The 72,089-nt window shown below is 44.2% G+C and overlaps 2 protein-coding genes across 2 annotated transcripts; one reads left to right on the forward strand and one right to left on the reverse strand.

The window, feature by feature from the left end:
* Positions 1–936: 936 nt before the first annotated feature.
* Positions 937–23,379, forward strand: LOC106575839 (ly6/PLAUR domain-containing protein 6). The gene is made up of 5 exons (XM_045699421.1): positions 937–1,131; positions 12,625–12,792; positions 18,825–18,923; positions 19,693–19,823; positions 20,560–23,379. Exons 2-5 carry the CDS (start codon positions 12,675–12,677, stop codon positions 20,740–20,742), a joined length of 531 nt encoding a protein of 176 aa, XP_045555377.1. The 5' UTR covers positions 937–1,131; positions 12,625–12,674; the 3' UTR covers positions 20,743–23,379.
* An 899-nt stretch (positions 23,380–24,278) lies between these two features.
* On the reverse strand, positions 24,279–30,845 carry LOC100194579 (mammary gland protein-like). Its single transcript, NM_001139665.1, is given in 8 exon segments — positions 24,279–25,265; positions 25,459–25,545; positions 25,840–25,958; positions 26,209–26,317; positions 26,503–26,723; positions 28,380–28,527; positions 30,245–30,283; positions 30,823–30,845. Coding segments are annotated over 7 exon segments (909 nt in total). The 5' UTR covers positions 30,254–30,283; positions 30,823–30,845; the 3' UTR covers positions 24,279–25,049.
* Positions 30,846–72,089: the final 41,244 nt, after the last annotated feature.

Raw genomic sequence — 72,089 nt, forward strand, 5'->3', positions numbered from 1 at the left:
ACATCATGTTGAAATGTTGAGCACACCGACACAGACAGAACGCAAATGAAAGGGTGTATTTCCAACACCAGCTAACAGCTGCGGCAGTTTGTGAAGGTGAACCTCTGCACAGTCAGGGCCAGAGTCAGTCACTCTCTCAACACACTGTCTTGATGGGTTGATAAATCCTTCAGGTTTCACAGCAAATAACACAGCAATCATGGCTAGCTGCTATTTTTTATATGTGTTCAGTTTCCAGAAAGTGGAAACTCTTACAACCCATGCCAATCTATTTCTATGTAAACCTAGTTTATGTTCAGACTTTATGTAGGCTTCATCTCTAGGTCTGTTCTTGAAGGATTTATGTATTTGGTAAATGAATGCATGTCACTGAGAGTTTTTCCACTGGGGAAAGGAATATTTTGTCACACACAATCAGCAATCAGCAAGTTCATAAAGCTATTCAACTTGTGGTGTTAAATGTTGCTAGTGGAAAGAGATCAAGAGGCACCATGTGTGGTCTGTCCGTCCCTAGTGGAATCTAAACCCCTTATAACAGACTTCAAAGAGCCAGCTAATAGTATATTTATTGGGTGTTGCTCCTAAAGAGTTATCCCCACAAGAGGACAGTGATTATGTGGAACTGATTTAGGTTTGTGTAAAACAGTTTAATAAATTACAAATATGTTTCCATTCTAGCCTCTTAATTTTATTGGAGTGATTTTATAATATGTGTAACAGTTAATTAATAACAAATAGCATAGTCAAAATTGTAATAACCATTTTAGCTCTTAAAAGTCAAAATATTGATATTGAAAAACATTTTCATTTGCCATGTCTTGACAATAGTCCATGTACCATATGTGTAGATTAACACAATGGATATGGGATGGATAAAGTGAAGACCTCACATCTTCCCAATCCCCCTGCATCTGTCTTGCACTGACGTTCCAATGGTTACGCATAATACACGCCTACAGAAACTCCCGAAGCTGCAAGAGGACGAAAAGAGCGGCATTCGTTCTCAGCAGTATGTCGATTCTATCGGGCTACACATCCAATTCTGAGCCCGAATGTAGTGTTTATCTAGAATAACAAGTGGAATATTCTTCAGTTGATTTACCCACGAAGTTCGGGAGGCGTTTTATTTGGGTAAGTGTTGTTTTCAGAGATTGCGGTGCAGTTTTTCTAAATGATTCCTTAGGTTGAACACTGTGCACAATGAAATGAGATATGAGACGTAAAAACAGCTGTGATCCACAAAAACAACTATTCTTATCTGCATGCTTCCTACCTGTCTATATTTCCAACAGACAAATCAGTGCGCGTTTTAGTTGATTACTAGTCAAATGTGAGTTGTTTGGAAACTGTACGTTTTACCTACAGTGGTCTCTGTACTATATAAAATACGATTAGCTCTCTATCTCGTTTTAAACTATTTCAAACTGTTTTCTCAAATTCAGCAGATTACGAATTGTGAGCATTCCATTATTTTAAGTGATCCCCATTCAAAGGGGATGAGATTGCAGAGCTGTCAGACTGATTTAGGGAATACTTAAAGTAGTAACGTTAGCAGGTGCATGGCACAGGTTTAGGAACTGCAATGCCAGTGCAGTGCTGCCATATGCGCCTAGCCCATAAATAATCCACTGAGTGTAAATTTACTTATAGCTGCCTCAGCACCATGAAAGACAATCGACACACTGAGCAGAGACAGCAGGAATTCTTCTCTCCAGATTTAACAGTTGGCCATATTGTTGTATTTTATTATATTGTAGCTAAATCAGGTTTGCTAGCGCTAAAATCGGTCAGATATGTGGAAGGGCTAGGCCGGGATGGGAAGCACTCTTCTACAGCTGTGTGGTAGGCCTACATTAAACAAGTGAGGTACACTACAGTGTTAAGTGGTGTTATTATGGCTGTAGGAATGACAGGGTTTCAAACACAGCAGGCTGCCCTGAGGCTTCTACCATCAGCAGGTTCACTAGAACCATACTGTAGAATTACTACTGTCCAGGTGTGCAGAGCCCTCACACTGACATCACTGTACACACATGTTCCTGCAGCCCACTGTCAGATTTTTTTCTGTTGCAAACATTTTTTAAATCCTGTTTTTGCTTTGTGATTATGGGGTATTGTGTGCAGATTGATGATGGGGGAAAAAACGATTGAATCCATTTTGGAATACGGCTGTAATGTAATAAAATGTGGAAAAAGTAAAGTGGTCGGAATACTTTCCGAATGCAGTGTATTTGGCATTTTCTCAGGAAGTCTGTCTGGCCTCTCCTAGAAATACATCTGCATGTGTTCTCAATTTATCTTCAATTCCAGTCTGTATTTTCCCAACTACTTAAAAAGATGTATCATGCGTCATGCTATAACTTTAAAATAAATAGGTATTGGGAAGCATTCTAAACAAGTTGTTTGTCGGAATTCCTTTTAAACTCACTCAAGTAAAAACATGTCTATTTGTGTGGCTGGCTGGCCATCACAGAGGCAGTCTGTCTGTGTGTGAGAGTGTGGAACGGGGTGTGAGTGTGGCTGTTGTGAGTCTTGTAATTTAGATTTTTTTTAGATGCCTCCTTTCCTTAATATGCAGAAGTCAGTGGTCTCTCCTCTCCCCCTCTCTTGCTCTCTCTCGCTCTCCCTTTTCACGTAAAGGCCATGCAACAGAAATTCCATTTGTACAGCACCCTACCTGGGGAGGGACAGCCTCTGGCCCCTGTAGTCCAAAGCGGGCCTCTCTCTTACAAATCACTTAATTAGAGATGGAAGTAGTGGAACCACAGGGGCAGGAAGAAGAGATGAGGGAGAAGTAGAGAATCAAAGTCTGTGACTCCAGGCAGCCAGAGGTCCAGAGGTCCAGAGGTCCAGAGGTCCAGAGGCCCAGAGGTCCAGAGCCTGCTGTGTGTCAATCCGTCCCGCTGGTCCATTCATTACTTCATAGCCTCACACCACCTGTCTGCCTGTCTACACCAATCTCAGCACCCAGCATTAAGGCCTAGATTCAATCAGATCAAGCATTAACCGGCGATAGCCGACACCCGCATAGCTGATGTTTTGGCGGTGTCGGAGGTGTCAAATCGGTGAGCAGCTACTCTTGATCATTGTCACAAAGCCACACCCATCCCACTCACAGTAGAAGTTCAGAATTATATTTTATTTATTTCACCTTTATTTAACCAGGTAGGCAAATTGAGAACAAGTTCTCATTTACAATTGCGACCTGGCCAAGATAAAGCAAAGCAGTTCGACACATATAACAACACAGAGTTACACATGGAGTAAAACAAACATACAGTCAATAATACAGTAGAAATATAAGTCTATATACGATGTGAGCAAATGAGGTGAGATAAGGGAGGTAAAGGCAATAAATAGGCCATGGTGGCGAAGTAAATACAATATAGCAAGTAAAACACTGGAATGGTAGATTTGACAGTAGATGAGTGTGCAAAGTAGAAATACTAGGGTGCAAAGGAGCTAAATAAATAAATACAGGAGGGGAAGAGGTAGAATGAGAAAGTGTAGGCTATATCTCAAATTTAAAATCATTAATCAATATGAGGATTTCTATCAGCCTAATCAAGGTGTAGATTACATCTCACATTCCAGTGTTCAAACAAGGCTGCATGGGATTTCTCTTAATCCAACTCCGTGCAGCCAATGGCAATGCCCACTTTATGTATAATGCCAGGAACCACTTGTGGATCTGACAAAACAACCACTATGTGGATGTAGGCTAAAGCGGATCTGATTGAATAGAGCCCTAAATCAGCTTGGCATCATAAAGGAATGTTCTAGGTCATCATAAAGCATCATAAAGAATGTTCTAGGGCATCATAAAGGAATGTTCTAGGTTATCATAAAGGAATGTTCTAGGTCATCATAAAGGAATGTTCTAGGTCATCATAAAGCATCATAAAGGAATGTTCTACGCCATCATAAAGGAATGTTCTACGTCATGATAAAGGGCAGGATGGTACAGTAATAGAACCAACAGGATGTCCGGAGCTCTTGGAGAGTAGACCATATCTCAACAACTAGCACCATATCGCCAGCAGCCTCCCAGACAGCCTCTTGACGTTCCACAGTGACACTGAAGGGCACAACGCCTCCGCCATACATTTCTCTGTGCCAGTCCTGCTACTTCTCTAGCAGTCAGTCCCAGAGACCAGGCACATAGAGGTACAGTATGGCCTTCAGTCCATTGAAACATAGAGTACACTTAGAAAAAAGGGTTCCAAAAGGGTTCTTCGGCTGTCCCCATAGGATAACCCTTTTTGGTTACAGGTAGAACCTGTTCTACATGGAACCAAAAGGGTTCTACTTGGAACCCAAAAGGGTTCTACCTGCAACTAAAAAGGGGTTCTTCAAAGGGTTCTCCTATGAGGACAGCCAAAGAACCCTTTAAGGTTCTAGAAAGCTCCTTTTTTTCTAATAGTGTATTGTACAGTGAGTGACTTCCTGTACAACGAACAGCAGCAGGTTCTTAACCCAGCCTGCCCTCTGTATAACCACCATATCTACTCCCACAATACGGCCCTGTCTATGGAGTTACCAGAGGGTTAAGAGACCTTACAGTTGACTTACAACACCTCAAAGTGGTCCAGCAATCTGTGCTCTACGCACGATTCCATCTTGAATTCTAATGGAATGGATTTTGATTTAAAGCTTAATTGCGACCAGTCTTTCTTTGGAATCCAAAACCAATGATTTTGTTACATGAGACATATGCTATGTGACCTGAGGGAAATTCCTTTTGACCAGGTTATTATCATCTTCCAGATCAGCACTACACTTAGACTGAGTTGCTGTCTCTTCAGGGCCAATAGTTAAGCTGTTGTTGTCATTTAGGATTAAGGTATAATGTATCTTAACAAACCCGAGCCTCTTTTTAGTCATTTTCATCATATCTTATCCAGAATGACTTACAGTAGGGAGTGCATAGATATTCCTACTGGTCCCCCATGGGAATCAAACCCACAACTCTGGCTTTCCAAGCCCTATGCTCTACCGGCTGAGCTACTTGGGACTAACAAGATTCTCATAGATAGAGGCCCATGTCTAATGTATAATCCTCTGTCGGCTGACTACAGTGGTTCAGAAGTCTCTTAGCTTCTTACTCAGTGTTGTAGTATCCCACAGAGATAAATGACATCATAGAGAGAATCATACTACTACACCAACATTTGGTCTGACTAGTTCTTGTGGATCCCTGAACACAACAGAAGGTATTAGCGTCTCTCTCTGTGCCTCTGTACTGTTGTGAAGGGAAGAACCCCAGTCATTCACATAGGATTGTTGTTCCCTGTTTGACCTGGAATATCACGTTGCCTGGTTCAGGATCACCTTTCTGACCTGGCCCGAGGACAGGAGGACAGGAGTCCTGGTTCAGGATCACCTTTCTGACCTGGCCCTAGTACAGGAGGACAGGAGTCCTGGTTCAGGATCACCTTTCTGACCTGGCCCGAGGACAGGAGGACAGGAGTCCTGGTTCAGGATCACCTTTCTGACCTGGCCCTAGTACAGGAGGACAGGAGTCCTGGTTCAGGATCACCTTTCTGACCTGGCCCGAGGACAGGAGGACAGGAGGACAGGAGTCCTGGTTCAGGATCACCTTTCTGACCTGGCCCTAGTACAGGAGGACAGGAGTCCTGGTTCAGGATCACCTTTCTGACCTGGCCCTAGTACAGGAGGACAGGAGTCCTGGTTCAGGATCACCTTTCCCACCTGGCCCTAGTACAGGAGGACAGGAGTCCTGGTTCAGGATCACCTTTCTGACCTGGCCCTAGTACAGGAGGACAGGAGTCCTGGTTCAGGATCACCTTTCTGACCTGGCCCTAGTACAGGAGGACAGGAGTCCTGGTTCAGGATCACCTTTCCACCTGGCTCTAGTACAGGAGGACAGGAGTCCTGGTTCAGGATCACCTTTCTGACCTGGCCCTAGTACAGGAGGACAGGAGTCCTGGTTCAGGATCACCTTTCCACCTGGCCCTAGTACAGGAGGACAGGAGTCCTGGTTCAGGATCACCTTTCCACCTGGCTCTAGTACAGGAGGACAGGAGTCCTGGTTCAGGATCACCTTTCTGACCTGGCTCTAGTACAGGAGGACAGGAGTCCTGGTTCAGGATCACCTTTCTGACCTGGCCCTAGTACAGGAGGACAGGAGGACAGGAGTCCTGGTTCAGGATCACCTTTCTGACCTGGCCCTAGTACAGGAGGACAGGAGTCCTGGTTCAGGATCACCTTTCTGACCTGGCCCTAGTACAGGAGGACAGGAGTCCTGGTTCAGGATCACCTTTCTGACCTGGCCCTAGTACAGGAGGACAGGAGTCCTGGTTCAGGATCACCTTTCTGACCTGGCCCTAGTACAGGAGGACAGGAGTCCTGGTTCAGGATCACCTTTCTGACCTGGCCCTAGTACAGGAGGACAGGAGTCCTGGTTCAGGATCACCTTTCCACCTGGCCCTAGTACAGGAGGACAGGAGTCCTGGTTCAGGATCACCTTTCTGACCTGGCCCTAGTACAGGAGGACAGGAGTCCTGGTTCAGGATCACCTTTCCACCTGGCTCTAGTACAGGAGGACAGGAGTCCTGGTTCAGGATCACCTTTCTGACCTGGCCCGAGGACAGGAGGACAGGAGTCCTGGTTCAGGATCACCTTTCTGACCTGGCCCGAGGACAGGAGGACAGGAGGACAGGAGTCCTGGTTCAGGATCACCTTTCTGACCTGGCCCTAGTACAGGAGGACAGGAGTCCTGGTTCAGGATCACCTTTCTGACCTGGCCCTAGTACAGGAGGACAGGAGTCCTGGTTCAGGATCACCTTTCCACCTGGCCCTAGTACAGGAGGACAGGAGTCCTGGTTCAGGATCACCTTTCCCACCTGGCCCTAGTACAGGAGGACAGGAGTCCTGGTTCAGGATCACCTTTCCACCTGGCTCTAGTACAGGAGGACAGGAGTCCTGGTTCAGGATCACCTTTCTGACCTGGCCCTAGTACAGGAGGACAGGAGTCCTGGTTCAGGATCACCTTTCCACCTGGCTCTAGTACAGGAGGACAGGAGTCCTGGTTCAGGATCACCTTTCTGACCTGGCCCTAGTACAGGAGGACAGGAGTCCTGGTTCAGGATCACCTTTCTGACCTGGCCCGAGGACAGGAGGACAGGAGGACAGGAGTCCTGGTTCAGGATCACCTTTCTGACCTGGCCCTAGTACAGGAGGACAGGAGTCCTGGTTCAGGATCACCTTTCTGACCTGGCCCTAGTACAGGAGGACAGGAGTCCTGGTTCAGGATCACCTTTCTGACCTGGCCCTAGTACAGGAGGACAGGAGTCCTGGTTCAGGATCACCTTTCCACCTGGCTCTAGTACAGGAGGACAGGAGTCCTGGTTCAGGATCACCTTTCTGACCTGGCTCTAGTACAGGAGGACAGGAGTCCTGGTTCAGGATCACCTTTCTGACCTGGCCCTAGTACAGGAGGACAGGAGTCCTGGTTCAGGATCACCTTTCCACCTGGCTCTAGTACAGGAGGACAGGACTCCTGGTTCAGGATCACCTTTCCACCTGGCTCTAGTACAGGAGGACAGGAGTCCTGGTTCAGGATCACCTTTCTGACCTGGCCCTAGTACAGGAGGACAGGAGTCCTGGTTCAGGATCACCTTTCCACCTGGCTCTAGTACAGGAGGACAGGAGTCCTGGTTCAGGATCACCTTTCTGACCTGGCCCTAGTACAGGAGGACAGGAGTCCTGGTTCAGGATCACCTTTCCACCTGGCTCTAGTACAGGAGGACAGGAGTCCTGGTTCAGGATCACCTTTCCACCTGGCTCTAGTACAGGAGGACAGGAGTCCTGGTTCAGGATCACCTTTCCACCTGGCTCTAGTACAGGAGGACAGGAGTCCTGGTTCAGGATCACCTTTCCACCTGGCCCTAGTACAGGAGGACAGGACTCCTGTTTCAGGGAACTTTGTTGAGGAAGTCAGAAAACATTTATTTTGCCACTCTACTGTGGATAGAAAAGAAAACCTTCACACTGCACTGTGCTTGCCAGTAAATTAATAAATGTTTGTTTATCTGCCTCTCGGCCTTCATCAGTTTCAGTTCTGTCTTGTCCAGTTCTGTCTGTCTTGTTCAGGTTTGTCTGTCCAGTGCAGTGTGTGTGTGTGAAGTGTGTTTGGGAGCTGTGTGAATGATTCAGGTGAGACAGGCACTGTTATGCTGCTCTGTGGCACAATCACTGTAGATAACTGCATCTCTCTCTCTCTCTCTCTCTTTCTTTCTCCCTCTCTCTCCCTCTCTCTCTTTCTCCCTCTCTCTCTTTCTCCCCCTCTCTCTCTCTTTCTCTCTTTCTCCCCCTCTCTCTCTCTCTCTCTCTTTCTCTCACTCTCTCTCTTTCTCTCTCTCACTCTCTCGCAATTCAATTCAATTTAAGGGCTTTATTGGCATGGGAAACACATGTTTACATTGCCAAAGCAAGTGAACTAGATAATAAACAAAAGTGAAATAAACAATAAAAATGAACAGTAAACATTACACTCTCTCTCTCTGTCTTTCTTTCTCATTGCCTGCCTGACCTTCCACCTGGGCAAGTGATTACTGGCCAGTGGCCAGTGGAATGCAGAGAAAGAGAGAGCGATGGAAATGGAGAAAGAAATTGAGAGAGATATAATGATGAGAGAGAACGCATGTGGTTTCTATGCAGGTCTCATCTTAGAGGAAGGATTTAATTGAAACCATTTCCTGCCATCAATCCAGTGTAAATCTGCCCTTGAATCTAATCAAAATAAAATACAATATTACTTTATATGCTAAAACAAACCACAGCTTTCATTTCCAAAAGAATGCATGCAGCACAGGGGGTTGGTGGCACCTTAATTGGGGAGGACGGGCTCGTGGTAATGACTGGAGCGGAATAGGTGGAATGTTATCAAATACATCAAACACACGGTTTCCAGGTGTTTGATGCCATTCCATTGACCCGTTCCAGCCATTATTATGAGCCGTACTCCCCTCAGCCTCCACTGGCATGCAGGTAGTAAAGTGTTGGTGACAGATCTGTTTATTGCTCCAGCTCTGGCAGAAGGGTTGAGAGGAAGGAGGAAGGTTTGAAATTCCTGTCTCAATGTATTCTAGTTGACATGCTTTGAAAAGAAAGACTTGAATGGAAGCTATATAATGTGCTTAGAATTATATGTGCATCAATCTGATACGAATAAATATAGAGTAAATATATCATACTTATCTTTTAGTTTGGATTAGATTGTCTGCTGTGTATCTCATGAAGATTGCACATAAATATATTTATACATAATTAGAGCGTTATTGAAGTACAAATTATAACAGTATCTCTATAGACCACAGACATATTATATTAAAGCATTTATAAGAAACTGTGAGAAATTATAAGAAAACAAACATTTACAACCATACAGTCGTCATGAAGGGCAGCAGGCAAAAATACAACCGTACGGTCGTTATGAAGGGCAGCAGGCAAAAATACAACCGTACGGTCGTCATGAAGGGCAGCAGGCAAAAATACAACCGTACGGTCGTCATGAAGGGCAGCAGGCAAAAATACAACCGTACGGTCGTCAACCGCCAATTGAAGTGGAATTAAAGGATCCAGAATGGAAGCCATCTGATCTCTTAAAAATCTAGCTACTCTTATAAATGTGACTTCATGTTCAAGCCAAGGCTGGCTAGACCTGGTCATCCTCTAGCTTTTTGCCAGTGGGCTTTATTCAAGATACTTTATTGAATAATGATGCACGCCAAGGCTTCTTATTAGAGATTGGGGAGTTTGTTTGAAGTTCAATCAATGAATATTGATTCGCTTTCTGATATGGGATAAGACTACTTAGCAAAGTAAATTGTGTGAATAAATTGATTATTTAAAAAAAAATTCTCACATTACCTGGCTTTAAATGGAGGTAAAGGAGGGTGTCACGTCCTGACCTTAGAGAGACGTTTTATTCCTCTATTTGTTAGGTCAGGGTGTGATGTGGGGTGGGCATTCTATGTTGTTTATTTCTTTGTTTTTGGCTGAGTATGGTTCCTAATCAGAGGCAGCTGTCTATCGTTGTCTCTGATTGGGAATCATACTTAGGCAGCCCTTTTTCCACCTGTGATTGTGGGATCTTGTTTTTGTGTAGCTGCCTGTGAGCAGCCCAGAACGTCATGTTTAGTTTTTCTCCTGTTTTGTTGTTTGGAGAGTTTCATCTTCATTAAAAGATGTTGAATTCCATGCACGCTGGGCCTTGGTTTATTTATGATCGGGAGTTTGAAGATAGCGAACGTGACAGAGGGCTTTGTTATAGTGCAAAAAAAGTTTATGTTTTCGGCAGAAAGTGGATTAATAAAGTCCATCAATATCTTATCTCTGCAAGGTGTAAAATTCCAATCTTATCAGTATTGTTCTCTACCCGGGATTGAGTAATTGAACCCCTGCCATTGGCCCATACATTGTAGAACCAAGTTGAGTCTGTGCATCCAGAGTCATGGAGGAGGAGAGGAGGCTGGTCATCTGGCCCTGGTCTGAACCCATAGAGAGTCCAGCATCAGGGGCTTTGTCATGGGTACTGGTCCCATTTACCAGGCTCACTGGTATGGAAGTAAAGATGGTCTTTAGTGGGGCAGCCACCAGTCTCCCTCCAGGCAGACCTATCATTGTCCTCTCTGGCCTGGGCTGGTAGTCAGGCTGTATAACGTAGGAAAACAAAACGGACATTCCATCTCTAATCTAGTTGGTCTTCTTTTTGTCCAGCTCCTCTTATTGCTTTACAGAGTCAGAGATTAACAACATTAACATCAGCTAATCTGATTTTGGTTATTTAGCTGTAGAGCTTTGGCTTACTTAACATGACTTCCCCATGACTGAGCCATCCTCTCTGGGTCACTGTGTGACCGGTGGGGGCCAGGAGCCTGACCTGGAGCTCTCTTACTGCCATAACCATTTGTTCAGTTACAATGCTTTGTGTTTTCAATGGGAGGGGAATAGGGATAGTTAGTAGTTGTAGACTATAATAGATGATTTAGTAACAGATTATTAATACAGCTTTAATAATATTTAATTGATATTGAGTAAAAAATATGATTTAGTAACAGATTATTAATACAGCTTTAATAATATTTAATAGATAGATATAGACCATAATAGATGATTTAGTAACAGATTATTAATACAGCTTTAATAATATTTAATAGATAGATATAGATCATAATAGATGATTTAGTAACAGATTTGTGATACAGCTTTAATAATATTTAATAGATAGATATAGACTATAATAGATGATTTAGTAACAGATTTGTAATACAGCTTTAATAATATTTAATAGATAGATATAGACTATAATAGATGATTTAGTAACAGATTTGTAATACTGCTTTAATAATATTTAACAGTCATATATAGACTATAATAGATGATTTAGTAACAGATTTGTAATACAGCTTTAATAATATTTAACAGATAGTTATAGACTATAATAGCTGATTTAGTAACAGATTATGAATACAGCTTTAATATTTAATAGATATAGACTATAATAGCTGATTTAGTAACAGATTATGAATACAGCTTTAATATTTAATAGATATAGACTATAAAAGATGATTTAGTAACAGATTTGTAATACAGCTTTAATAATATTTAATAGATAGATATAGACTATAATAGATGATTTAGTAACAGATTTGTAATACTGCTTTAATAATATTTAACAGTCATATATAGACTATAATAGATGATTTAGTAACAGATTTGTAATACAGCTTTAATAATATTTAACAGATAGTTATAGACTATAATAGCTGATTTAGTAACAGATTATGAATACAGCTTTAATATTTAATAGATATAGACTATAATAGCTGATTTAGTAACAGATTATGAATACAGCTTTAATATTTAATAGATATAGACTATAAAAGATGATTTAGTAACAGATTTGTAATACAGCTTTAATAATATTTAATAGATAGATATAGACTATAATAGATGATTTAGTAACAGATTTGTAATACAGCTTTAATAATATTTAACAGATAGATAGACTATAATAGCTGATTTAGTAACAGATTATGAATACAGCTTTAATATTTAATAGATATAGACTATAAAAGATGATTTAGTAACAGATTATGAATACAGCTTTAATATTTAATAGATAGATATAGACTATAATAGATTATTTAGTAACAGATTTGTAATACAGCTTTAATAGCATTTAATAGATTATAGACTATAATAGATGATTTAGTAACAGATTAGTAAAACAGCTTTAATAACATTTAATAGATATAATATGTCGGTCCTCAAAGTAATCATTACCCCATTCAAGCAACCTGAGAAAAGCCGTCATCACTCCACTTACTGTAGACTGTGATCCTAGCTTCATGGGATTCACTATAGGGTTAGTTACTGGAAGCCATCTGAGTCGGGGTCTGGATGACATTTAGCTAATGAAGCAAAGCACAGCACACACAACAGCATGAGTGAGATTCAGATAACTGATCACCTACTCCAGATGTACTGATCGATGTCTCTCAATCCATCTCTTTCTTTCTCTCTGTCGCTGTCTCTCTCCACCTCTGAGGATGTTTACCTTTAATATTTTATTCACTGATTGATTTCTCTCAACAGTGTCCTGGACGTTGACCAATCAGACAGCTGCATGTGGAAGGTCTCAGCCAATGATGGAGGCCTGGCCAGCAGCCTGGGTCCTACTTTTAACGCTAATCGCTGATTGGCTGGAAGCGGCTCAATCACGGGACTTCACTCTGAAGGACATCATCCTCCTCCATCCATCAAGTATGAATACACATGCATTGGAAATGTATTTTTGTATCAAATTGTAGTAGATGGAGTCTGATACCTACCTTTATTTTCTACTGGTTGAGTCTGCTGGCAATGTCTCTGAGTGACCTTTGAGATGAGTCATCAATACTGTGATGTGACCATTATAACAGCCAAGACAAAGGGCATCCATCCATGACCCTCGGATCCAGAGTTCTTATGGGGGCACACGGGCACGTTCCCCCTCAGATTTGTCCTGTAAATGTTTTTTTAAATATATATTATTGTAATTTGTATTATTATGATACATTTTTTTGTTCTTCTTTTATGAAGTTGTCTTTAGCTCGCCCAGATAGGTTCCCAATCTCCAAACCTCATAACTAGATACCAAGAAGCCATTTCAGGCTATCAATCAAATTAGAGTCGCTATTGTCACGACTTCCACCTGTCAAGGTGTTGGGTGCGTACTGGTTGCGAAGTCAGGTGCAGGAGAGCAGAGAGTTGTGAACAGGCGCACACTTTATTGAGGCAGGAGAAAACAGCAGACGGGCGCAACTGCGTCAAAACCTCCAGCCACAACAGCAAAAGTGCAGAGCGCAAAACACAGTTACAAAAGCTAAAGATACCAAATAAACATACTACGTGCAAAAACACAAATCATTAAACACCAGCCTGGCGCGTAACCTCAAACACGTAACACCAAACAATTTCACACAAAGACATGGGGGGGAACAGAGGAATAAATACATGCAGTGTGATTGGGAATGTAAAACAGGTGTGCAGGGAACAAGACAAAACAAGTGGAACAATAAAAAATGGAGCGGCGATGGCTAGAAAGCTGGTGACGTCGACCGCCGGAAGTCGTGACAGTACCCCCCCTTGATGCGCGGCTCCAGCGGCGCGCCGACACTGGCCTCGGGGACAACCCGGAGGGCGAGGCGCAAGGCGATCCGGCCGGCAACGGTGGAACTCCCGCAGCAGTTCAGGGTCCAACACATCCGCCACCGGAACTCAGCACCTCTCCTCCGGGCCGTACCTCTCCCACTCCACGAGGTACTGAAGGCACCCTGCCCGACGCCTTGAATCCAGGATGGAACGAACGGAGTACGCCGGGGCCCCCTCCACGCGCAGGAACCAGTCGTCCACCGCAGGAGCCTCGGTCTGACTCTGATGCCAAGGAGCCAGAACCGGCTGATACCCCAATACACACTGGAAGGGGGAGAGGTTAGTGGAGGAGTGGCGGAGGCCCTACAGACTGCGGAGGCCTTGTTTACGCACGTCTTCCGGCACAACGGGGTGCCTGAGGATATAGTGTCTGATCGAGGTCCCCAGTTCACTTCGAGGGTCTGGAAGGCGTTCATGGAACGTCTGGGGGTCTCGATCAGCCTTAACTCGGGGTTTCATCCCGAGAGTAATGGGCAGGTGGATAGAGTGAACCAGGATGTGGGCAGGTTTCTGCGGTCGTATTGCCAGGATCGGCCGGGGGAGTGGGCAGCGTTCGTGCCCTGGGCCGAGATGGCTCAGAACTCGCTCCGCCACTCCTCCACTAACCTCTCCCCCTTCCAGTGCGTTCTGGGGTACCAGCCGGTTCTGACGCCTTGGCATCAGAGTCAGACCGAGGCTCCTGCGGTTGACGACTGGTTCAGGCGCGCGGAGGAGACATGGGACGCCGCCCATGTTCACCTCCAGCGGGCTGTGCTGCGCCAGAAATCCTGCGCAGACCGTCACCGCAGTGAGGCCCCGGTGCTCACACTGGGGGACCAGGTCTGGCTCTCGCCCCGGAACCTGCCCCTCCGCCTGCCCTGTCGGAAGCTGGGTCCGCGGTTTCTGGGGCCATTTAAAGTCCTGAGGAGAGTGAACGAGGTTTGTTATAGGTTACAGCTCCCCCCGATTACCGTACTAACCACTCGTTCCATGTGTCTCTCCTCAGGCCGGTGGTGGTTGGCCTGCTCCAGGAGTCTGAGGTGCGGGAGGTTCCTCCGCCCCCTCTGGACATCGAGGGGGTCGGGGCGTACTTCGTTCGCTCTATACTGGATTCGAGGCGTCGGGCGAGGGGTCTTCAGTACCTCGTGGAGTGGGAGGGGTACGGTCCGGAGGAGAAGTGCTGGGTTCTGTTGGAGGACGTGTTGGACCCTTCAATGCTGCGGCAGTTCCACCGTCTTCTTCCGGATCGCCCTGTGCCTCGCCCTCCGGGTCGTCCCCGAGGCCGGCGTCGGCGCGCTGCTGGGGCCGCGCGTCGGGGGGGGGGGGGTACTGTCTCGACTTCCGGCGAAGTCGGGTCCTCTCCTTGTTCGAGCGGCGTTCGGCGATCGGTGTCGCCGGTCTTCTAGCCATCATTGATCCATTTTTCATTTTCCATGTGTTTTGTCTTGTTTTTCCTCACACCTGGTTTCAATTCCCTCAATTACTTGTTGTGTATTTAACCCTCTGTTCCCCCCATGTCTTTGTGTGGGATTGTTTATTGTAGTGTTTGTGCACGTTCCCCGTGAGCGCACAACGGGTTATTTTTGTGCCCATTTATCTTATTCTTCTGGATGCCGTTGGTTTTGCTTAATAAATCTCCGGTTATTACCCAGTTCTGCTCTCCTGCGCCTGACTTCTCTGCCGCCAATTACGCACCCCCGCTACAGCTATTTATAAAACAAGCTATAGAAAGTTTGTTTCAATTTCAGTTTAATCCCCCAGAAAAGACAGATATGACAAATATGACAACAAATATTAAGGTTAAACTTAAATATTGTAATTGATAAAAAAAAAAAGATATTTTTGGGGAGAAATAACGCCCCCCCCCCAAAACGGTATAATCTTTGTAAATGATATCATAAATAGGACTGGTGGAGTTGTCACACACGCAGCTAACAAAAATATATGCCTGCTCTACTCAAAATTACAACCAACTAATTGCAGCATTACCGCAAAAATGGAAGAGGCAAGTGGAATTGGGAGAAAGTAAGGAACTTGTCTGTCAGCCCTGCGTTAAAGACCAACATTGGTTAAAGACAATTGTGATAAATAAAAAAAGTATACCAGTTTTATTTAAGGACCAAAAAATGGACAGCTGTTCCATATAGATTGCAAAATAGTTGGGGAGAGATTTCAATGTACCGATTCCATGGCACATGGTTTATAAACTGATTCACAAAACAACGCTGGATTCAAAACTTAGATTATGATACAAAATTCTTGCAACCAATAACATTTTATCTATATGTGGGATACAACCATCCCAGCTCTGCAGATTTTGCTGCGAAGAGACAGAATCATTAGCTCATTTGTTTTGGTACTGTCCATATGTAGCTTGTTTTTGGTCGCAGGTTCAGGAATGGCTGAAGAATTGAAACATTTGGAGCTAGCTCTGCAGATAGCACTGCTGGGTGATTTAAAAAGTCATAGTCAATCGATAAATAATATTTAAATTGAACCTTTAACTAGGCAAGTCAGTTAAGAACAAATTCTTATTTACAATGACGGCCTACCCCTGCCAAACCTGGACGATGCTGGGCCCTATGGGACTCCCAATCACGGTCGGATGTGATACAGCCTGGATTCGAACCAAGGACTCTAGTGACACCTCTTGCACTGAGATGCAGTGCCTTAGATCGCTGCGCCACTCGGAAGCCCTATATAATAATACTCTTAACAAAAATCTTTATCTTTAACTTACGATCTGTATAACCTATGAGAATAGAAAGGTTCAGCACTTTTCACATACTTTGTGCCCCCTCAGATCTTTGAGGGGCATGCCGCCCCTGCTCTGATCCCCAGACAGAGGTGACATGGCCACAGCTGTTAATGGCCACAGTCAGGCCTCTCTCCACCCTGCCTTCATCTTTGAAGGTACTTTCCATATCTTGAAGAGATTATAATAAAACAATATTCATCCACAATGCCAGTGTAGAGACATCTTCCTCATCCACTCAGAATATGTACCACTGTGTGACACAGTCTCTCTGGCTTACTACATCTGCGGTGTTAGGTATCAGTGAGATGTGTGCGAGTTTCCAGATGTGACTTCCTGTTTTCCACCCCTTTCTCTCTGTGAAACTGAGACGCATTCTGTCCCTCAGCCTTCAGTTCCTCAGACTACAGTACAGTATACTGGTCCACAGTGAGAACTGCGCTCACCGCCGTGTGAGAAATATGGAAACGCACAGTAGCTCTAAGAGGCAGGAACGTACGAGGTCAGACCCCTAATGGTTCCCCTCCCCCTCCTCTACATCTCCCTGCAGTCAAACACTGAAATCTCATCTAATGTATTTTACCTCAGCTCTCTTGGCACAATCTGCCTTCAACATCTGATAAGCCAAGAGCTCCTATATCAGGTTTATGGTTGTTAATTTCATAGGGATATCTGAGCTGAATTCCCCAAGAAATGCGTGTCTGTTTGGACCCACGCCCGGCTTGTACAGGGGGATAGGATGACCTTGACCAGCCCTGGGGGCTTGGGGTATGGAGGGTGGATTAGAGGGAGTGTGTGTGTGTGTGTGTGTGTGTGTGTGTGTGTGTGTGTGTGTGTGTGTGTGTGTGTGTGTGTGTGTGTGTGTGTGTGTGTGTGTGTGTGAGTGAAACAGGCAGGCAGGCAGACTTTTGTTCTTTGAGTGAAGTTTGGATGACCCTGAGACCTGTAGCTGTCTTATGCTCTGCCCCAAATGGTACGTCATTCCCTTTATAGTGCACTACTACCCCATTGGCCATGATCAAAATTAGTGCACTATATAGGGAATAGGGTGCCATTTGGGATGCACAATATCCAATGGGAGGCCCAATATCCAATGGGAGGCCTGATTCCCAGTGTTCTTAGTATTAACATAATGGTTGCCAATTGAACAAACTAAACAAGCCTAGTGTTTGATCACAGCAGATGGTCTCCATGCAAAGTTTAGAGACCATTCTATTCTAGAATCTAGACGTTTGAACTGATGGTTCATTAATTCAATTCAAACTGTATTGTCCTCTCATAATATAACACTTAACAAAGACACACAGTGTGAATGTAGTTAAATGTCCTGAATGTACTGTAGTTAAATGTCCTGTATGTACTGTAGTTAAATGTCCTGTATGTACTGTAGTTAAATGTATGTCGCTCTCTGTTTGTAGCAGCAACATCAATCCTTTGTTTACTGTAGCTCTGAGGACTACGTATCGCTGTAGCTCTGAGGACTACATATCGCTGTAGCGCTGAGGACTACATATCGCTGTAGCTCTGAGGACTACATATTGCTGTAGCGCTGAGGACTACATATCGCTGTAGCTCTGAGGACTACATATCGCTGTAGCGCTGAGGACTACATATCGCTGTAGCGCTGAGGACTACATATCGCTGTAGCGCTGAGGACTACATATCACTGTAGCGCTGAGGACTACATATTGCTGTAGCGCTGAGGACTACATATCGCTGTAGCGCTGAGGATACGCTACATATCGCTGTAGCTCTGAGGACTACCGCTGGCTGAGGACTACATATCGCTGTAGCTCTGAGGACTACATATCGCTGTAGCGCTGAGGACTACATATCACTGTAGCGCTGAGGACTACACATTGCTGTAGCTCTGAGGACTACATATCGCTGTAGCTCTGAGGACTACATATCGCTGTAGCGCTGAGGACTACATATCGCTGTAGCTCTGAGGACTACATATCGCTGTAGCGCTGAGGACTATATATCGCTGTAGCTCTGAGGACTACATATCGCTGTAGCTCTGAGGACTACATATCGCTGTAGCTCTGAGGACTACATAACGCTGTAGCGCTGAGGACTACATATCGCTGTAGCTCTGAGGACTACATATCGCTGTAGCGCTGAGGACTACATATCGCTGTAGCTCTGAGGACTACATATCGCTGTAGCACTGAGGACTGAAAGAACTCACAATTAGGAGTCAATTGTACAATTTGCATTTCTTCTATAGCTCATTGAGTAATGACAATGTATTGATTCAGGGAAGTGTTTTTTCATTTTGGGACATGTTATTAAATCTACTAAAAATATGTGATTAAATCTAGATGGTGAATAATAGACGTGTGCTTGTCTCCTCTTGTATCCACAGCCACACCTCATCCTGGAGGGTTCAAGTGCTTCACATGTAAAGATGCACCAGACAACTACGAATGCAATCGCTGGGCTCCGGACGTATACTGCCCACGAGGTAATTACAGTAAGGTATTTCTGGTATTTACAGCCTGCTCTGTATCTATCATCAAACCCTGTTTTAAGACCCTCTCGACTCCGTCCAGAGCAGAAATATAAATTAGAGGAAAATACCAGGCTGTAAAATGAAGGGTTATCAATGTTTTCTTTGCTGGTCTCTGTATCTTTAACACAGTGTATTTCACTTAAGCTGGACATGTTTATTTAAGAAATTGAATTGGCAGGTTGTATAACTCCACAGGCTCTCTTCTTTTATATAGATATATGGTTGTCTACTAAATGTCTGAAATCATTGTGAAGTTATTTGTTGCCTTAAAGATTTGATCTAAAAAGCACATTCTTTGAGTTATAAACAAATGATAAAGGGTAGTTTATCACATGAAACGTGAGGATTGGTTTAAATCACTGGAATACATCTGAACCCTCAGTCTCTTTCAGTGTTACCGTTCACTTCAGTAAGAAGTAGATTGTTAACACATGATATTCATGGAAATGAATTACATTGCTGTTGAAAAGTAAGCTACATTAGCGTTTACATTAACTGACATACAATAATGTGAAAGTGATGTGTTTTTATCATCGTTCAACTTATTGCTCATTGGCCCGTTATTTCTCAGGATTCCATAGTGTCTAAATGTTAGATCAAGTTTGACAATATATAAAGCTAAGCAGCAGCCCTGACATTTAGCGCTGGAGAAATGGTTCCATCTCTCAGCTGTAAATATTGGAGATTGCACCTTTAACGACAGTGTCTGTGTGTCTGACAGAGACCAGGTACTGCTACACCCTCCATGTGATGGACGTCCAGGGGAACACTGTGTCTGTGACCAAACGCTGCGTGGCCCTGGTCCACTGTCTGTCTACAGGCTGCACCCAGGACAACCATGAAGGATACAAGGTCATTAAAGAAGCCTCTTTCCTTTGAATAACATAACTCCTACAAGTACATTTAACTTACAATGGGGACACACATTTTTATTATATTTTACCTTTATTTAACTAGGCAAGTCAGGTAAGAACAAATTGTTATTTTCAATGACAACCTAGGAACAGTGGGTTAACTGCCTTGTTCAGGGTCAGAAGGACAGATTTGTACCTTGTCAGCTGTGGGATTTGATCTTGCAACCATTCAGTTATTAGTCCAACACTCTAACCACTAGGCTACCCTGTGCCCCAGCATGTATGGAAAGAAAGATGATATTTGAACTTTTATTAGTAATATTTGCAGTTCAGAATGTGGCTCTCTGCTCTGTGGTGTCTGGTGTGATTTACCACACTGTCATGGTAACCCCAGGCCCTGGTTTACAATGATCTCACTTGGATAAGAATCTGGTCTCTTCTCAGCAGTTGTTATTTCAATCTCTTTCTGGAAATTCCTCTGTCTGTGTTCTGTTTGTGGACTGTCTGTAGTTGGTCTGTGTTCTGTCTGTAGTCTGTCTGTTGACTGTCTGTGTTCTGTTTGTGGACTGTCTGTAGTTTGTTTGTGTTCTGTCTGTAGTTTGTATGTGTTCTGTCTGTAGTCTGTCTGTATATTTAGTTTTTTGCTGGAAGCACCATTTCACCTATTCAAATTCTGTGTATGTGTTAATGTACTAGGTGAATAAAAGTGATTCTATCTCTATTCCTGATTCCAGGTCTGCACTGTTTGCTGTGAAGGAAACATCTGTAACATGCAGTTGCCAAGAAACAAGACAGATGCCATCTTTTCCACCACCTCTCTCCTCCACAGCAGTAACGGTCTACTCACACACTACTGGCTGCTCACTGGCTGTCTGAGCTCTACCGTCATCAGCGTCATGCTTTCCAACAGTCTATGACATTAACAATCCTACCGTCATCAGCGTCATGCTATCCAACAGTCTATGACATCTAACACTCCTACCGTCATCAGCGTCATGCTATCTAACACTCCTACCATCATCAGCGTCATGCTATCCAACAGTCTATGACATCTAACACTCCTACCGTCATCAGCGTCATGCTATCTAACACTCCTACCGTCATCAGCGTCATGCTGTCCAACAGTCTATGACATTAACACTCCTACCGTCATCAGCGTCATGCTATCCAACAGTCTATGACATTAACACTCCTACCGTCATCAGCGTCATGCTGTCCAACAGTCTATGACATCTAACACTCCTACCGTCATCAGCGTCATGCTATCCAACAGTCCATGACATCTAACACTCCTACCGTCATCAGCGTCATGCTATCTAACACTCCTACCGTCATCAGCGTCATGCTATCTAACACTCCTACCGTCATCAGCGTCATGCTGTCCAACAGTCTATGACATCTAACACTCCTACCGTCATCAGCGTCATGCTATCTAACACTCCTACCGTCATCAGCATCATGCTATCTAACAGTCTATGACATTAACACTCCTACCGTCATCAGCGTCATGCTATCCAACAGTCTATGACATTAACACTCCTACCGTCATCAGCGTCATGCTATCTAACACTCCTACCGTCATCAGCGTCATGCTATCTAACAGTCTATGACATTAACACTCCTACCGTCATCAGCATCATGCTATCCAACAGTCTATGACATCTAACACTCCTACCGTCATCAGCGTCATGCTAACACTCCTACTGTCATCAGCGTCATGCTATCTAACAGTCTATGACATTAACACTCCTACCGTCATCAGCGTCATGCTATCCAACAGTCTATGACATTAACACTCCTACCGTCATCAGCGTCATGCTATCCAACAGTCTATGACATTAACACTCCTACCGTCATCAGCGTCATGCTATCTAACACTCCTACCGTCATCAGCGTCATGCTATCTAACAGTCTATGACATTAACACTCCTACCGTCATCAGCGTCATGCTATCCAACAGTCTATGACATTAACACTCCTACCGTCATCAGCGTCATGCTATCTAACACTCCTACCGTCATCAGCGTCATGCTATCTAACAGTCTATGACATTAACACTCCTACCATCATCAGCATCATGCTATCCAACAGTCTATGACATCTAACACTCCTACCGTCATCAGCGTCATGCTATCTAACACTCCTACTGTCATCAGCGTCATGCTATCTAACAGTCTATGACATTAACACTCCTACCGTCATCAGCGTCATGCTATCCAACAGTCTATGACATTAACACTCCTACCGTCATCAGCGTCATGCTATCCAACAGTCTATGACATTAACACTCCTACCGTCATCAGCGTCATGCTATCTAACACTCCTACCGTCATCAGCATCATGCTATCTAACAGTCTATGACATTAACACTCCTACCGTCATCAGCGTCATGCTATCCAACAGTCTATGACATCTAACACTCCTTCTGCATGGTAGAGGAAGTATATCTAAAATTTGATCACCAGATATTTGGTGTTATAATTTTATTAAGTTGTTTAATTTATTACATTTTTCCTCTTTTTTAACCGAGACGGTATTGATGGAATCTTCTAGATTTTGGCTCATCCTAAGAAGTTCTGTTATATTTACTGGATTCTATGTGCAGTATGTGATATATGTACATAGTATTTATTTTGTATAATACATTTAACAATTGTTAAATACCTGTAGTTAACATTAGATTCAGGTAGAATGAAACGTGAACTAGGTTGCAGTGCAGTGTTTTTGTTCCTGGAGTCTTGTGGTTGGTTGATTTAGGCTGTGTGCCCACCATACACATGAGACTGATGACTGATCATTTCCTCTCAACCCATTGGCTATCTGGCGCTGGCTGTGGAAGATATGACGTCAACCATAACACTACAATGTTGTAACATGTTTCTGTATTTCTTACAGTTCTGTCCAATAGAAAGGTTGGCACTTATTGATTAGCATGTTGTCTTTAGGATGATGGTCTAAACATCCTGTACAGATCCCATATACCAGGTTTGGTATACATTGTTCACAATTAAATGTATTACACCAGGTTTGGTATACATTGTTCACAATTAAATGTATTACACCAGGTTTGGTATACATTATGTTCACAATTAAATGTATTACACCAGGTTTGGTATACATTGTTCACAATTAAATGTATTACACCAGGTTTGGTATACATTATGTTCACAATTAAATGTATTACACCAGGTTTGGTATACATTGTTCACAATTAAATGTATTACACCAGGTTTGGTATACATTATGTTCACCATTAAATGTATTACACCAGGTTTGGTATACAGTGTTCACCATTAAATGTATTACACCAGGTTTGGTATACATTGTGTTCACCATTAAATGTATTACACCAGGTTTGGTATACAGTGTTCACCATTAAATGTATTACACCAGGTTTGGTATACATTGTCTTCACCATTAAATGTATTACACCAGGTTTGGTATACAGTGTTCACCATTAAATGTATTGCACCAGGTTTGGTATACAGTGTTCACCATTAAATGTATTACACCAGGTTTGGTATAGTGTTCACCATTAAATGTATTACACCAGGTTTGGTATAGTGTTCACCATTAAATGTATTGTTTGCCTGAACATGTTGTTTCTACAGTATAAACAGTATCCACATAACCAGATAGTGCATTTTGTGGAATGCAAGATATTTTAGATGCCGCATGAGGCGTGTGGAGTCAGACTGCGGTAAAGTTTCACAGTTAAGGTAAGATTAGGCAGAAATACGAGGTTTGGAGCTTAGAGGTGCAGTAAAAAAGGACCATTCTAACACCCCTCTCTTTCTCTTGCCTCTCTGCTTTCCTCTCCAGGAAGTAAAAAGGTAATGTCTTTCTCAGACCCTCTGCGTCCAGGAGGTGTAGTTTAAAAGCCTTGTGAAGGAGATTATGTTAAGCTGCAGAGGTGTTCATTTTAAAGGACTTTCTTTATCTGATTCTGGCCGACAGACTGGATGGTCACAGCTCCAAACCAAACCCATCAGTCCTTCTCAAATCAGTGTTTAGCCTAAAGTTTTTAGAGGTGTGAAATGAGATGTTTCTCTTACCCAAACAACATACTCCTTGTCCTGGGAACACTTTACTAAAAGAGAAGGCCCAGAAGTCACATATTTTTATGGGACTCCCAATCACGGCCGGTTGAGATACAGCCTGGATTCGAACCAGGGTCTGTAGTGGCACCTCTAGCACTGAGATGCAGAGTAACGCATTACCTCAAGGCCAGGCATATTCTTTTCAATTTCTCTTAGTGTTTGTGTTCCCTAATTAGCAAAGACTTAAGTGTTAATTGCATTGTCTAAATTTCTAATCGTATGTAGAGGACAAACTGAAAATCTCTTTTGGATTAGCTATTCATTATTATTTTGTTTAGTGTTGTGTGTTGCCTCACACGTCCCTACTTTCTTACATCTATTAGATGATTGAATAATTAAATGACTGAATGATCTGTGTACCATACCAGCCACATTAGACATTTTAATTCATTATGGTAGAAACGGACAACAGACTCCTCCAAGACACCATATTTCTATTCCCATTGTGCAAGTGAAGGAAAACCCTGTACAGTAGCAATACTCTGTAGACACTAGATTAGTCTGAAAGTGTTAACTATTGACTATATTAGACTAGATTCAATCCGTAGTGCTGAATTTGAGTGTTACAGCACGATCGAAATGTAAAGGTTCTCTCAGATTGAACTGAAATATGTGAATGGGGAACATTGCTTTTGGAGTTATATCGTGAGGATCTTCAGCGGTAAGGCTAGAAAAAGGGCCCTCAGTCAAAAGGTAGCTAGGTGGTTCATTGGGTGTTTAAACACAGCTGCCAAAGAGATCTTCCTCAGTCAAGTCTTTATGATATCATCAGAATCAACAATAGATCGCTGCAGTACTGTACGCAACCTACCCGTCTACTTCCAAGTACATAGTTATATAGCCTGGTCCCAGATCTGTTTGTGTCCTCGTACCAACTTTGGCAAGACAGCACAAACAGAATAACACAAACAGATCTGGAACCAGGTTAACATAGTTAGGCATGTGTCTGAAGACAACAACCCATCAGAACGTTTTCTCCATGCTGGTGTGGTGAAGACAATGGCATTATGGGTAAGGGTTTTCCTCCAAAACAATCCAAAGTGAACAAACAGAGGTCAGGGCACAAACAGTCTTTTGGATAGTGAGATACATCATTCTCACATGGTGATAACTAAATATAAAAACTAGTCCCCGTCTTCAAATGCACTTGACTGGCCTTGAAGTCTTTCCATGACATGACTGTTAGCAGGTGCGGTAGTGAAAACAGTTCCAACAAACGTAGGTGTTCCCCTCAGGACGTGACGGATAACTGTGCAGGATCCAGAGGCCTCGATATGGAAACCTAGATGGCTCCACTCCTCCTCTTTGAGTAGTGGGTGGTTGGAGTGAGATCCAAAGAACTGTGGGACAAGACAAAGGAATGATGTGATGTGGTTGTCTTGAAGACTACATACGTCTCCTGGAAAATATCTCAGGTTGATGAAGTGCAGTAAACACTACATCAATATTGTATTACATATGTATTACACATTATATAGATATTTTGACATAAACAATTAATAAACAAACAAAACAGGTAGGACAACAACTCACAGCTGATCCTGATGAGGGGTCAATGAAGTCAGCCCAGAAGCCAGCTGTCCACAGAGCAAAGCAGATTTCCTTAGCACCACTAACAAACTGGGGAATAACAGTAGTAAGGTCAGTAGTAAAAATAACTGAAAATATCTAGTATCTGTCAGTAGTCAAACTAACTGAAATAACCGAAAACATCCAGTATGTCAGTAGTCAAACTAACTGACAGTTAACGGACAAGAAAACAGTTCTCCAATAAAGGGGAGGTACAGAGTAAGACCTTCAATAAGTACACAGGCCTACAATTCCAAAAAGTGATGGCAGAATCATTTACTGAAATTACTATCACTGAATCCATATCAATGGGAAACTAACAGTGGACATGGAGTTCCAACTCACTTTGTGAAGTAGCTGTTCTCTGTCGATCACTTCGTTGTCGATCACCTCACATCTGGTGTGTTTCACCGTGACAACAGTGATGGCGCTGGCTGGGGCCGAGGGGAAATAGGATTCAAACTCTAACAGAGGAAATAAAGAGACATTTGTTACACATTCAACTGCTAGCTAGCCAATAGGCCTACAGAAAGGTCAGCCATCACGCACCTGGACAACATTAGTGACGTTAGTAATGAAGTTACTTCCCCCTAGTGGACATGGCTTATATTGCATACAGCCATCTGACGTGTGTGGATTGCGGTTGATAAAACACGACATGAATAGGTAATGTTATGATAAGTATGACTACACCATGCTAATAAAAAAGGCTACCTTTCTTCAGCAGCTCAGGACAGGTCTGTATAGAACAGTTCACATTGGGCTGATCAAAGTAGTGCTCTGCCTTGCGGACGCTCATCGATAACATGTGAACACTTTTGACCTACAAAGAAAAAACCTCTAAGTATTCAACATATAACTCTACCAGTATGAAACATAATAGAAATACTTTTAGAAAATTATATAAACATATTTTTGAAATGTTTAAGAATAATATCCATGTTTATTTACAATTGAATAAGGACACATTTTGTTTAGTTAAAGAGTTATTGTGAGTGACGTATTTACCTGAAACTCGCTGACAAACTGGGCCATTACAAACTCATGTCTCTCACTGCTAGTAGCAGCAGTCAGAACGTCAGGTACCGTCCGGTGGACTGGGCCTTTAATCCTCTGGTCTGCCATGCCTTCCAGGTGAAAGTCAAAGCCTGAGTTACCTGGCAACTGGAACCGCTGGTCCTGGGGGCCAAATGGTCCCATGTTTTCATCAGGCCATACTGTCCTAGGGCCTGGTAGGGAGAAAGAGGAGTATATTACAATAATGGTAAATCTGACAAATTTCAAAACGTATTTTCTGCCTAACAGTAGCTACATTTATGTAAAGTTTGAGATCATTTTCTCATAATAAAATGTTTAATGCATACAGTGCATTCGGAAGTATTCAGACCCCATAACTTTTCCCACATCTTGTTACGTCACAGCCTTATTCTAAAATGGATTAAATAGTTTCCCCCCCCATCAATCTACACATAATGACAAAGAAAAAACCTTATGTTTTTTGCAAATGTATTAAAAATAAAAAACTGAAATATCATATTTACATAAGTATTCAGACCCTTTACTCAGTATTTTGTTGAAGCAGCTTTGGCAGCGATTACAGCCTCGAGTCTTCTTGGGTATGACGCTACAAGCTTGGCACACCTGTATTTGGAGAGTTTCTCCCATTTTCTCAGCAAATCCTCTCAAGCTCTGTCAGATTGGATGGGGAGCGTCGCTGCACAGCTATTTTCAGTTCTCTCCAGAGATGTTCGATCAGGTTCAAGTCCGGGCTCTGGATAGGCCACTCAAGAGCATTCAGAGACGAAAAGGTTTTCATCAAGGATCTCTCTGTACTTTGCTCCGTTCATCTTTTGAAAGTCTCCCAGTCCTTGCCACTGAAAAACATCCCTACAGGCCAAATAGTTCAATATTGGTTTCATCAGAACAGAGAATCTTGTTTCTCATGGTCTGAGAGTCCTTTAGGGGCCTTTTGACAAACTCCAAACGGGCTGTCATGTGTCTTTTACTCAGGAGTGGCTTCCGTCTGGCCACTCTACCATACAGGCCTGATTGGTGGAGTGCTGCAGAGATGGTTGTCCTTCCGGAAGGTTCTCCCATCTCCACAAAGGAACTCTGGAGCTCTGTCAGACTGACCATCGGGTTCTTGGTCACCTCCCTGACCAAGCCTCTTCTCCTCCAATTGCTCAGTTTGGCCGGGCAGCCAGCTCTAGGAAGAGTCTTGGTGGTTCCAAACTCCTCCCATTTAAGAATGATGGAGGCCACAGTGTTCTTGGGGACCTTCAATGCTGCAGACATTTTTTGGTACACTTCCCCAGATCTGTCCCTCGACACAATCCTGTCTGGAAGCTCTACGGACAAGTCCTTCAACATCATGGCTTGGTTTTTGCTCTGAAATACACTGTCAACTGTGGGACCTTATATAGACAGGTGTGTGCCTTTCCAAATCATGTCCAACTAATGGAATTTACCACAGGTGGACTCCAATCAAGTTGTAGAAACATCTCAAGGATGATCAATGGCAACAGGATGCAGCTGAGCTCAATTTCAAGTCTCATAGCAAAGGGTCTGAATACTGATGTAAATAAGGTATTTCTGTTAAAAAAAAAAATATGAATTTGCACCAAAAAACGTAACCTGTTTTCGCTTTGTCGTGATGGGGTATTGTGTGTAGAATGTTGAGGAATTTATTTAATATAATACATTTTAGAATAAGGTTGTAACGTAACAAAATGTGGAAAATGGGAAGGGGTCTGAATACTTTCCGAATGCACCGTATTTACAATTTATAACTCAAAAACACAAAGTCCAAAATTCGGTCACAGTTAGTGTAAAATAACAAATGAACCAGTGTTACCAGTGTTGTGGTTGATATAGCAGTAGCCTACCTGAGTCTGAGTCCCCCCGTGACACGACAAAATAAGGCTCATCAGAACCAGCAGCTGAGAAGGTTCGTATCCAGCCCACCCGGAGTGCAGATAAGGCCTGACGCCCTGACGACTGGGTTATCACCAGCCGGGCTCGCCCACACAGCACCTACACAGTTATTAATCAAATCAATCAGAGGAGAAGCGTCAAGCACCCTAGTTACAGTATTATATATATATATATATATATACTGCTCAAAAAAATAAAGGGAACACTTAAACAACACATCCTAGATCTGAATGAAATAAATAATCTTATTAAATACTTTTTCTTTACATAGTTGAATGTGCTGACAACAAAATCACACAAAAATAATCAATGGAAATCCAATCTATCAACCCATGGAGGTCTGGATTTGGAGTCACACTCAAAATTAAAGTGGAAAACCACACTACAGGCTGATCCAACTTTGATGTAATGTCCTTAAAACAAGTCAAAATGAGGCTCAGTAGTGTGTGTGGCCTCCACGTGCCCGTATGACCCCCCTACAACGCCTGGGCATGCTCCTGATGAGGTGGCGGATGGTCTCCTGAGGGATCTCCTCCCAGACCTGGACTAAAGCATCCGCCAACTCCTGGACAGTCTGTGGTGCAACGTGGCGTTGGTGGATGGAGCGAGACATGATGTCCCAGATGTGCTCAATTGGATTCAGGTCTGGGGTACGGGCGGGCCAGTCCATAGCATCAATGCCTTCCTCTTGCAGGAACTGCTGACACACTCCAGCCACATGAGGTCTAGCATTGTCTTGCATTAGGAGGAACCCAGGGCCAACCGCACCAGCATATGATCTCACAAGGGGTCTGAGGATCTCATCTCGGTACCTAATGGCAGTCAAGCTACTCTGGCGAGCACATGGAGGGCTGTGCGGCCCCCCAAATAAATGCCACCCCACACCATGACTGACCCACCACCAAACCGGTCATGCTGGAGGATGTTGCAGGCAGCAGAATGTTCTCCACGGCGTCTCCAGACTGTGTCACGTCTGTCACGTGCTCAGTGTGAACCTGCTTTCATCTGTGAAGAGCACAGGGCGCCAGTGGCGAATTTGCCAATCTTGGTGTTCTCTGGCAAATGCCAAACGTCCTGCACGGTGTTGGGCTGTAAGCACAACCCCCACCTGTGGACGTCGGGCCCTCATACCACCCTCATGGAGTCTGTTTCTGACCGTTTGAGCAGACACATGCACATTTGTGGCCTGCTGGAGGTCATTTTGCAGGGCTCTGGCAGTGCTTCTCCTGCTCCTCCTTGCTCAAAGGCGGAGGTAGCGGTCCTGCTGCTGGGTTGTTGCCCTCCTACGGCCTCCTCCACGTCTCCTGATGTACTGGCCTGTCTCCTGGTAGCGCCTCCATACTCTGGACACTACGCTGACAGACACAGCAAACCTTCTTGCCACAGCTCGCATTGATGTGCCATCCTGGATGAGCTGCACTACCTGAGCCACTTGTGTGGGTTGTAGACTCCGTCTCATGCTACCACTAGAGTGAAAGCACCGCCAGCATTCAAAAGTGACCAAAACATCAGCCAGGAAGCATAAGAACTGAGAAGTGGTCTGTGGTCCCCACCTGCAGAACCACTCCTTTATTGGGGGTGTCTTGCTAATTGCCTATAATTTCCACCTGTTGTCTATTCCATTTGCACAACAGCATGTGAAATTTATTGTCAATCAGTGTTGCTTCCTAAGTGGGCAGTTTGATTTCACAGAAGTGTGATTGACTTGGAGTTACATTGTGTTGTTTAAATGTTCCCTTTAGTTTTTTGAGCAGTATATATATATATATATATATATATATATATATATGATGCAATGTAAATGTTTAGTACTTACACTAGTCATCCTGGTGGCCCTCTGTCACTAGTTTTACACCTGAAGATGTGGAAACAAGATGAATACTACATGTGTGACATTACATAATAGGACAGCTAATAAACCATGCAAGACAGACAGAATACAGCAGACACTGGGAAATATAATTGAATTGATCAAACGTGAACTTGATATTGCAAGTTAGCTTGTACGGTTATATACTATGAGTGTTGCCTTAACAATATGACGAAATCGCTGCTTACTGCTATGCTTTTGACTATCTAGCAAACTAAAAGGGACAAAAACAAGATGATACGTAAGTATTTGATACAGCTAACTAGTGTTGTTGTTGACAACTGGCAGTGACAGACAGCCTAGCTATGCTAAAAGAGCTGACACAAGTCCAGTCTTGTTTGTTTTGATCGGCTGCACTCTCACTTCTCGTTCGCGACAGACGTAAGTTTGAGATGACAATTTCTTATTTTTCAAAGTTACATTTCAATGTAAACATACACCATTACAATATGATGATATGCGTTAAGTTCCTGAAATATTCGTGTGAATGTGTGCTGTTATGTAAAGGAACATAATGTTCTTACCTAATCAGACGACTGTAAGCTGCAGCACGTCCGCACGTATGCGAGTTCACATGACTTGAGAACAGTATACGACGAGGGACAAACCGAGCTTTTTGATTGCATGTGTTATCAGAGGTTGTCCGTCAGATGGCAGCATATCTACACGAATCAGAAAAATTCATAAAAAAATGTATAATGGAAAAAGCCCACCTAGGTCGACTGCTGTTCTATAAAATAACCTTGATGAAATTGTGATAGCAATAATCACAAAAAAAGTAGTCTACTGATTACTAGACCTCTGCACAGTAAGTAATATACTACTTGACAACTAAGGTATATCTATTAGGGTATTGGAAATAATTATAATCAGTGACTCTATTCAACATCCATTCATCTCCTACTGAGCTATAGGCTTGACCTCCTATAGAGATGTATTATTGCAGCCTCCCTCGTTATAATCTCAGAGCTCCTACAATCAGGAGGTATTTTCCTTTGCTGCCAATGATACAACCATACAGCCTACTCTATTGTGTACTGACCTTCCACCACTAGTAGACAGAGAGAAGCTGGATGTGAAGAGTCAATGTATTTTCCCCTGAGCAGACTCTTTCATCTAAACTGACTCAAAGTACACTGAGTGTATACTGTACATTTATAGAATGTGTATGTGATCCCCATGTGGGAATTTAACCCACAACCTTGTCATTGCTAGCACCACACTCTTACCAACCGAGCCCTGAGTTCCGAATCTGATGACCACGACAGAGCTGAGAGCTAGCTAACGTCAGTTGGGACAAGGGCGGACATTCGACAAGGGTATAAACAAGGCCTTTCAGAGAGCCTGTCACTGTCAGGTCCCCTGTGGCCGGGAGGGTTGACACACTGAGTGACACTTTCACAGAGCTGAGAGGAAGTGGAGTGGGGAGTTATGGGACTTTTGCTCCAGGGCTTTAGTGCTGGAAGAGGTCTCTCTATTTCTCTTCTACCTGTCTTTCTCCCTCTCCCTGTCCCTTTCTCTCTTTCTCTGCATGTGTTCATGTGACTGGTGTGTGCTTATCAATGTGTGTGTGAGTTCTCTCTCTCTCTCCTCTCTCTCTCTCTCTCTCTCTCTTAATATGTGCAGATGCAGTGGAATGGTTATGCAGGGAGGCATTTGGAGGACTCAGCCTGCCTGTCAGTGTTTCCCTGGGATACATAAAGACTAGTACAGCACCACTCTCAGCATCACTCCAAACACTACATTTTATTGGCATGGCATGCACTCTGGAGTCTGGAGGGGGTCCCACAGGAACAAGGCTGCTCTCTCACCAACAAACAAGCAGAACACCTACTGAAGAACATATATTCACGTTTTCAGGGGGAGGGGCTAAAATATAATTTTCATGTAACAAAAATGATGCAATATAGGCAATTGTGCATATTCATTGTGACACCATGAAAATTACATCAAGGTTTGATTCTCTGCTAATAATGATTTTCAAAAGCCATTTTTACTTCAGCACAAAGTGCTTTCACAGTGGCCTTAGTAATGAGGTGGCCTTGAGAATCCTACGCAGACAAAGTTATGAGTCAGGCCGAAGGTTTATTGCTGTGCTGTCAAGCTGTCTGATAGGCCGTGCCAAGAATCAGCTATTTTCTTTCTATTGCCCATTTCATCCTCCTTGTGTGTTGTCATTAAACATTCCATCTTACACTGGGGCATTGTATTCTGTTCATTCTATCTGCTTCAGGCAAATAACTAAAGTGATTTAGTTCCAGGGCTGAGAAATAGAATTAGAACGGGCATAGCCACTCCATAGACATTTGACAGTACTCTCATGGGTACACTCAATATGGCCATAATGGTTGAAACGCTGCGGAACATTATAGACCTCTAGAACGTGTTGTTCTAAACTCCATCTGTCTTTGGAAACACGCAGAAACGTGGAGGATGATCAACCTTTTTCACAGCACCACAGAGAAGGAGCAACTTGAGTGCATTTACCCACCCCTTTACACAGCCTGTTCTCTCTCTCTCTCTCTCTCTCTCTCTCTCTCTCTCTCTCTCTCTCTCTCTCTCTCTCTCTCTCTCTCTCTCTCTCTCTCTCTCTCTGTCGTGTCGTGTTGCAGCTAGCTACAGCTGACTGACTCAAACCATGTGTAATGTCTTGCCATCTGTCCCCTAACTCGCCCACTACCATCTCTGAATCCTGAGCTTTGCTTTCTCAGCTGGATGTGCCTGCTTCAGATGGAATGTTTAGAACTCAGGGTTTTAGGCTGTAGGGTTTAGGTGTGGTTGTAGTGTTTAGGTGTGGTTGTAGTGTTTAGGTGTGGTTGTAGTGTTTAGATGTGGTTGTAGTGTTTAGATGTGGTTGTAGTGGTTAGGTGTGGCTGTAGTGTTTAGGTGTGTTTGTAGTGTTTAGGTGTGGCTGTAGGGTTTAGGTGTGGTTGTAGTGTTTAGGTGTGGTTGTAGTGTTTAGATGTGGTTGTAGTGTTTAGGTGTGGCTGTAGTGGTTAGATGTGGTTGTAGTGTTTAGATGTGGTTGTAGTGTTTAGATGTGGTTGTAGTGTTTAGGTGTGGCTGTAGTGGTTAGATGTGGTTGTAGTGTTTAGGTGTGGCTGTAGTGGTTAGATGTGGTTGTAGTGTTTAGATGTGGTTGTAGTGTTTAGATGTGGTTGTAGTGTTTAGGTGTGGCTGTAGTGTTTAGGTGTGGTTGTAGTGTTTAGATGTGGTTGTAGTGTTTAGATGTGGTTGTAGTGTTTAGATGTGGTTGTAGTGTTTAGGTGTGCCTGTAGTGTTTAGGTGTATTTGTAGTGTTTAGGTGTGGCTGTAGTGTTTAGGTGTGGTTGTAGTGTTTAGGTGTGGTTGTAGTGTTTAGGTGTGGTTGTAGTGTTTAGGTGTGGTTGTAGTGTTTAGATGTGGTTGTAGTGTTTAGGTGTGCCTGTAGTGGTTAGGTGTGGCTGTAGTGTTTAGGTGTGGTTGTAGTGTTTAGGTGTGGCTGTAGTGTTTAGGTGTGGTTGTAGTGTTTAGGTGTGGTTGTAGTGTTTAGGTGTGGCTGTAGTGTTTAGGTGTGGTTGTAGTGTTTAGGTGTGGTTGTAGGGTTTAGGTGTGGTTGTAGTGTTTAGGTGTGGTTGTAGTGTTTAGATGTGGTTGTAGTGTTTAGGTGTGGCTGTAGGGTTTAGGTGTGGCTGTAGTGTTTAGGTGTGGCTGTAGTGTTTAGGTGTGGTTGTAGTGTTTAGGTGTGGTTGTAGTGTTTAGATGTGGTTGTAGTGTTTAGGTGTGGCTGTAGTGTTTAGTTGTGGTTGTAGTGTTTAGGTGTGGTTGTAGTGTTTAGGTGTGACTGTAGTGTTTAGGTGTGGCTGTAGGGTTTAGGTGTGGCTGTAGGGTTTAGGTGTGGCTGTAGGGTTTAGGTGTGCTTGTAGTGTTTAAGTGTGGCTGTAGGGTTTAGGTGTGACTGTAGTGTTTAGGTGTGGTTGTAGTGTTTAGGTGTGGCTGTAGTGGTTAGATGTGGTTGTAGTGTTTAGGTGTGGTTGTAGTGTTTAGGTGTGACTGTAGTGTTTAGGTGTGGTTGTAGTGTTTAGGTGTGGTTGTAGTGTTTAGGTGTGGCTGTAGTGTTTAGGTGTGGTTGTAGTGTTTAGGTGTGGTTGTAGTGTTTAGGTGTGGTTGTAGTGTTTAGGTGTGGTTGTAGTGTTTATGTGTGGTTGTAGTGTTTAGGTGTGGTTGTAGTGTTTAGGTGTGACTGTAGTGTTTAGGTGTGGTTGTAGTGTTTATGTGTGGTTGTAGTGTTTAGATGTGGTTGTAGTGTTTAGGTGTGGTTGTAGTGGTTAGGTGTGGCTGTAGTGTTTAGGTGTGGTTGTTGTGTTTAGGTGTGGTTGTAGTGTTTAGATGTGGTTGTAGTGTTTAGGTGTGGTTGTAGTGTTTATGTGTGGTTGTAGTGTTTAGGTGTGGCTGTAGTGTTTAGATGTGGTTGTAGTGTTTAGATGTGGTTGTAATGTTTAGGTGTGGTTGTAGTGGTTAGGTGTGGCTGTAGTGTTTAGATGTGGTTGTAGTGTTTAGATGTGGTTGTAGTGTTTAGGTGTGGTTGTAGTGGTTAGGTGTGGCTGTAGTGTTTAGGTGTGGTTGTTGTGTTTAGGTGTGGTTGTAGTGTTTAGATGTGGTTGTAGTGTTTAGGTGTGGTTGTAGTGTTTATGTGTGGTTGTAGTGTTTAGGTGTGGCTGTAGTGTTTAGATGTGGTTGTAGTGTTTAGGTGTGGTTGTAGTGGTTAGGTGTGGCTGTAGTGTTTAGGTGTGGTTGTAGTGTTTAGATGTGGTTGTAGTGTTTAGATGTGGTTGTAGTGTTTAGGTGTGGCTGTAGTGTTTAGGTGTGGTTGTAGTGTTTAGGTGTGGCTGTAGTGTTTAGGTGTGGTTGTAGGGTTTAGGTGTGGCTGTAGTGTTTAGATGTGGTTGTAGTGTTTAGATGTGGTTGTAGTGTTTAGGTGTGGCTGTAGTGTTTAGGTGTGGTTGTAGTGTTTAGGTGTGGTTGTAGTGTTTAGGTGTGGCTGTAGTGTTTAGGTGTGGTTGTAGTGTTTACATGTGGTTGTAGTGTTTAGATGTGGTTGTAGTGTTTAGGTGTGGTTGTAGTGTTTAGGTGTGGTTGTAGTGTTTAGATGTGGTTGTAGTGTTAAGTGTGGTTGTAGTGTTTAGGTGTGGTTGTAGTGTTTAGGTGTGGCTGTAGTGTTTTTGTCTGAGTGAGTTGGCCTCAGTAATCCATGTTAGAATGAAGCAACAAAGCCGGTTTTATTTGACCTAGATAGTTTGTGTGTATGCATTGTTATGTTGGCTACGTGTGCCTTTATATTCTGTCCTTGAGCTGTCCTTGAGCTGTTGTTGTCTGTTGATGTTCTGTATTATGTCATTCTGTATTATGTTTCATGTTTTGTGTGGACCCCAGGAAGAGTAGCTGCTGCTTTTGCAACAGCTAATGGGGATCCTAATAAAATACCTAATACCAATACCAGTCAGAGACGTTTGCAGTGTTGAGTTATCATCAGCCTACACCCTGCTCCCAGATCTGTTTGTGCTGTATTGCCAACTCCTATGGTCTTTGTCACACCAAACAGTCAGGATGCTGACTTCAAAGTTGAGTTAACAAACTGAGCAAAATCAACATGAATGGAAGTCTTATGAAGCCCACAAAATACAAAGCCTATTATCTATGGAGATACCGGTAAGCTAATAAGCTAAGCTTTTGTCTTCAACCTCAGTTCATACAATGAATACATACTCACAGAGACAGGGACATTATGCTGGATAGTACATGCATCCCAATGGAGGTTATCTGAGTTCTGTTCTGCCCACTACCTGTCCTTAGTAGGCCTGTGAATAAACCATCTGTATCTCATGTCCTTAGTAGGCCTGTGAATAAACCATCTGTATCTCATGTCCTTAGTAGGCCTGTGAATAAACCATCTGTATCTCATGTCCTTAGTAGGCCTGTGAATAAACGATCTGTATCTCATGTCCTTAGTAGGCCTGTGAATAAACCATCTGTATCTCATGTCCTTAGTAGGCCTGTGAATAAATCCATCTGTATCTCATGTCCTTAGTAGGCCTATGAATAAACCATCTGTATCTCATATCCTTAGTAGGCCTGTGAATAAACCATCTTTATTCCATGTCCTTAGTAGGCCTGTGAATAAACCATCTGTATCTCATGTCCTTAGTAGGCCTGTGAATAAACCATCTGTATCTCATGTCCTTAGTAGGCCTGTGAATAAACCATCTGTATCTCATGTCCTTAGTAGGCCTGTGAATAAACCATCTGTATCTCATGTCCTTAGTAGGCCTGTGAATAAACCATCTGTATCTCATATCCTTAGTAGGCCTGTGAATAAACCATCTTTATTCCATATCCTTAGTAGGCCTGTGAATAAACCATCTGTATCTCATGTCCTTAGTAGGCCTGTGAATAAACCATCTGTATCTCATGTCCTTAGTAGGCCTGTGAATAAACCATCTGTATCTCATGTCCTTAGTAGGCCTGTGAATAAACCATCTGTATCTCATGTCCTTAGTAGGCCTGTGAATAAACCATCTGTATCTCATGTCCTTAGTAGGCCTGTGAATAAACCATCTGTATCTCATGTCCTTAGTAGGCCTGTGAATAAACCATCTGTATCTCATGTCCTTAGTAGGCCTGTGAATAAACCATCTGTATCTCATATCCTTAGTAGGCCTGTGAATAAACCATCTTTATTCCATATCCTTAGTAGGCCTGTTAATAAACCAAATATGTGAATATAAACTCTTAATAGTAAGGTACAGTATATACTGTCTTTGTAGTTTGGGATTTCTTTTCAACAAAACACTGCTGTCAGTATATATAAATGTAGTGAGCCAGCCAGCTAGGGGCCAGGGTGCACACTGTCAGCTCAGCAGTTTCCCCAGCAACCCCTAGTCCTCTTAGCTCCTGATTGGCACTTGGCCCTGAGATACAGGAAGCAGCCTTCTACAGAACATCTCCCAACTCTTTGTTCAACTTCTTTGATTTCTAAAGCTCTTCGGTGCATAGTCACCTGGAGGAGAGCGGTTTCCATCCGATGCGGGCCAACTTGTCATCCTGTCAAAACAGTAAGAGCTCCTGTATCTAAATCACCTAGAATATGCTCCTGAAATGTGTTTGAGAGAATAACATCCTGGATGTGCTTACTGATGGATACTGGCTTCTTCATGCAGGTAACTCTCAATCCAGGAGATTGGGATCTCCTAGTAAACAATCAGCTACACACACACGCACGCACGCATGCATGCACACACACACACACACACACACACACACACACACACATACACATCTGACATCGACACCAAGGGAGCCTGGCCAAGTGGATGAGTCATGGGGTTAAATATTTGTGTTGACGAGCCTTAGGTTGTCACAGCTGATGTTTCTGGGTAGATAGAGGGTCAGCTAGAGAGATTGTCACAGCTGAGGTTTCTGGGTAGATAGAGGGTCAGCTAGAGAGATTGTCACAGCTGATGTTTCTGGGTAGATAGAGGGTCAGCTAGAGAGATTGTCACAGCTGATGTTTCTGGGTAGATAGAGGGTCAGCTAGAGAGATTGTCACATCTAAGGTTTCTGGGTAGATAGAGGGTCAGCTAGAGAGATTGTCACAGCTAAGGTTTCTGGGTAGATAGAGGGTCAGCTAGAGAGATTGTGACAGCTGAGGTTTCTGGGTAGATAGAGGGTCAGCTAGAGAGATTGTGACAGCTGAGGTTTCTGGGTAGATAGAGGGTCAGCTAGAGAGATTGTGACAGCTGAGGTTTCTGGGTAGATAGAGGGTCAGCTAGAGAGATTGTGTCAGCTGAGGTTTCTGGGTAGATAGAGGGTCAGCTAGAGAAATTGTCACAGCTGAGGTTTCTGGGTAGATAGAGGGTCAGCTAGAGAGATTGTCACAGCTGAGGTTTCTGGGTAGATAGAGGGTCAGCTAGAGAGATTGTGTCAGCTGAGGTTTCTGGGTAGATAGAGGGTCAGCTAGAGAGATTGTGTCAGCTGAGGTTTCTGGGTAGATAGAGGGTCAGCTAGAGAGATTGTGTCAGCTGAGGTTTCTGGGTAGATAGAGGGTCAGCTAGAGAGATTGTGTCAGCTGAGGTTTCTGGGTAGATAGAGGGTCAGCTAGAGAGATTGTGACAGCTGAGGTTTCTGGGTAGATAGAGGGTCAGCTAGAGAGATTGTCACAGCTGAGGTTTCTGGGTAGATAGAGGGTCAGCTAGAGAGATTGTGACAGCTGAGGTTTCTGGGTAGATAGAGGGTCAGCTAGAGAGATTGTCACAGCTAAGGTTTCTGGGTAGATAGAGGGTCAGCTAGAGAGATTGTGTCAGCTGAGGTTTCTGGGTAGATAGAGGGTCAGCTAGAGAGATTGTGTCAGCTGAGGTTTCTGGGTAGATAGAGGGTCAGCTAGAGAAATTGTCACAGCTGAGGTTTCTGGGTAGATAGAGGGTCAGCTAGAGAGATTGTGACAGCTAAGGTTTCTGGGTAGATAGAGGGTCAGCTAGAGAGATTGTGACAGCTAAGGTTTCTGGGTAGATAGAGGGTCAGCTAGAGAGATTGTCACAGCTGAGGTTTCTGGGTAGATAGAGGGTTAGCTAGAGAGATTGTGACAGCTGAGGTTTCTGGGTAGATAGAGGGTCAGCTAGAGAGATTGTCACAGCTGAGGTTTCTGGGTAGATAGAGGGTTAGCTAGAGAGGACAACACATATCTGGTTTCTGGAGAGGCCATGCAAAGGACAAGCACAGCGGATATAAAATAAATACAACATCAATTAATAATACTAGTTGGGCGATATACCGTTTATAACGTATACCGGGGTACTTCGAAATATCGATGGTATGATTTTCAGTACCGGGGGTGCGTGCTATGCCACTGCTTATATCTATCTATAAGTTAAGTGGTTACCGCTCAACCCTAAATCATTGTGATATTAAAATAAACTACATGATTCTCTGAGTGCAGAATTCCCATAAACTAGGTTTAACTGTTAATATACCTCCTTTTCCTTTATTTTTATGAAGAAAATAAAAAATATATTATTAACTAAATTAGTTTCACTCCTATCGCCCTATCTGCTAACAATGCAGAATGCAACATGATAGCTGTAAGAGGAGTGAACCTCTAATGTAATGTAATGTTCCTCAGGGCTGAATGGCGGAGGAGAGTATCATTATGACTGCAGCATGCACTGAGGGTGTGCTAGGGCTTCCCTGGTGTCAGGATTCACATAGCCTCTCTAACATGTTCCCTCATGTCACATTAAACACTATACAGGCTTATGGGCTTTGGCATATCTGCTACAGGAGAGAGAGGGTGGCAATGCCATATACATGTACAAGAGGTAAAAAGGTGGTCTCATAACTGTAACATGTTGTGATTGGGGTGAGGTGGTCTCATAACTGTAACATGTTGTGATTGGGGCGAGGTGGTTTCATAACTGTAACATGTTGTGATTGGGGTGAGGTGGTCTCATAACTGTAATGTTGTGATTGGGGTGAGGTGGTCTCATAACTGTAACATGTTGTAATTGGGGCGAGGTGGTCTCATAACTGTAATATATTGTGATTGGGGCGAGGTGGTCTCATAACTGTAACATGTTGTGATTGGGGCGAGGTGGTCTCATAACTGTAATGTTGTGATTGGGGCGAGGTGGTCTCATAACTGTAACATGTTGTGATTGGGGCGAGGTGGTCTCATAACTGTAATGTTGTGATTGGGGTGAGGTGGTCTCATAACTGTAATGTTGTGATTGGGGTGAGGTGGTCTCATAACTGTAATGTTGTGATTGGGGTGAGGTGGTCTCATAACTGTAATGTTGTGATTGGGGTGAGGTGGTCTCATAACTGTAATGTTGTGATTGGGGTGAGGTGGTCTCATAACTGTAATGTTGTGATTGGGGTGAGGTGGTCTCATAACTGTAATGTTGTGATTGGGGTGAGGTGGTCTCATAACTGTAATGTTGTGATTGGGGAGAAGTGGTCTCATAACTGTAATGTTGTGATTGGGGTGAGGTGGTCTCATAACTGTAATGTTGTGATTGGGGTGAGGTGGTCTCATAACTGTAGTGTTGTGATTGGGGTGAGGTGGTCTCATAACTAACATGTTGTGATTGGGGCGAGGTGGTTTCATAACTGTAATGTTGTGATTGGGATGAGGTGGTCTCATAACTGTAATGTTGTGATTGGGGTGAGGTGGTCTCATAACTGTAATGTTGTGATTGAGGTGAGGTGGTCTCATAACTAACATGTTGTGATTGGGGCGAGGTGGTTTCATAACTGTAATGTTGTGATTGGGGTGAGGTGGTCTCATAACTGTAATGTTGTGGTTGGGGTGAGGTGGTCTCATAACTGTAACATTTTGTGATTGGGGTGAGGTGGTCTCATAACTGTAATGTTGTGATTGGGGTGAGGTGGTCTCATAACTGTAATGTTGTGATTGGGGTGAGGTGGTCTCATAACTGTAATGTTGTGATTGGGGTGAGGTGGTCTCATAACTGTAATGTTGTGATTGGGGTGAGGTGGTCTCATAACTGTAATGTTGTGATTGGGGTGAGGTGGTCTCATAACTGTAATGTTGTGATTGGGGTGAGGTGGTCTCATAACTGTAACATGTTGTGATTGGGGTGAGGTGGTCTCATAACTGTAACATGTTGTGATTGGGGCGAGGTGGTTTCATAACTGTAATGTTGTGATTGGGGTGAGGTGGTCTCATAACTGTAACATTTTGTGATTGGGGTGAGGTGGTCTCATAACTGTAATGTTGTGATTGGGATGAGGTGGTCTCATAACTGTAACATTTTGTGATTGGGGTGAGGTGGTCTCATAACTGTAATGTTGTGATTGGGGTGAGGTGGTCTCATAACTGTAATGTTGTGATTGGGGTGAGGTGGTCTCATAACTGTAATGTTGTGATTGGGGTGAGGTGGTCTCATAACTGAGCTGGATGGTTTACAGTAAACTGACAGGAGTCCTATAAGAGAAGCTGGATGGTTTACAGTAAACTAACAGGAGACCTATAAGAGAAGCTGGATGGTTTACAGTAAACTAACAGGAGTCCTATAGGAGAAGCTGGATGGTTTACAGTAAACTAACAGGAGACCTATAGGAGAAGCTGGATGGTTTACAGTAAACTAACAGGAGACCTATAGGAGGAGCTGGATGATTTACAGTAAACTAACAGGAGACCTATAGGAGAAGCTGGATGGTTTACAGTAAACTAACAGGAGACCTATAGGAGAAGCTGGATGGTTTACAGTAAACTAACAGGAGACCTATAGGAGGAGCTGGATGATTTACAGTAAACTAACAGGAGACCTATAGGAGGAGCTGGATGGTTTACAGTAAACTAACAGGAGACCTATAGGAGGAGCTGGATGATTTACAGTAAACTAACAGGAGACCTATAGGAGAAGCTGGATGGTTTACAGTAAACTGACAGGAGTCCTATAAGAGAAGCTGGATGGTTTACAGTACACTAACAGGAGACCTATAAGAGAAGCTGGATGGTTTACAGTAAACTAACAGGAGACCTATAGGAGAAGCTGGATGGTTTACAGTAAACTAACAGGAGACCTATAGGAGGAGCTGGATGATTTACAGTAAACTAACAGGAGACCTATAGGAGAAGCTGGATGGTTTACAGTAAACTAACAGGAGACCTATAGGAGAAGCTGGATGGTTTACAGTAAACTAACAGGAGACCTATAGGAGGAGCTGGATGATTTACAGTAAACTGACAGGAGACCTATAGGAGGAGCTGGATGATTTACAGTAAACTAACAGGAGACCTATAGGAGAAGCTGGATGGTTTACAGTAAACTAACAGGAGACCTATAGGAGAAGCTGGATGATTTACAGTAAACTAACAGGAGACCTATAGGAGGAGCTGGATGATTTACAGTAAACTAACAGGAGACCTATAGGAGAAGCTGGATGGTTTACAGTAAACTAACAGGAGACCTATAGGAGAAGCTGGATGGTTTACAGTAAACTAACAGGAGACCTATAGGAGGAGCTGGATGATTTACAGTAAACTGACAGGAGACCTATAGGAGGAGCTGGATGATTTACAGTAAACTAACAGGAGACCTATAGGAGGAGCTGGATGGTTTACAGTAAACTAACAGGAGACATATAGGAGAAGCTGGATGGTTTACAGTAAACTAACAGGAGACCTATAGGAGAAGCTGGATGGTTTACAGTAAACCAACAGGAGACATATAGGAGAAGCTGGATGGTTTACAGTAAACTGACAGGAGTCCTATAGGAGAAGCGTTAGCGGAGCTCCAAGTTAGTCCACTTAGCTGCTGTCTCCTATTAGTAGACTCCCTGTCATTCTGAATATGTGCCCCATTTGCCTAGTGCTCCTCATCAGACATACACTGACTGTATCCTGCTGGCTGCCACTGCTCAGTACTCAGCGATCATCAGCCTCATATTAACATAATGTTAGTGTCAGCTCACGTCAACGCTCTCTCACTGAACTGTTACTGTACTGTCATCAACTCTGATTGGGATGACAACGTTTGGCCACAGGGCAGACAGATCAGAGAGTTTAGTTCATTAACGAGCTATGGGACTCTATGCACCAGGCTCTGAAGGATGGAGGGAGGCTGGGAGGGAGGGAGGGAAGGAGAGAGGCTGGTAGGGAGGGAGGGAGGCTGGGAGGGAGGGAGGGAGGGAGGGAGGGAGGGAGGAAGGAAGGAAGGAAGGAAGGAAGGAAGGAAGGAAGGAAGGAAGGAAGGAAGGAAGGAAGGAAGGAAGGAAGGAAGGAAGGAAGGAAGGAAGGAAGGAAGGAAGGAAGGAAAGAGGGAGGGAGGGAGGGAGGCTGGGAGGGAGGAAGGGAAGGAGGGAGGCTGGGTGGGAGGAAGGGAGGGTAGGAAGGAGGGAAGGAGGGAGGGAGGCTGGGAGGGAGGGAGCAGAAAGTACAATTATTGTACTGTAGTCAGCTATCTAACCTACTGAAAAGACCATAATGCTAAGCCTGTTTGATCCAGTCCTGTCTCAACACCAAGTTAATATACTGTCTCTTTCAGGTCAATTTCTACACATTACCCCAGTGTACTCTGAACCCATGAAACCATGTGCTGGAGACACATCTCCTGTTATGAACCGAGAAAACATTGAAGACATGGTCAGAGCCTGCAGTGCTTCCAGGTTAAAGGTTAAGTAGGATGCTGTGTTAAAGATAACTGTTGGTTCCCTTTGAAGACCATGTCACATGAAATGATGCTGAACGATCTCCTCTCTTCTTGTGACCGCTAGTCTGTGTTTAGAAGCCTGGCGGTTGGTTGGTTCATCCTCTACCTTTAACTACATTCACTAGAAGGCTGTATGTATGTTGGTATACATGACTTCTCTTCATTTGAGATACTCTCTTTTGGGTTTAGGTTTGGCATAGTTTGCATTTTTGTGTCTTTAGAACACATTCCAAGCATTCAAGATTTATATCACAATTATACTGCTCTGTGGTCCAGATTTTGAATTCTGTTTCTGAGATATAATATGTGAACTGGCGTAGAAAGAGCTTTCAGTCATGTCAAGGATGGTTTGGACTGGAGGGATATTTAACTTGAAGTTATGTCCATGGACAGTTACAGCACCTCTGGTGTCCCTTGAGTTTCCCAGGCAGGCAGGCTGGCAGGCACCCATGGCAGGCAAGCAGGCAGGCTGGCACCCATGGCAGGCAGGGGTTTCAACAGTGCTGCTATGGAGGGCACCGCGTCCCCTGACTCAACGATCAGGCTCAGTAGGACAGAGATCATGTCTATCTTTGGCAAGGTCACCAACTACGCCTGTAGCTAATTGGATGAGTCTCTACAGTTCTACTGCAATTTGAAAAATGTATTCTTGACAGTTCACACCAAAATGTCCACAGAATATCTGTAAAAATGAACATTTAAAATAAGAAAGTTATTTTTCATGTCAAAAGACCTAACATCGGCAAAAACAGATCGTGATCAAGTGTTTACAAGAAAATGCACCAAACAGACTGATGATAATAATATTGGTCTGCATCACTCTTTCCTTTTATTAACACAAAAGTTGAGCATACAGTAAAACTAGTTGACCATACAGTAAAACTAGTTGAACATACAGTAAAACTAGCTGAATATACAGTAAAACTAGTCGACCATACAGTAAAACTAGTTGAACATACAGTAAAACTAGCTGAATATACAGTAAAACTAGTTGACCATACAGTAAAACTAGTTTACCATACAGTAAAACTAGTTGAATATACAATAAAACTAGTTGACCATACAGTAAAACTAGCTGAATATACAATAAAATTAGTTGACCATACAGTAAAACTAGTTGACCATACAGTAAATCTAGTTGACCATACAGTAAAACTAGTTGACCATACAGTAAAACTAGTTGAATATACAATAAAACTAGTTGACCATACGGTACAACTAGTTGACCATACAGTAAAACTAGCTGAATATACAGTAAAACTAGTTGACCATACAGTAAAACTAGTTTACCATACAGTAAAACTAGTTGAATATACAATAAAACTAGTTGACCATACAGTAAAACTAGTTGACCATACAGTAAAACTAGCTGAATATACAATAAAACGAGTTGATCATACAGTAAAACTAGTTGACCATACAGTAAAACTAGTTGACCATACAGTAAAACTAGTTGAATATACAATAAAACTAGTTGACCATACAGTACAACTAGTTGACCATACAGTAAAACTAGCTGAATATACAGTAAAACTAGTTGACCATACAGTAAAACTAGTTGACCATACAGTAAAACTAGTTGAATATACAATAAAACTAGTTGACCATACAGTAAAACTAGTTGACCATACAGTAAAACTAGCTGAATATACAGTAAAATTAGTTGACCATACAGTAAAACTAGTTGACCATACAGTAAAACTAGCTGAACGTACAGTAAAACTAGTTTACAAAGTCAATTCCAAAAGCCACTTTCTTATTTTTATTTATTTATTTTTATTTCATCTTTATTTAACCAGGTAGGCAAGTTGAGAACAAGTTCTCATTTACAATTGCGACCTGGCCAAGATAAAGCAAAGCAGTTCGACAACATACAAAAACACAGAGTTACAAATGGAGTAAAACAACATACAATCAATGATACAGTAGACAAAAATAAGACTATATACAATGTGAGCAAATTATGTGAGATAAGGGAGGTAAAGGCAACAAAAGGCCATGGTGGCAAAGTAAATAAAGTATAGCAAGTAAAACACTGGAATGGTAGAATTATAATTTGAAGAAAGTTCAAAGTTAAAATATAAATAATATGGTGCAAAGGAGCAAAATAATAAATAAAATAAATAAATACAGTAGGGGAAGAGGTAGTAGTTTGGGCTAAATTATAGATGGGCTATGTACAGGTGCAGTGATCTGGGAGCTGCTCTGATAGCTGGTGCTTAAAGCTAGTGAGGGAGATAAGTGTATCCAGTTTCAGAGATTTTTGTAGTTCGTTCCAGTCATTGGCAGCAGAGAACTGGAAGGAGAGACGACCAAAGGAGGAGTTGGCTTTAGGGGTGACCAGAGAGATATACCTGCTGGAGCGCGTGCTACAGGTCGGTGCTGCTATGGTGACCAGTGAGCGGAGATAAGGGGGGACTTTACCTAGCAGGGTCTTGTAGATGACCTGGAGCCAATGTGTTTGGCGACGATTATGAAGCGAAGGCCAGCCAACGAGAGCGTACAGGTCGCAGTGGTGGGTAGTATATAGGGCTTTGGTGACAAAACGGATGGCACTGTGATAGACTGCATCCAGCTTGTTGAGTAGGGTATTGGAGGCTATTTTGTAAATGACATCGCCGAAGTCGAGGATTGGTAGGATGGTCAGTTTTACGAGGGTATGTTTGGCAGCATGAGTGAAGGATGCTTTGTTGCGAAATAGGAAGCCAATTCTAGATTTAACTTTGGATTGGAGATGATTGATGTGAGTCTGGAAGGAGAGTTTACAGTCTAACCAGACACCTAGGTATTTGTAGTTATCCACAAATTCTAAGTCAGAACCGTCCAGAGAAGTGATGCTGGACAGGCGGGCAGGTTCAGGCAGTGATCGGTTGAAGAGCATGCATTTAGTTTTACTTGTATTTAGGAGCAGTTGGAGACCACGGAAGGAGAGTTGTATGGCATTGAAGCTCGTCTGGAGGGTTGTTAACACAGTGTCCAAAGAAGGGCCAGAAGTATACAGAATGGTGTCGTCTGCGTAGAGGTGGGTCAGAGATTCACCAGCAGCAAGAGCGACATCATTGATGTATACAGAGAAAAGAGTTGGCCCAAGAATTGAACCCTGTGGTACCCCCATAGAGACTGCCAGAGGTCCGGACAGTAGGCCCTCCGATTTGACACACTGAACTCTATCAGAGAAGTAGTTGGTGAACCAGGCGACGCAATCGTTTGAGAAACCAAGGCTACTGAGTCTGCCGATGAGGATGTGGTGATTAACAGAGTCAAAAGCTTTGGCCAGGTCAATGAATACGGCAGCACAGTATTGTTTCTTATCGATGGCGGTTACGATGTCGTTTAGGACCTTGAGCGTGGCTGAGGTGCACCCATGACCAGCTCTGAAACCAGATTGCATAGCGGAGAGGGTGCGGTGGGATTCGAAATGGTCGGTAATCTGTTTGTTGACTTGGCTTTCGAAGACCTTAGAAAGGCAGGGTAGGATGGATATAGGTCTGTAGCAATTTGGGTCAAGAGTGTCACCTCCTTTGAAGAGGGGGATGACAGCAGCTGCTTTCCAATCTATGGGAATCTCAGACGACACGAAAGAGAGGTTGAACAGGCTAGTAATAGGGGTTGCAATAATTTCGGCAGATAATTTTAGAACGAAAGGGTCCAGATTGTCAAGCCCAGCTGATTTGTAGGGGTCCAGATTTTGCAGCTCTTTCAGAACATCAGCTGAATGGATTTGGGAGAAGGAGAAATGGGGGAGGCTTGGGCGAGTAGCTGTGGGGGGTGCAGTGCTGTTGAATGCAGTAGGGGTAGTTAGGTGGAAAGCATGGCCAGCCGTAGAAAAATGCTTATTGAAATTCTCAATTATAGTGGGCTTATCGGTGGTGACAGAGTTTCCTATCCTCAGTGCAGTGGGCAGTTGGGAGGAGGTGTTCTTATTCTCCATGGACTTTACAGTGTCCCAGAACTTTTTAGAGTTTGAGTTGCAGGAAGCAAATTTCTGTTTGAAAAAGCTAGCCTTGGCATTTCTAACTGCCTGTGTGTATTGGTTTCTAACTTCTCTGAAAAGTTGCATATCGCGGGGGCAGTTCGATGCTAATGCAGAACGCCACAGGATATTTTTGTGTTGGTTAAGGGCAGTCAGGTCTGGGGAGAAGCAAGGGCTATATCTGTTCCTGGTTCTAAATTTCTTGAAAGGGGCATGCTTATTTAAGATGGTGAGGAAGGCATTTAAAAAAAATAACCAGGCATCCTCTACTGACGGGATGAGGTCAATATCTTTCCAGGATACCAGGGCCAGGTCGATTAGAAAGGCTTGCTCGTTGAAATGTTTCAAGGAGCATTTGACAGTGATGAGTGGAGGTCGTTTGACCTCTGAACCATTACGGGTGCAGGCAATGAGGCAGTGATCGCTGAGATCTTGATTGAAAACAGCAGAGGTGTATTTAGAGGGCACGTTGGTTAGGATGATATCTATGAGGGTGCCAGTGTTTGCGGCTTTGGGGTTGTACCTGGTGGGTTCTTTAATAATTTGTGTGAGATTGAGGGCATCAAGCTTGGATTGTAGGATGGCTGGGGTGTTAAGCATGTCCCAGTTTAGGTCACCTAGTAGCACGAGCTCTGAAGATAGATGGGGGGCAATCAGTTCACATATGGTGTCCAGAGCACAGCTAGGGGCCGAGGGGGGTCTATAGCAGGCGGCGACGGTGAGAGACTTGTTTTTGGAGAGGTGGATTTTTAAAAGTAGAAGTTCAAATTGTTTGGGTACAGACCTGGATAGCAGGACAGAGTTTTTGGTGGACTTCCTAAGCCAAGATTCAGACACAGCTAGGACATCCGGGTTGGCAGAGTGTGCTAAAGCAGTGAATAAAACAAACTTAGGGAGGAGGCTTCTAATGTTAACATGCATGAAACCAAGGCTATTACGGTTACAGAAGTCATCAAAAGAGAGCGCCTGGGGAGTAGGAGTGGAGCCAGGCACTGCAGGGCCTGGATTCACCTCTACATCCCCAGAGGAGCAGAGAAGAATGAGTATAAGGGTACGGCTAAAAGCTATAAGAATTGGTTGTCTGTGACGTCCAGAATAGAGAGAAAAAGGAGCAGGTTTCTGGGGGCGATAAAATAGCTTCAAGGTATAATGTACAGACAAAGGTATGGTGGGATGTGAATACAGAGGAGGTAAACCTAGGCATTTAGTGATGATGAGAGAGATATTGTCTCTAGAAACATAATTGAAACCAGAAGATGTCATAGCATGTGTGGGTGGAGGAACTGAGAGGTTGGATAAGGTATAATGAGCAGGGCTAGAGGCTCTACAGTGAAATAAGCCAATAAACACTAACCAGAACAGCAATGGACATTGCATATTGACATTGAGGAGAGGCATGCTTAGCCGAGTGATCAAAGGGTCCAGTGAGATTCAGACAGCTAGCCGGGCCATAGGTAGCAAGCTGGTGGAAGATGGAGGGAGGTCTGTTTTTAGCCACCTCGTGCGATTCCGTCTGTGGGTTAGTGGGGTTCCGTGTGGAAGGGGGGACCAGTCCAAGTTGGCAAAATAGTTAGTTATAGTGGCCAAAGAAAAGTGTCCGATAGACCTATTCAGATCGCAGCCGATAAGACAGCTAACGATTAACGATTAGTGGGCCGCAGATGGGCGATCAGGTTACGTCGCGATAACTCCCTCGGGCAGATAACGTCGGAGGTCCAGTCGTGAGGGCCCGATGGGGCTCCGCATCGGCAGTAAAGCGGGTCAGGATAGGTGATTGTAGCCCAGGGGACACTTCAGCTGGCTAGCTCAGGAAAAGCCCACGAGTGGCTGACGGAACTCTTCAGCTGGCTAGCTCCGGGATAATGTGTGTTAATTCCGGGACCAACGTTGCCAATAGTCACTCAGGTAGCAGCTAGTTAGCTGCAAGATCCAGGTGTAAATGTCCTGAGCCTGCGGTAGAAATCGGGAAAAGGAGAGAGAATAGGTCCGGTATGCTCTGGTCTGAGTCGCGCTGTACAAAAAACTGGTGATAGCTTTTCGAGCTAACGGATAGCTGAGGACAGCTAACCGTGGCTAGCTGAACTCCAACGTTAGCCAGTGAAAATGGCTAACCTCTGGCTAGCTTCTGTTGTGGATTTCGGATTTGAGGTAAATAATACTTTCTTTTTTAAATTGGTGAGGCAGGTTGCAGGAGAGTGCTTTGAGGTTGAGTTTTAGAAGAAAAAAAGAAAAAAAAAGAATGCGAAGAAAAATATGTAAATATATATATACACGACAAGAGGAGGGTAAAGGATGTCTGAACTGCTACGCCATCTTGGAATAATCCTGAATAATCCTTATAATGTCAGTTTGAAAGGAACGCCATCTCACAGGGATGTGAGTGAAGCCCAGTGCACCTGAGAGCAATATGGCTGCTGTTGTTGTTGTTTCGGTCCCAAAGGTCCAACTGCTGACTGTTGGGCTTTCTGTTGTGATGGACCTCACTATCCTGCCACAGCCAATCTAGCTCCACTCTGATAGCTTTCTCCCCCTGCTCTCTCTCTCTCTCTCTCTCTCTCTCTCTCTCTCTCTCTCTCTTTCTCTCTTTCTCCCCCTGCTCTCTCTCTTTCTCCCCCTGCTCTCTCTCTCTCTCTCTCTTTCTCTCCCTGCTCACTCTCTCTCTCTTTCTCCCCCTGCTCTCTCTCTTTCTCCCCCTGCTCTCTCTCTTTCTCCCCCTGCTCTCTCTCTCTCTCTCTCTCTCTCTCTCTCTTTGTCCCCCCTGCTCTCTCTCTCTTTCTCCCCTACTTTCTCTCTTTCATTCTCCCCCAGCTCTCTCTCTTTCTTTCTCCCCCTGCTCTCTCTCTTTCTTTCTCCCCCTGCTCTCTCTCTCTCTTTCTTCCCCTGCTCTCCCTCTATCTTTCTCCCCCTGCTCTCTCTCTCTTTCTCCCCCTGCTCTCTCTCTTGCTCTCTCTTTCTCCCCCTGCTCTCTCTCTCTCTCTCTCTCTCTTTCTCCCCCTGCTCTCTCTCTCTTGCTCTCTCTTTCTCCCCCCTGCTCTCTCTCTCTCTCTCTCTCTCTCCCTCTCTCTCTCTCTCTCTCTCTCTCTCTCTCTCTCTCTCTCTCGCTCTCTCTCTCCCTCCCTCCCTCCCTCCCTCCCTCCCTCCCTCCCTCCCTCCCTCCCTCCCTCCCTCCCTCCCTCCCTCCCTCCCTCTCTCTCTCTCTCGCTCTCTCCCTCCCTCCCTCCCTCTCTCTCTCTCTCTCTCTCTCTCTTACAGTATTGTACTCCCACCAGTCTGAGCAGATTGTAGAGAGGTAGTCTCACTCTGCTGTGTAGGCATGGCAGAGTGGGTGTCCTTGATGGAGGGCTTTCATGTGTGTCTTATGTGATTCAATAGTATTGTAAAGGAGTCACAATCTGCTATTAGAGAAATGATTTCCCAGCAGAGCCTATACGTGCTGCAGCAGTTCAGCTCACAGGTTGCCTTTATGTTCTCATTAGGATTATTGTTGCTGATGTCAACTACAGATTTACACATTCTACTTCCTCTTTATCACCTTTCAAACTGTTAACATGAAAATAATGGATGAGTGTACTGTGTTTCATACTGTATGTGTGTCCTTCAGTCTTCCCAACAACACATTATGTTTCCACCCGTCACCCTCCAGTTTGTCACCATACAGCCCAGCCGTGAGGGAACCTATTTACCGCTCACATCTGGCCTGCCACTCTGAGGTCCCTGCTCCAGGGGAGGACAGGTGGAGGAGAGGGGGATGAGGGAGAGATGGGGGGGGTGTAGGATTTGGAGGAGGAGAGGGCAGTGGCCCAGCTCTCCCATGTGTCATCTCTCCAGACTGTTTGTGTGGTGCAGGCGTCTGTCCTGAGGGTGGCTCCTCTCTAACTCTCACAGCTCTGATGGCACCAGTACAGCAAACATGTAACAAACAGATACGCTTTATACATTTCTGAATATGTTTCAAATCAGAAAGGAAATATTTATGTTGAAATAAGAAGAAAATAATAGTTTGACTCTTATCTTCTTTGGGCAGTTGAAGTCTGAGAGGTTTGGATAATCTTTCTTTTCTTCTTAAAAGTCATCTTTGAATTGGATCTTCTGAACGGTAAATCAGGCATCCTTATCAGGTCCAAACCTGGTCCACCACTATCAATCCATGAGAGGATATTGGACTGTGGGATTGAGGATTAGTTTGTTGTCCCATTCCAGCCTGCAGGAGAGGAGATCACAGCCATGTCAGGCACCTGTTTTCATCACAACACTGATCTCCTCTGGCTTCCACCGCAGAGAGATTCAAGTTGGAGTTTGATTGGAGCGGTGTGTGTGTGTGTGTGTGTGTGTGTGTGTGTGTGTGTGTGTGTGTGTGTGTGTGTGTGTGTGTGTGTGTGTGTGTGTGTGTGTGTGTGTGTGTGTGTGTGTGTGTGTGTGTATGTTTGTGTGTGTATGTTTGTGTGTGTGTGTGTGTTTGTGTGTGTCCAGACTGTTTTGGATTGGAGCGCTGCTACGGTATGGGTTCTCTCCAGGACGTGTGCTGGATTTGGTGCACGCCACTCAGACTGAGGTCCTTATCAATAATGGCCAGTGGGTTAACACGTTGATCAGGGGCTGGGGGAAGATAAAGCATGTATTGACTGACAGGCCCCTGGAAGGTGGTCCATATCATTAATTGAGCCAGAAGCCAATTCCTGACTCCAAGGTGCACTGGGGGGCCAATCAATATGATTCTTCCAGTTGAACACATTTTTCAACCAATCTGATTTCCTCCTAAAATGGGTTGAAATATTGCCTAAGCAGTGCAATATTGGTGAAACATCTGTCCCTATTTTCTCAGTCATTTTTCTGCAAAGCGGGAGGTTATGAAGATTCTCAAAGTTCACTTCTTGTTTTCTCGGTAAGTGAGAAAACCAAAATGTAGTCTTTTCAATTATCTTTGTTGTTTAAAGCTTCCAGAGCGAAAGACCTCACATTTATTTTACTTCCTCTTTTAACCCAAACACATACCGCTCCCAGACACACATTCAATTCTTCTTTTCTGTCTGTGTGAAGTAAATATGATTCAGCGAGTCGAGGGTGTTGGTTCTAATAGATTGGTGTGATCTTATGTAGTCCCCAGTTTATCAATCACACCAGTCCAACAGTATGGAGATACATCTCACCTTCTTACTCCCTGTCGTCCCAGACATACCAGCCCAGGAACTGCTTCAGTCTCAGCACTAGCTGAGCCTTACAAAAATAAACAATTTAACTATGTTTCTAACGCCTGCGTTTGTTTTCTATCAGGTTCATTTATTTGTTGCTGTTCATGTTGTTTTTTAGTTTAAAAAAATATATAAATGCATATTATGCTGAATGAGATCAACACAAATACACAGTCTGCATTTTTCCAGTATGCCCAGAAGGTTGGTGCAGCCCATGAACCTCAACACTTCTTCAGGAGATCAGATATTCCCTTTACTGTGTTGCCTCCAGCAGGAAGACATCATATGTAAACTAGCCTGTTAAGTTTTCAAGTGCCATGTTTAAAGTGATATTCCTAGATAGGTTTCCTAAATACTTTAGTATGTGGCATCGAACAGAACAATATTGAATGGAAAACTGATGTTAGAAATGGTTGGCTGTAATTAATCATATTTACAGTATCACCTTTTCTACAGCGTAGAGGGTCCCATAGGACAGCTCTTTAAAAGCCTCTAGAATTCCTCAATATAGAGGATTATTTACAGTATAGGTCAGCATCATCTGCCCTTTCAATTCTCTTTCATCTCAGCATCATCAGAATAATCAAAGGGCATATACATAATTTATATTTGTCTGTTTGGCAGTGCGTGCCAAGTGCAGGTTGTGTAGTTATCACCCATCTCTCTACTCCTCAGTCTCTTTCTTCACTTTGTGATGTCTTCTAGCCTATCATGATAACAGTGCCGATTCTAGCGTTTTGGGGGCCCTAAGCGAGATTTGGTTGGGAGGCCCCCCACCTCGCTGTAAAACATTTTAGTCTGCGGAGAGACAAATGTACGTTTTATAGTTCATTTGCTGCAATTCTACACATTTTGCCATGGGGCGGAGAGAACATTTAGCTATTTTATAAAACATTTAATGTAATTCTACTCATTTTGCCACGGGGCAGAGAGAGAAAATATCCAGTTTTACACCCAATTTCCTGAAATTCAACCCATTTTGTTTGCATTTTTAAATCTAATTTCCTACAATTCTTAACATTTTACCTTGACTTATGCCATGTTTATATGATATTTGAGTGAGAATGACTAACAAAATCAATGGTGGCCCCCTGGAGGACAGGACACCTGGGCACGTGACCTGTGTGCCCGGTCGGTATTTGTCCATGATTATGTTTAGATAGCTGGCTAGACTAACTACTAGTCTAAAAATGTACATGGCTAATTGTCAGATAATTAAGTGACTGACATAGCAAGAGAAAAACTGCTGATGCACAAACACATTTTGAAATTGGACTTGGTGTATTCTACTATTCTTACTCTCAATAGTAAGTTGAGACGCCGACTGAGTCGGGGGCCCCTAGCAACCGGGGGCCCTAAGTGACCGCTTATGTAGCTCATGCCTGGAGCCGGGCCTGGATGATAATCACACCCCTGTCCTTCCCTTGATAATAAACCTAAGACTCTTTGTGTGTGTTCACCAGCTTATAACAGTATAGTAGTCTACACGCAGCAACCTCCACTCCAGGTTGGTTTTGAACATTGCCTTTTCCTACGGACTACACGCAGCATCCTATCTTTGACCGTTCCCCAGTTGTAGGGGCCACCTGCTGCGAATGCTGCAGAGCACAAAGGGAGGTGGGCACCATGCTCTGTGAAGGGGGGTGGCCAAGCCATGTTCTGTGAAAGTGAGTGGCCATGCCATGCTCTGTGAATCCATGCAGCTACCTGATGGTAATAGGACCAGATCAGAGACACCAGTCAAATTAGGTCACTGATCATCAGATCACTTCCCCCATCTGACCAGGGAAAGGTCAGTGGTCTCACCGTCTAAAACACTAACACGTTACCCTGGTAACCCACAACCCACTACATTGTTCTTAACAGACCTGCCTAGTCAAATAAAGGTCAAATAAAATGAAGTGTAGTCAAACACAACCCCTCCATGACCAGGTAACTAGACAGCTAGCTCACTAACCCACTCCTGTACCGTACTATAACAGTCACCTGGTAACCCACTCCTGTACCATACTATAACAGTCACCTGGTAACCCACTCCTATACCGTACTATAACAGTCACCTGGTAACCCACTCCTGTACCGTACTATAGCAGTCACCTGGTAACCCACTCCTGTACCGTACTATAACAGTCACCTGGTAACCCACTCCTGTACCGTACTATAACAGTCACCTGGTAACCCACCCCTGTACCATACTATAACAGTCACCTGGTAACCCACACCTGTACCATACTATAACAGTCACCTGGTAACCCACTCATGTACCATGCTATAACAGTCACCTGGTAACCCACTCCTGTACCGTACTATAACAGTCACCTGGTAACCCACCCCTGTACCATACTATAACAGTCACCTGGTAACCCACTCCTGTACCGTACTATAACAGTCACCTGGTAACCCACTCCTGTACCGTACTATAACAGTCACCTGGTAACCCACTCCTGTACCGTACTATAACAATCACCTGGTAACCCACTCCTGTACTGTACTATAACAGTCACCTGGTAACCCACTCCTGTACCATACTATAACAGTCACCTGGTAACCCACTCCTATACCGTACTATAACAGTCACCTGGTAACCCACTCCTGTACCGTACTATAGCAGTCACCTGGTAACCCACTCCTGTACCGTACTATAACAGTCACCTGGTAACCCACTCCTGTACCGTACTATAACAGTCACCTGGTAACCCACCCCTGTACCATACTATAACAGTCACCTGGTAACCCACACCTGTACCATACTATAACAGTCACCTGGTAACCCACTCATGTACCATGCTATAACAGTCACCTGGTAACCCACTCCTGTACCGTACTATAACAGTCACCTGGTAACCCACCCCTGTACCATACTATAACAGTCACCTGGTAACCCACTCCTGTACCGTACTATAACAGTCACCTGGTAACCCACTCCTGTACCGTACTATAACAGTCACCTGGTAACCCACTCCTGTACCGTACTATAACAGTCACCTGGTAACCCACTCCTGTACCGTACTATAACAGTCACCTGGTAACCCACCCCTGTACCATACTATAACAGTCACCTGGTAACCCACACCTGTACCGTACTATAGCAGTCACCTGGTAACCCACTCCTGTACCGTACTATAACAGTCACCTGGTAACCCACTCCTGTACCGTACTATAACAGTCACCTGGTAACCCACTCCTGTACCGTACTATAACAGTCACCTGGTAACCCACTCCTGTACCGTACTATAACAGTCACCTGGTAACCCACTCCTGTACCGTACTATAACAGTCACCTGGTAACCCACTCCTGTACCGTACTATAACAGTCACCTGGTAACCCACTCCTGTACCGTACTATAACAGTCACCTGGTAACCCACTCCTGTACCGTACTATAACAGTCACCTGGTAACCCACTCCTGTACCGTACTATAACAGTCACCTGGTAACCCACTCCTGTACCGTACTATAACAGTCACCTGGTAACCCACTCCTGTACCGTACTATAACAGTCACCTGGTAACCCACTCCTGTACCGTACTATAACAGTCACCTGGTAACCCACTCCTGTACCGTACTATAACAGTCACCTGGTAACCCACTCCTGTACCGTACTATAACAGTCACCTGGTAACCCACACCTGTACCGTACTATAGCAGTCACCTGGTAACCCACTCCTGTACCGTACTATAACAGTCACCTGGTAACCCACTCCTGTACCGTACTATAACAGTCACCTGGTAACCCACTCCTGTACCGTACTATAACAGTCACCTGGTAACCCACTCCTGTACCGTACTATAACAGTCACCTGGTAACCCACTCCTGTACCGTACTATAACAGTCACCTGGTAACCCACTCCTGTACCGTACTATAACAGTCACCTGGTAACCCACTCCTGTACCATACTATAACAGTCACCTGGTAACCCACTCCTGTACCGTACTATAACAGTCACCTGGTAACCCATTCCTGTACCGTACTATAACAGTCACCTGGTAACCCACTCCTGTACCGTACTATAACAGTCACCTGGTAACCCACTCCTGTACCGTACTATAACAGTCACCTGGTAACCCACTCCTGTACCGTACTATAACAGTCACCTGGTAACCCACTCCTGTACCGTACTATAACAGTCACCTGGTAACCCACTCCTGTACCATACTATAACAGTCACCTGGTAACCCACTCCTGTACCGTACTATAACAGTCACCTGGTAACCCATTCCTGTACCGTACTATAACAGTCACCTGGTAACCCACTCCTGTACCGTACTATAACAGTCACCTGGTAACCCACTCCTGTACCGTACTATAACAGTCACCTGGTAACCCACTCCTGTACCGTACTATAACAGTCACCTGGTAACCCATTCCTGTACCGTACTATAACAGTCACTTGGTAACCCACTCCTGCACCAAACTAAAGCTAACACAACCCCCTTCTTGACCTGCTAAAGGAATCCAGAGAGGTAGCTACTGGGCACGTCTGACGAACACACCACTGACCCATTTCCAGTGAGTTACTGTACAGTGGGCACGAGGTGGGTAGCTCTGTTTCAAAAATATCTGTTTCATTCATTTCTTTCAAGTGCTCTATTTCTGATGCTTCAGTAGGTCAGTGTAACAGGAAATTGGCATCACAATTAGTAAAATGTGAGTTCTGTTTTTGATACTCTGTTATGAATGAACGGTCAGTGGGGGCTCTGTCTGATCCCGCCATAAGATTAGCTCACACTGGAAGAAAAATAGAGATCCAATTAAACAAACAAGTCAACTCCCCACCACTGACCTGTGGTCTAGACCTAGAGAACTAGACCTGTGGTCTAGACCTAGAGAACTAGACCTGTGGTCCAGACCTAGAGAACTAGACCTGTGGTCTAGACCTAGAGAACTAGACCTGTGGTCTAGACCTAGAGAACTAGACCTGTGGTCCAGACCTAGAGAATAGAGAACTAGACCTGTGGTCTAGACCTAGAGAACTAGACCTGTGGTCTAGACCTAGAGAATAGAGAACTAGACCTGTGGTCTAGACCTAGAGAATAGAGAACTAGACCTGTGGTCTAGACCTAGAGAACTAGACCTGTGGTCTAGACCTAGAGAACTAGACCTGTGGTTTAGACCTAGAGAACTAGACCTGTGGTCCAGACCTAGAGAACTAGACCTGTGGTCTAGACCTAGAGAATAGAGAACTAGACCTGTGGTCTAGACCTAGAGAACTAGACCTGTGGTTTAGACCTAGAGAACTAGACCTGTGGTCCAGACCTAGAGAACTAGACCTGTGGTTTAGACCTAGAGAACTAGACCTGTGGTCTAGACCTAGAGAACTAGACCTGTGGTCTAGACCTAGAGAACTAGACCTGTGGTCTAGACCTAGAGAACTAGACCTGTGGTCTAGACCTAGAGAACTAGACCTGTGGTCTAGACCTAGAGAATAGAGAACTAGACCTGTGGTCTAGACCTAGAGAATAGAGAACTAGACCTGTTGTCCAGACCTAGAGAACTAGACCTGTGGTCTAGACCTAGAGAACTAGACCTGTGGTCTAGACCTAGAGAATAGAGAACTAGACCTGTGGTCTAGACCTAGAGAATAGAGAACTAGACCTGTGGTCCAGACCTAGAGAACTAGACCTGTGGTCTAGACCTAGAGAACTAGACCTGTGGTCTAGACCTAGAGAACTAGACCTGTGGTCTAGACCTAGAGAACTAGACCTGTGGTCTAGACCTAGAGAATAGAGAACTAGACCTGTGGTCTAGACCTAGAGAACTAGACCTGTGGTCTACACCTAGAGAACTAGACCTGTGGTCTAGACCTAGAGAACTAGACCTGTGGTCTAGACCTAGAGAACTAGACCTGTGGTCTAGACCTAGAGAACTAGACCTGTGGTCCAGACCTAGAGAACTAGACCTGTGGTCTAGACCTAGAGAACTAGACCTGTGGTCTAGACCTAGAGAACTAGACCTGTGGTCTACACCTAGAGAACTAGACCTGTGGTCTAGACCTAGAGAATAGAGAACTAGACCTGTGGTCTAGACCTAGAGAATAGAGAACTAGACATGTGGTCTAGACCTAGAGAATAGAGAACTAGACCTGTGGTCTAGACCTAGAGAACTAGACCTGTGGTCTACACCTAGAGAACTAGACCTGTGGTCTAGACCTAGAGAACTAGACCTGTGGTCTACACCTAGAGAACTAGACCTGTGGTCTAGACTTAGAGAACTAGACCTGTGGTCTACACCTAGAGAACTAGACCTGTGGTCTAGACCTAGAGAACTAGACCTGTGGTCTAGACCTAGAGAACTAGACCTGTGGTCCAGACCTAGAGAACTAGACCTGTGGTCTAGACCTAGAGAACTAGACCTGTGGTCTAGACCTAGAGAAATAGACCTGTGGTCTAGACCTAGAGAATAGAGAACTAGACCTGTGGTCTAGACCTAGAGAATAGAGAACTAGACCTGTGGTCTAGACCTAGAGAACTAGACCTGTGGTCTACACCTAGAGAACTAGACCTGTGAGACGTAATATGTGAAGACTGAAACAGGTTAGTGTGTCTGTCACAGGAGGTTGGTGACACCATAATTGGGGAGGATGAGCTTGTGTTAATGATTAGAGGGATAAGTGGAACGGTATCAAATACATCAAACACATGGTTTCCATGGTTTCCATGGTTTCCAGGTGTTTTATACCATTCTATTTGCTCCGTTCGACCATTATTATGAGCCGTCCTCCCCTCAGCAGCCTCCTGTGGTGTCTGTGGCTGGGGGGTCAGTCTGCTGTGGCTGGGGGTCAGTCTGCTGTGGCTGGGGGGTCAGTCTGCTGGGGGGGTCAGTCTGCTGTGGCTGGGGGGTCAGTCTGCTGTGGCTGGGGGGTCAATCTGCTGTGGCTGAGGGGTCAGTCTGCTGGGGGGTCAGTCTGCTGTGGCTGGGGGGTCAGTCTGCTGGGAGGTCAGTCTGCTGGGGGGTCAGTCTGCTGTGGCTGGGGGGTCAGTCTGCTGGGGGGTCTGTCTGCTGTGGCTGGGGGGTCAGTCTGCTGTGGCTGGGGGTCAGTCTGCTGTGGCTGGGGGTCAGTCTGCTGTGGCTGGGGGTCAGTCTGCTGGGAGGTCAGTCTGCTGTGGCTGGGGGGTCAGTCTGCTGGGGGGTCAGTCTGCTGTGGCTGGGGGTCAGTCTGCTGTGGCTGGGGGGTCAGTCTGCTGTGGCTGGGGGGTCAGTCTGCTGTGGCTGGGGGGTCAGTCTGCTGGGGGGTCAGTCTGCTGTGGCTGGGGGGTCAGTCTGCTGTGGCTGGGGGGTCAGTCTGCTGGGGGTCAGTCTGCTGTGGCTGGGGGGTCAGTCTGCTGGGAGGTCAGTCTGCTGTGGCTGGGGGGTCAGTCTGCTGGGGGGTCAGTCTGCTGTGGCTGGGGGTCAGTCTGCTGTGGCTGGGGGTCAGTCTGCTGTGGCTGGGGGGTCAGTCTTCTGTGGCTGGGGGTCAGTCTGCTGTGGCTGGGGGGTCAGTCTGCTGTGGCTGAGGGGTCAGTCTGCTGGGGGGTCAGTCTGCTGTGGCTTGGGGCCAGTCTGCTGGGGGGTCAGTCTGCTGTGGCTGGGGGCCATCTGACCATACATTTCACATCAGCTACTATGAACAAATCTGATTTATATCAGGGTGGCTTTGTATGTAGTATGCCTACAACTGTTTTACCTACTATATTCTAAATGATTGACTTTTGACCTGCAAATATTTCATGGACTTACCTCAGTTAATTGGCAAGTTATCAATCGGCAGTATGGGAATTAGTCTTACTGCAGCACTAGTCCAATAACATCCTTTTTGAAGCTTACATACTTTATGCAAGGCAGCACTGCAGTAGCAAGCATCATTCATTCCATTTGAGCACATTAAAACAAATGTATTTATGAAATGTGGCTTATCACCAGTTCACAGGCTCTAGAACCCATCAGCACATTGAGATATCATTCTCAGCTCTCTGCAGGGAATTTGTCAATGTTCCTTTAATCTCATGCTGCCTGTGACATTCTCCTCAAAACTCTGGAAACAAAGGAAAGAAGAAGTGAGAGGAAGAGAGAAGAAGAGAGAAGAGACGAGAGGAAAACACTCTGGTTTCAACAGATCCGGTTTGAATCCCAGAACGATCAATACCAAACACGACTCTCCCATTTCCTCTTTCTTCACTGTACTGCTTCTTCCTCTCCTAGGTTTTTGTGTGTGTGTGTGTGTGTGTGTGTGTGTGTGTGTGTGTGTGTGTGTGTGTGTGTGTGTGTGTGTGTGTGTGTGTGCGCGCGTGCGCATGTGTGTGGACATGTTTAACTATTCTTGCGGGGACCAGAATTCCCCACTATAATAGTAAACAAACAAAATTTTGACCAACTGGGGAGTTTTTGACCAGTCCCCATGAAGTCAAATGCTATTTCTAGGGGGTTTAGGGTTAAGGTTAGAATTCGTTTTTGGGATAGAATTAGGTTTAGAGTTAGGAGCTAGAGTTAGGTTTAGAGTTAGGTTTAGGAGCTAGGGTTAGGTTTAGAGTTAGGGTTAGGAGCTAGGGTTAGGTTTAGAGTTAGGGTTAGGGTTAGGTTTAGGGTTAGGTTTAGAGTTAGGTTTAGAGTTAGGGTTAGGAGCTAGGGTTAGGTTTAGGGTTAGGGTTAGGAGCTAGGGTTAGGTTTAGGTTTAGGGTTAGGGTTAAGGTTAGGTTTTTGGGTTAAGGTTAGGGTTACGGTTAAGGTAAGAGCATGGGTTAGGTTTAGGGTTAGGGGTTAGAGGTTAGGGAAAATAGGATTTTAAATGGGACTGAAGTGTTAGCTCTTCAAGACTGTGTGTGTGTGTGTGTGTGTGTGTGTGTGTGTGTGTGTGTGTGTGTGTGTGTGTGTGTGTGTGTGTGTGTGTGTGTGTGTGTGTGTGTGTGTATTTACACAACCTGAACAATGCACTACTCAGGAGCCCAATATGACCCAAACCTATAATTATTAATTTACACCAGGTCCCCCTAATATGTGGAGGTGTGTAAACAGGTCTGGTAAACAGACAGCTGGCAGCCTGTTGTTGATCAGGGAGACATGTCAATAAGGACGCATCTGGTGGACCCTGGTGGCCAAGTTTTCCTTTCTCCTATAGATGGCCTTTCTTTGAGGGTCATTTGAATCTGTCATTGTCATTAAGGTGTTAAAACAGAACACCATTATTATCTTATAGTAACAATACAGAAAATTATGCTAAATCACAATTGAAAACCAAAACGTGTCAAATGAATTTTAAAAAACGATGTTGTGCACATGGCCTGTTTTTACCCAAAAGGGAAACGGTGTGAGTCTGAGGCTTTACAGAAACAGATGAAGCATCAGAAAGAACTCTAGTATAGAACATGACAGAGACACTCCAGAACACTCCAGGTCATTCTGTGTTCCGCAGGCAGCAACATTCTGTCCCCTCACATTACCCACAGAGCACCACGCTGCAGCAGGTCAGCAGTTTACGGTTTAGCACCTGCCCAAGTGTGGTCAACTAAATCCACAATGGCAAGACCAGCTCCCAGCCGGCACCTCCTCTCTCACACAGTCACATTACATAGATGGGTCTGGGTCTGATGGCCTAGCTGGGGTTGGTCTGGTGGTTGGATAGAAATAACTGTCACAGTTAAAGTGAGGAGTTTGTGAGAGGGAAAGAGAAGGTCCATGTGAGTGTGTATTTGTAATTTGTATTTATGTGTTTTTGTGCTAATGTGTGTCACAAACATTTGATAACTATGGATGTTAAAGTAGACTAGATTCAGTGTGCACAAGGGACCCATAAGGTTGAGGTTGTTCATGGAACTGTTGTCTGTGTTCCTTCTCATTTAAACACATGATATTCACTAATCCTATACTCCCAAACCTGGGTGGCAGTAGCAACAAGTGCTCACAGCCTCATTCCCGAATCAGACGTTTGTCCATAAACGTCAACTTCGAAGGTTAAGTTTAGGCATTCATTCTGAATGGTTGAGTTCTGGGTTAAGTTTAGGCATTCATTCTGAATGGTTGAGTTCTGTGTTAAGGTTTGATATTCATTCTGAATGGTTGAGTTCTGTGTTAAGGTTTGATATTCATTCTGAATGGTTGAGTTCTGGGTTAAGTTTAGGCATTCATTCTGAATGGTTGAGTTCTGGGTTAAGTTTAGGCATTCATTCTGAATGGCTGAGTTCTGGGTTAAGTTTAGGCATTCATTCTGAATGGTTGAGTTCTGGGTTAAGTTTAGGCATTCATTCTGATTGGTTGAGTTCTGGGTTAAGGTTTGGTATTCATTCTGAATGGTTGAGTTCTGGGTTAAGGTTTGGGATTCGTTCTGATTGGTTGAGTTCTGGGTTAAGGTTTGGTATTCATTCTGATTGGTTGAGTTCTGGGTTAAGGTTTGGTATTCATTCTGAATGGTTGAGTTCTGGGTTAAGGTTTGGGATTCGTTCTGATTGGTTGAGTTCTGGGTTAAGGTTTGGTATTCATTCTGATTGGTTGAGTTCTGGGTTAAGGTTTGGTATTCATTCTGAATGGTTGAGTTCTGGGTTAAGGTTTGGGATTCGTTCTGATTGGTTGAGTTCTGGGATATGGTTTGGTATAGGATGAAAGCAAAAACAACTCCACGGTTCAGTTAAGGCATTAATACTGCAGCTCACAGCTTACACCCATCTGCCAACCCTGTCCACAACACCCTAACAAGACACAAGGCTTACACCCATCTGCCAACCCTGTCCACAACACCCTAACAAGACACAAGGCTTACACCCATCTGCCAACCCTGTCTACAACACCCTAACAAGACACAAGGCTTACAACCATCTGCCAACCCTGTCCACAACACCCTAACAAGACACAAGGCTTACAACCATGTGCCAACCCTGTCTACAACACCCTAACAAGACACAAGGCTTACAACCATCTGCCAACCCTGTCCACAACACCCTAACAAGACACAAGGCTTACAACCATGTGCCAACCCTGTCTACAACACCCTAACAAGACACAAGGCTTACACCCATCTGCCAACCCTGTCCACAACACCCTAACAAGACACAAGGCTTACACCCATCTGCCAACCCTGTCCACAACACCCTAACAAGACACAAGGCTACTTGTGTCACGCCTTGATCTGTTTCACCTGTCCTTGTGCTTGTCTCCACCCCCTCCAGTTGTCGCTTACTATCCCCGGTGTATTTATCCCTGTGTTTCCTGTCTCTCTGTGCCAGTTCGTCTTGTTTTGCCAGGTCAACCAGCGTTTTTCCCAGTCTCTGTTTTAACCTAGGCCTCCTGGTTTTGACCCTTGACTGTCCTGATGCCGAACCCGCCTGCCTGACCACTCTGCCTGTTCTGACCTCGAGCCTGCCTATCCCCTTGTAATGTTTGGACTCAGACCTGATTACTGAACCCCTGCCTGTCCTGACCTTGAGCCTGCCTATCGCCTGGTATTGTTTGGACTCTGACCTGGTTTATGAACCCTCGCCTGTTCCCGACCTGCCTTTTGCCTACCCCTTTTGTTATAATAAATATCAGAGCTCAACCATCTGCCTCCTGTGTCTGCATTTGGGTCTCACTTTGTGCCCTTATACTTGATGGTAATAGCAGTCACCATTGACCCGAGTGGCCATTTTGTGTCATCTCCTGACGTCCCGCTCACCTGGCCAGACATCTAATTTCACAGTGGATCTTGTGCGACCCGGCTGGGCAATAGACCGTGGAGACAAAGTCCTCCTCTTCCTTTGACAGTTCTACAAGTAGCCACAGCAGCAGGGCCTATTTCTGCTTCAGCAAGTCTCATCGATGGTGAGGTAGCAGGGATTCAGTGTGTTATGGTCACGACAGCAGGAGAATCCTATTATTATCTCAGTGAGTGTCTCTGATGCTCTGAAGGAGAAAATTCAAATGGGAGAGGCTACCGATGGGCACGTACTAAGAAACAGACTTTGAAAGAGGAATACATCTGGTCAAAATGGAATTGAATTACAGACACTGTATCGAAGCGTCGTAATCCCTTGTTTCTGTGTTTTCCCTCAATAAAGTAGTCAGTAGCCTAAGATGTGAGCTGATGACAAGTGGATCTTATCACAGCCATAAGGATGACTCCTAAGAAACACAATTATTTTTCTTTGAATCGTTTGTCACAAAAACTTTCTGACTGTAGCTAAAAATCCAATCGTCAAGTTGCTTTTTCAGCCCTCCAGAAAAGCATGAGGAGAAGAAAGGAGAGCTGCATTACAGAGAGAGGAGAGAGAGAGTAGAGGGAGAGAGAGAAAGAGAGAGAGAGAGAGAGAGAGAGAGAGAGGGGGAGAGAGAGAGTGCGTGTCCCTCTGCAGTGGGGAGGATGAGTGTACCCTTGGGCTATGCTGGCTAACAGGAAGAGAGAGTCTCTCTGACAGTTCCTCTGACACTGCAGAATCATTGTCACAGCTGCTTTTCAGTTGTCCATCTAAGAGTGCATGCACGCACACACACACACACCCACACGCACACAGGTTTGTGTATACAGTATTTTTCCATCGAATCATAATGGATTATTTTCTTCATTACTTCATTTTCCTAATGTCCTTGTCCAATCACAGCTCTCGGAATCTGATGCAAACTACTTCCTGTCATCCTCAGGGGAAAGGAGAGCAGCTCTGGTGTTGGCACAGAACCAGCACCAGAGCAACACTGCAATTAAAGAGACAAATTGGACAGGGCATTGATACTGTAACGTCCACATCAGGCCCTTACCCCATGAGAGACTATGTACCATGTACGGGCTAGAATACAATATCAAATTACATTTTTACCAATTTTAAAATGGTGTTTTACTCATATAAAAAATATAATTGCAATAATGATCATCCATAATAGTAATATCCTTGATTCCTCCCCTTCCACCCTTGTTTAAGTCACAGGGGTAAATGTACATTACAAAACTAGATATGAAATGAACCACATCCTATGAGCATGGAGACACTATTTCTACCACTGTGTATTAGTCTGTAGCAGTAACCACACAAGACCAGTGTCTAACTGTGCTGTGTCTCAGCTACCATTGATTACAGTGAGGGGTAATGTCATGATGAAGCCATGGCCACAGAGAGTGGGGGTTGTTAGTGTTCTATAGACACTATGTTTAGTGCCAAATGGAACAAATGGAACTAATGGAATGCATCTCCTCACTGTTACTGTGGAGGAGTGTGTGATGATCCCTGCTACCTAGCAACAACCTCCACCTGCCTACTGTACCAACACTGTAAGATACTGATTGAAACTAATGCTGTACTTCTGTAACAGGGCTGAAGGTAGATAACCTTAAGTTATTGTTGTTCTGAGGATAATTGAGACATCAATTAATTTAGACTGTGGTAAAATCAATCTGCAAACCATGTTTTTCTATTTTGCCTGGTGGATGTTGTGACCATTTGTTGAAGATAAATGACTGACAATGAATGAAAATGGGCTTTGATGCCAATTACAGTAAATAGTGGAATAATTCCATTAAATCTTTAATCACTAGCTTCGTTTCAGCCAGCCTCTACATTATGAGCTTGAGAACAGTAGTGAACAGTATACAGGGGTAGTTGATGTGTTTTTCCCTCCAGAATGAGGAACACAAACTTAATCCAGATAGGATTTCCCTCCTCTGTAATTAGAGAATGTCAGAGAGGCAAGTAACTCTGGGAAGTCTACAGAATGGCGCCGGAGGAGATGGCTGACGTTTTCTGGATTCCTAACCAATTGTGTTATTGTGTGTGTTGTTTTGTGTTATTTGTAACTTATTTTGTACATAATGTTGCTACCACTGTCTCTTATGACTGAAAAGAGCTTCTGGGTATCAGGACAGTGATTACTCACCTCATACTGGACCAAGATTTTTTCCTTCACGAGTTGGACGCGAAGGATTTACTTCAGATACGCGACAGGCCCAAATCCCTGTCATTCGCATGAGAAAGAGATGGAGATGTCAGGGACGTAGGTCAGGGTGCCTTGTAAGGATCTGACGGCGAGTGGGTAATCTGCCTCTCCCATGAGTCCTATTAGCCAACGTACAATCATTGAATAACAAAATAGACGAGCTATGATCACGATTATCCTACCAACGGGATGTTTCACCGAGTCGTGGCTGAACGACGACATGGATAACGTACAGCTGGCGGGGTTTTCCGTGCATCGGCAAGATAGAACAGCTGCCTCCGGTAAGACAAGGGGTGGTGGTCTGTGTATATTTGTAAACAACAGCTGGTGCACGAAATCTAATATTATTAAGGAAGTCTCGAGGTTTTGCTCGCCTGAGGTAGAGTATCTCATGATAAGCTGTAGACCACACTATTTACCAAGAGAGTTTTCATCTATATTTTTTGTAGTTGTCTATTTACCACCATAAACCAATGCTGGCACTAAGACCACACTCAATGAGCTGTATAAGACCATAAGCAAACAGGAAAACGTTCATCCAGAGGCGGCGCTCCTAGTGGCAGGGGACTTTAATGAAGGGAAACTTAAATCTGTTTTACCTCATTTCTACCAGCATGTTAAATGTGCAACCAGAAGAAAAAAAACTCGACACCACCTTTACTCCACACACAGAGACGCGTACAAAGCTCTCCTTCGAACTCCATTTGGAAAATCTGACCATAATTCTATCCTACTGATTTCTGCGTACAAGCAAAAACTAAAGCAGGAAGCACCAGTGACTTGGTCAATAAAGAAGTGGTCAGATGACGCAGATGCTAAGCTACAGGACTGTTTTGCTAGCACAGACGGGAAAACGTTCCGGGATTCTTCCGATGGCATTGAGGAGTACACCACATCAGTCACTGGCTTCATCAATAAGTGTATCGATGACATCGTCCCCACAGTGACCGTACGTACAGTTGAAGTCGGAAGTTTACATACACCTTAGCCAAATACATTTCAACTCAGTTTTTCACAATTCCTGACATTTAATCCAAGTAAAAATTCCCTGTCTTAGGTCATTTAGGATCACCACTTTATTTTAAGAATGTGAAATGTCAGAATAATAGTAGAGATAATTTTTTATTTCAGCTTTTAATTCTTTCATTGCATTCCCAGTGGGTCAGAAGTTTACATACACTCAATTAGTATTTGGTAGCATGGCCTTTAAATTGTTTAACTTGGGTCAAACGTTTTGGGTAGCCTTCCACAAGCTTCCCACAATAAGTTTGGTGAATTTTGGCCCATTCCTCCTGACAGAGCTGGTGTAACTGAGTCAGGTTTGTAGGCCTCCTTGCTCACACACATTTTTTCATTTCTGCCCACAAATTTTCTATAGGATTGAGGTCAGGCCTTTGTGATGGCCACTCCAATACCTTGACTTTGTTGTCCTTAAGCCATTTTGCCACAACTTTTGAAGTATGTTTGGGGTCATTGTCCATTTGGAAGACCCATTTGCGACCAAGCATTAACATCCTGACTGATGTCTTGAGATGTTGCTTCAAGATATCCACATAATTTCCCTACCTCATGAGGCCATCTATTTTGTGAAGTGCACCAGTCCCTCCTGCAGCAAATTACCCCCACAACATTATGCTGCCACCCTCGTGCTTCACGGTTGGGATGATGTTCTTCGGCTTGCAAGCCTCCCCCTTTTTCCTTCAAACATAACGATGGTCATTATGGCCAAACAGTTCCATTTTTGTTTCATCAGACCAGAGGACATTTCTCCAAAAAGTGTGATCTTTGTCCCCATGTGCAGTTGCAAACCGTAGTCTGGCTTTTTTATGGTGGTTTTGGAGCACTGGCTTCTTCTTTGCTGAGCGGCCTTTCAGGTTATGTCGATATAGGACTTGATTTACTGTGGATATAGATACTTTTGTACCTGTTTCCTCCAGCTTCTTCACAAGGTCCTTTGCTGTTATTCTGGGATTGATTTGCACAATTCGCATTAAGGAATGCTCATCTCTAGGAGACAGAACGCGTCTCCTTCCTGAGCGGTATGACGGCTGCATGGTCCCATGGTGTTTATACTTGCGTACTATTGTTTGTACAGATGAATGTGGTACCTTGAGGCGTTTGGAAATTGCTCCCACGGATAAACTATACTTTTTTTCTGAGGTCTTGGCTGATTACTTTTGATTTTCCCATGATGTCAAGCAAAGAGGCACTGAGTTTGAAGGTAGGCCTTGAATTACATCCACAGGTGCACCTCCAATTGACTCTAAATGATGTCAATTAGCCTATCAGAAGCTTCTAAAGCCATGACATTTTCTGGAATTTTCCACGCTGTTTAAAGGCACAGTCAACTTAGTGTATGTAAACTTCTGACCCACTGGAATTGTGATACAGTGAATTATAAGTGAAATAATCTGTTTGTAAACATTTGTTGGAAATATTACTTGCATCATGCACAAAGTAGATGTCCTAACCAACATAAGTGTATGTAAACTTCCGACTTCAACTGTATATACCCCAACCAGAACCCATGGATTACAGGCAACAGCAGCACTGAGCTAAAGGGTAGAGCTGCCGCTTTCAAGGAGCGGGACTCTAACCCGGACGCTTATAAGAAATCCTGCTATGCCCTCCGATGAACCACCAAACAAGCAAAGCATCAATACAGGACTAAGATTAAATCGTGCTACACCGGCTTCGATGCTCTTTGGATGTGGCAGGGCTTGCAAACTATTACAGACTACAAAGGGAAGCACAGCCGCGAGCTGCCCAGTGATACGAGCCTACCAGACAAGCTAAATTACTTCTATGCTCGCTTCAAGGCAAGCAACACTGAAGCATGCATAAGGACGACTGTGTGAGCACGCTCTCTGCAGCCGATGTGAGTAAGACCTTTAAACAGGTCAACATTCACAAGGCCACAGGTCCAGACAGATTACCAGGACCTTTTGTCCGAGCAGGTGCTGACCAACTGGCAAGTTTCTTCACTGACATTTTCAACCTGTTCCTGACTGAGTCTGTAATACCAACATGTTTCAAGCAGACCACCATAGTCCCTGTCCCCAAGAACACTAAGGTAACCTGCCTAAATGATTACCGACCTGTAGCACTCACGTTTGTAGCCATGAAATGCTTTGAAAGGCTGGTCATGGCTCACAACAACACCATTATCCCAGAAAACCTAGACCCACTACAATTTGCATACCGCCCCAACAGATCCACAGACGATGCAATCTCTATTGCACTCCACACTGCCCTTTCCCACCTGGACAAAAGGAACACCTACGTGAGGGACTAAGCTAAGGACCCTGGGACTAAACTCCTCCCTCTGCAACTGGATCCTTGACTTCCTGACCGGCCGCCCCCAGGTGGTAAGAGGTTGTAACAACACATTCGCCACGCTGATCCTCAACACGGGGGCCCCTCAGGGGTGCATGCTCAGTCCTCTCCTGTACTCCCTGTTCACCCATGACTACATGGCCAGGCACGACTCCAACACCATCATTAAGTTTGCCAACGACACAACAGTGGTAGGCTTGATCACACACAATGATGAGACAACCTATAGGGAGGAGGTCAGAGACCTGGCCGTGTGGTGCCAGGATAACAACTTGCCTGTAACTCTGTGATCTCTTCAGGTATAAGCTGTGTGTATGAGATAGCTAGCCTGTAACTCTGTGAACTCTTCAGGTATAAGCTGTGTGTATGAGATAGCTAGCCTGTAACTCTGGGAACTCTTCAGGTATAAGCTGTGTGTATGAGATAGCTAGCCTGTAACTCTGGGAAATCTTCAGGTATAAGCTGTGTGTATGATATAGCTAGCCTGTAACTCTGGGAACTCTTCAGGTATAAGCTGTGTGTGTGAGATAGCTAGCCTGTAACTCTGGGAACTCTTCAGGTATAAGCTGTGTGTATGAGATAGCTAGCCTGTAACTCTGGGAACTCTTCAGGTATAAGCTGTGTGTATGAGATAGCTAGCCTGTAACTCTGGGAACTCTTCAGGTATAAGCTGTGTGTGTGAGATAGCTAGCCTGTAACTCTGGGAACTCTTCAGGTATAAGCTGTGTGTATGAGATAGCTAGCCTGTAACTCTGGGAACTCTTCAGGTATAAGCTGTGTGTATGAGATAGCTAGCCTGTAACTCTGGGAACTCTTCAGGTATAAGCTGTGTGTGTGAGATAGCTAGCCTGTAACTCTGGGAACTCTTCAGGTATAAGCTGTGTGTGTGAGATAGCTAGCCTGTAACTCTGGGAACTCTTCAGGTATAAGCTGTGTGTGTGAGATAGCTAGCCTGTAACTCTGGGAACTCTTCAGGTATAAGCTGTGTGTATGAGATAGCTAGCCTGTAACTCTGGGAACTCTTCAGGTATAAGCTGTGTGTGTGAGATAGCTAGCCTGTAACTCTGGGAACTCTTCAGGTATAAGCTGTGTGTATGAGATAGCTAGCCTGTAACTCTGGGAACTCTTCAGGTATAAGCTGTGTGTATGAGATAGCTAGCCTGTAACTCTGGGAACTCTTCAGGTATAAGCTGTGTGTGTGAGATAGCTAGCCTGTAACTCTGGGAACTCTTCAGGTATAAGCTGTGTGTATGAGATAGCTAGCCTGTAACTCTGGGAACTCTTCAGGTATAAGCTGTGTGTATGAGATAGCTAGCCTGTAACTCTGGGAACTCTTCAGGTATAAGCTGTGTGTGTGAGATAGCTAGCCTGTAACTCTGGGAACTCTTCAGGTATAAGCTGTGTGTATGAGATAGCTAGCCTGTAACTCTGGGAACTCTTCAGGTATAAGCTGTGTGTGTGAGATAGCTAGCCTGTAACCCTGGGAACTCTTCAGGTATAAGTTGTGTGTGTGAGATAGCTAGCCTGTAACTCTGGGAACTCTTCAGGTATAAGCTGTGTGTGTGAGATAGCTAGCCTGTAACTCTGGGAACTCTTCAGGTATAAGCTGTGTGTGTGAGATAGCTAGCCTGTAACTCTGGGAACTCTTCAGGTATAAGCTGTGTGTGTGGGATAGCTAGCCTGTAACTCTGGGAACTCTTCAGGTATAAGCTGTGTGTGTGAGATAGCTAGCCTGTAACTCTGGGAACTCTTCAGGTATAAGCTGTGTGTATGAGATAGCTAGCCTGTAACTCTGGGAACTCTTCAGGTATAAGCTGTGTGTGTGAGATAGCTAGCCTGTAACTCTGGGAACTCTTCAGGTATAAGCTGTGTGTGTGAGATAGCTAGCCTGTAACTCTGGGAACTCTTCAGGTATAAGTTGTGTGTGTGTGAGATAGCTAGCCTGTAACTCTGGGAACTCTTCAGGTATAAGCTGTGTGTGTGAGATAGCTAGCCTGTAACTCTGGGAACTCTTCAGGTATAAGCTGTGTGTGTGAGATAGCTAGCCTGTAACTCTGGGAACTCTTCAGGTATAAGCTGTGTGTGTGGGATAGCTAGCCTGTAACTCTGGGAACTCTTCAGGTATAAGCTGTGTGTGTGAGATAGCTAGCCTGTAACTCTGGGAACTCTTCAGGTATAAGCTGTGTGTGTGAGATAGCTAGCCTGTAACTCTGGGAACTCT

Source organism: Salmo salar, chromosome ssa17, assembly GCF_905237065.1.
Source record: "Salmo salar chromosome ssa17, Ssal_v3.1, whole genome shotgun sequence".
Taxonomy (NCBI): Eukaryota; Metazoa; Chordata; class Actinopteri; order Salmoniformes; family Salmonidae; genus Salmo; species Salmo salar.

Excerpts from the sequence above, each read along its gene's own strand:
- LOC106575839 (XM_045699421.1), top strand. The coding sequence starts at position 12,675 with ATGATGGAGGCCTGGCCAGCAGCCTGGGTCCTACTTTTAACGCTAATC. Across the intron at positions 12,793-18,824 it reads CATCCTCCTCCATCCATCAA|CCACACCTCATCCTGGAGGG; the intron begins GTATGAATACAC and ends TTGTATCCACAG. Across the intron at positions 18,924-19,692 it reads GGACGTATACTGCCCACGAG|AGACCAGGTACTGCTACACC; the intron begins GTAATTACAGTA and ends TGTGTCTGACAG.